The following is a 72,089-nucleotide window of genomic DNA, read 5'->3' as shown; positions in this document are numbered from 1 at the left end:
ATATATTCTTAATCAAAGGGACAGAGAGAAAAGATAAAAAAGTGTTTTCTCAATCTGAACACTCAATCTTAAAGACAGTAACACAAAGAGAAACATCCTCCTTCTCCTTAAATATGTCTAGACACCACAAGCAAATGTTGAATATTCCAATTTAAAAAAAAAAATTATTTACTAAAGTTTTAGTAATTTTTACCTAGGCAAAATTCATGTTCAAACACTATTCAATAATCAAATACTTCTTTAATTTTCAATAGCCCTACAAAGAAACATGCATGTAAACACTACATAGTATATTGCTCCCTTTGTGAATCAAGTTGCAAATGCATTCTGCAAAAACTATTCTTGGATTTTTCCCCTAGCAAAACAACAACTTTTTTCTTTCTTTTCCCTTATTTTAAAATGACTACATGCAAGTCATCTTTATCCACCAATATTTGTGTGTGCTTTCCAACAGAAGTTATCTTTTTTCTTTATCTAAGTAACATTGTCAAAAGGATCTCTCCACAATGCAATCCTTAAAGGAAGAGACTTTAATTTTAATATCATCTCATGTCATATAATCCAACTCCAGAAAAGAAAATTCACCATATAAATGAAAATAATGTTTTTTCACATGATTGCATATCAAAATTCAAAGATATTGTAGTGCTTCTAAAGGCTTAAAAGATAATAGTAATGAGTAGTGTATATATCAAAAGACATGATCTAATACCTAGTGGAAAAAATTAAAGTTGAAATTATCTCACTCTCTGCACCTTCTTGCACTTCTTCCCTTAATATGACCTAATAATACCTTATTAATGCAATTGTCTCAATGGGTCTATCGGAAATAACTTTTCTATCCCCAGAGTAGGGGTAAGTTCTGCGTACACACCACCCTACCCTAACCCCACTTGTGGGTTTATATTGGGTTGTTGTTGTTGTTGTGGGAGAATTCGTCATTTCTTTTGTAACTTGAAAAGGAAATTAGTAATTATGGAGTACTTGTGGTGTAGTAGCCTTATATCATACAAATTTAAGTTTTATGAGATGACGGTGCAAAAAATATTTACACAATCAGATCACTCAAAAGTCATGTAGTAAGTTATTCTGTAAAGTAATAGAGTATACATTGATTGATAACTTAAAATAAATGGTAGTAATCTACTATAACAGATTAAATTAAACTGGCGATTTAAAAGTTCATTATACTGAACTATACTACAACAATAAATTTGGTGTATTATCATAAATGAGATTAGTGTGTACGCAGTCCTTAGACAACACATTATACTGACAATATACTTGAATCCGATTGTAGATCTCTACTCTACTTCTTTTTGGTTTGGTTTCTTACTAACTTTCATTCTTCTCCCTCCCATATGTTTTTTTTTCCCTGTATTTTCAACAGATGCATATGTGGGGACATGGATCTCAATATAGAAAAGGACCAGAATCTCTAAGAGGAACACAACCAACAGCAATGCTTAGGCTTCCTTGTTTTTGTTGTGCACCAGGTTGTAGGAACAACATTGATCATCCAAGAGCTAAGCCACTAAAAGATTTTAGAACACTTCAAACACATTACAAAAGAAAGCATGGAATTAAACCATTTATGTGTAGGAAATGTGGTAAAGCATTTGCAGTGAGAGGTGATTGGAGAACTCATGAAAAGAATTGTGGGAAGCTTTGGTATTGCACTTGTGGATCAGATTTTAAACATAAAAGATCACTTAAAGATCATATTAAAGCATTTGGAAATGGACATGCAGCTTATGGTATTGATTGTTTAGAAGAAGAAGATGAACCTGCTTCAGAAATTGAACAAGATAATGATCATGATCCTTCAACCTGACAAAACGTTTACACGGGATGCTTTGTGCAACCTGTCAAGTTCAATCATCGAATGTGATTGAGGGGGTATGGAAAATTAGGGTTTGGGGGGGGGGGGGTTCATTTTGAGAACTATTTTCTTTCTCTTTGTTGCTATTGCACTTCTAGCCATGATTTTCGCTTAGTTTTGCAACTTTAATCTACCTTAAAGGGAAATATTGTTGCAATCAACAGTAGGCGTGCGCGCTCTCTCTCTATATATATGTCTGCATATGTTTCTAAAGTATTATTTATTTATGATGTTCCTACGTTTGACCATACAGGGTAGGTGAATGAGTGAATTTATTAATTGACCACATCTTCGTTTGACCTAAAGAGGGAATTCAACGTGCATTCCAATTATAGATAAGAGTTGTGCTTACTCTTTTCATCTGATAATAAAATAAAAATTGCAAGAGAAACCCTTTAACACTCGAACATGTTCTCTTCTTAATCTTAAAGAATCCAAGAAAAGTAGCTTTGCAATGATAAGTTTGTTAACCATAGTAAAATTAGTGTCATTTTATGGCTAGAAATGAGATCTTAGAATGAGAAAATGAAGTTTGGGAGCGTTTTAACCCTAAATATGCAATTTTTCGGCACAAAATCAATTTCATCTAAGGATAGGACATTTGTGAATGAGGGATATAAAGTTCCACCCTGTTAAAACCTTTTCAGCATCTGAGGATGTGATGGGAGCAGTACTTTTCTGCCTGCCTATTAAAACCATAAATATGAGTAGCATTTTTAAAAAATAAACGGGGCCAAAATTATCTCTATCGTTTGTTAAATGGTTTATAAATATCTTTCGTTCATCTATCCGTTCAAAAAAATACACTTCGTCCATCTATCCGTTCAAAAAAAACACACGAAGTTAATTCTATTAACAAAAATACCCCCGCGACTAACGGCAGAACTGGTGGGTCTTTCATTTAATGATGTGGCGATTTTTAATTGGGCCACGTGACATTATTGACCAAGAATCAAACATGGGTCTTATTTTCACCCATTTACCTGGTCCGACCCTATTTATTTGACCCGCCTAATTATTTTCTTTCTTTTTCTTTGCTTTTTTTTCCTCTCTTATTCCTTATCACCCAGTACACTCACTCTCATCTCACAAAGAATTTTTAGCGTTTCTTTGTTGAAACAAATCTTTCTTTGTGTTTGAAAATATGGCTTTGGCTTTCACTTCTTCTGCAATTCATGGCTCTTTGTCCTCCTCTTCTTCTTCTAATGAACATCCCAAAGGTAACCCTTTACTTCTTTTTTTACCTTTTATAGATTCAATCTTTATCCTAGAATGTGATAATTTCAAGCTTTTTAGCACCTTGGTTTCAATTTTCTTGTGTGCTTGTATCAGTTATATATAGTTATTTTTTCTCTGTTATTTCGTGGCTCTTTGTCTTCTTATGAACAATCCAAAGATTTCCATTACTTGTCTCTTTCAAAGTTTCAATATTTCTCTTAGATTTGATTGATATATTTGGACAATTTTAGCATTTGGGCTCAATTTTTCGTTTCAGATTTTTGGTTTGTTTTGATCCTTGTCTTCTTACTTAACAACCCAAATGTATCTGTTGATTTTCCATTTAAGAGTTTCAATACTTATCCTGAGTTTGATTGGAGAAATTTCAGAATCTGGTTTGAATTTTGGTTATTTGATTTTGGGTTTTATCTATTCTTTAATTAATTTGTTATTGTATGCATGCAGTGTCCCAATTGGAGAAGAAGAAAGGGGGAGATCAGATGAGTGGGAATGGGTGTGATAGATACTACCCATTTTTGTAAATGGGTCGGATAAGGTAAATGGGTGAAATAATATCCATTTTTTGTTCCAGTCAAAGATTGCCACGTGGCCCAATTAAAATCGCCACGTCATTAAATGAAAGACCCACCAGTTCTGCCGTTAGTCACGAGGGTATTTTTGTTAATAGAATTAACTTTGTGTATTTTTTGAACGGATAGATGGACACAGTGTATTTTTTTGAACGGATAGATGGACGGAGGGTATTTATAAACCATTTAGCAAACGATAGGGATAGTTTTGGCCCTTTTCCGGAAAATAAATATATCCAACAAAACACGATCACCTGCCACCGGAAGTTTTTTGCGTTCAGTCAATCTACACAAAGTGATTCGATCCCTAAGGAACCCCCGAAAGGGCTGTCTTTAAATTAAGTTTTGGTTCAGTTCACAAGCCAATTGTGAAAAGTGCTAGCTAGATGTATTAGGAATAAGGGAGCAGCATTTTACTGAATACTACTCTTAGGGTACGTGCTTTGCGCGTGTACCCATCTCAATAGTATGTTTAAAATAATTATATAAATATTATATTAAAATTATGTTTGAGTTATAAAATAAAAATTTACTTAATTTAAATAAGAAAAGAATTTATGTGATATATTTAATATTAAAAATTTATATATAGTTCAAATAAGTAAGGATTTAATAGACAAAATTTAATTAATTAAAAACTTTAAAGTATTAGAAAAAACTTAAATAATGATTTTGGGAAAATGATGATATCGAGTATACAATTACTGATTCGCGCTATTTGTAATTCCATTTATTGTTCTAATGAAGTTCAAAATTAAATGGAGACGATTTTGGAGTTCCATTTTTAGTGTCTTATGTTATTGGAGTTATATTATTGTTATTTATTTTGGAATTAATTAATAGAATATACTTGATTTACATAAATTAAATGATAATAATAATAATAATAATAATAAAATATACTTGATTTATATAAATTAAATAATAAGGATGTAATAATAATATCTTTGTCTCTCTAATGTTGGATACTATATCGTTTGAACTTGATGTGCAATAGTTAAGTGTGCTTTTATTAATGAATTATTTCTAGGATTTGATATTGAATTAAATAGTATAATAATAGCGGGTAACGAAAACATTTATTAGAATATATATATCTATTTTTTGTACATAAATGTTAGAGAATGAATGCTTCTTTTTAAGGTTAAAAGGTCGTTGAACTTTACATAAGGGTTTGATCAATCAATTTCGAGTGAATTTGAAAAGATTATTCTTTCAATATATCTTTTGAAAAATATTATCAGTTGTGTGGCCTAATATTAAATCCTAAAATTACGAATATTTGTTACTTCATATGCTTTTATCACAATTTGTCGAGATTTATCAACAAACACAAATAACTTAATGTAATAAAAATTACATTTAGTCATTTGGAATAAATGCAGAAAGAAAAAACTTTGCTAGGTGAATTTTGTATTTAGGTGAATTGCCACCCATTTGATAGGGCAGTTGGAAGCATACTTGGGTGTCGTACGCTTTAGGATTTTTTCCATTCATATAGACGTTGAACTTTTTTGGGGGGAATAAAAGTGGCAAATTTATTGATGATCTCAAACTCCTAAATATTAATAGTAGTTTATTTATAAAAGGAGATTTTGGTGCATTTGGTATCGTTTCAAATAAGGAATTATTTAATAACCAAAATTTTAGTTAATTTTAAAGTCTTAAAAATTAGAAAAATAACTAATTTATTGTTTTATCCAATATGAAATATACTTTTTAATGGTAAAAAAGGCGAACGACATTTCTAAGGGCCTTCATGCTTTTAATATAGTATGGATTAACAAATTAAGCCCAAATCAAAAGATGAAATGTAATTGTTGATTTAGGATTGATGGAACCATATTTTGGGAATTTTTACATAGTCATATACTATATTATAAACTTATAACAGTCCGATTCGTTAATCTTGCATTGCTTTTATAACTTTTCATTAAGCTCTAAGACTTGCTTCCTCATATATATAACACGCGCTCACGGTTTACCTAAGTATTGTTGATATTGCCCAATTGACCTCACAGCTTTGTCCGTTAGACTCCGTGTTGATTCCAAGCGACTACATGTGATGTACCCTTTATACACCTCCTGTATTCTTTTATCGATGTAGGATTTGCCTAGAATATTACAGATACACTCTATGTTCTCACTATGGTTTGTCTTGTATATCGTACGTCATTCAACGTTGCACATATATGCAGTTTATTTGATACTAACTCTAAAAGTCTGATTCACTAGTGATATTGTTCGATTGAACTAAATTCACGGACTTTAAAGTGTTTATTTACTAAGTTGCGCGACACTCGTGTCAGATCCTCTGAAAACATTATTTTTGGAGGACTCAACACGCAACCATCGACATTTTCGAAAGTCCGAACAACGTAACTTATTTATATACCTAGTGTTGGAAAAATTCAACATCAAAACATGCATTAGTGAGCTTGTGACCAAAGGAAACCACAACCTTGAGATTTAGGGAGGGGGTGGCAGTAGAGTTGTTGAAAGATGTGACTTTGAGTACTGTTTGATGTATAGCATATCTTTATCTTTATCCCTTTCCCCTTCTATTTATTCATTGTGAGGACAAAAGAGAGTGAGAGAGTACAGACCCCAGATGGGTCAAAGGGAGTTTTCATGAAACGTCATGTCCAAACAAGGGATTATCAGGAGACTTCAGAGGTATATGAACATTCAACTGTACTCTTGTTTGGAGTTATCAAATTACCAGAAGTATTACTTGTTTGTCCATTCCGTGTGTGTTCGATATTTGTATTGGGGTCCCACTAAATTTATTTTGTGTTGAAAAATTTCATATTCTGTGAGTATGACATTTTTTAACAAATTAAGACGATTCCATACTTAGGACTTGAACTGAAACTACTGTTTAAGGATAAATAAGTTCTTACTACTCTACTGTAATCTTTGTTGGTAAAAATGCGAGATTTCAGAACTATGTAAAATCTCCCTTCAACCCAACACACAACTGTTTTTAATTTTCCTTGTATTTTGCAGTTGTTACTGTTTGTTGCTATTACTTCCTTCTGCCTATTTTTTGGGTTGTTAGATTGCTGTTATTATCTTTCCGACCTTTGTGGTTGATATTGCTTGTTTCTATTATTGTTGTTCATCTTCTTGAGCCGAGAGTCCACCGAAAACAATATCTCTAACTACCTCCTAAGGATAGGGGTAAGGACACCGTATACATTACCCTCTCCATATCCACTTATAAGACTCCAATGGACTATTATTATTGTTGTTGTTAAACCATTTGTTATTAATCAAAGTCTAGTAGTCCAATTAATTTGAGTTCACGTCAAATAGATTCACTCCCAAATTCTAACAATAGGTTATAGAAAAATGTAATTAAGAATGTCATATTGGATTTAGAATTTGTAAATTAACATATTTTTTAACCATATTTATTGCTCATTAGAATCTTTAGTAATATTAAGGAGTTTCGAGTCGTGATAGCAGTCAGTAATGTTTGTACTAGGGTAAATTATCTATATCACTTCTTGGAATGTGGCATTTCCTGCGGAGGCGGAGCTAGCCTTCCGCTTACGGATCGGCCAAACTCAGTGTTTTTGTGCAGACTCTATATTTGTGTTGGAAAATTTATGAAATATGTACAATTATTATTTTAAACTTAATTCCGCCTCTATTTTCCTAGATTCTGCATGAACGCAGGATACTTTATGTATAGAACTGCCCTTGGCCAAGGTGTTTCAATAATTTATACATTCAATTGAACCTCTCACATGCAAGTTAGCTTTCTTCCTTTGTATGATTAAAAGTGAAAAATTTCCAACCATATCAAACAGTTTACCTTCATTCCACTCCTCTCATTTAACCTTTATAACAAGGTACGTGAAGTAATAAATATTTTATCGTACTTTTAGTTTTGATTTTCAAAAGGAACAGTGAAATCTGGTGAAGAGACTAGAGAAACTACAGAAAAGCAAGACAACAAAACTACAGTAACTGCATTAATGAATCATATGCATTGACCTGTCACAGCTCACAGCACCACATTTTTTGCAGTTCTTTTCTTGGCTGTTTCTCCCTTTTATTTTATGTTATTTAATTATTTTTTTGAAAATGATTACTTTTAGTTGCCATCAATTCTGTTCTGTTAGTAGTACAAAGAAAGTTTCTACTGACCCTCTGGTTTCTACAGCGTCTGGGTAATTCTAGGTTTAAGTATCACATGTAAAGTTATGGTATTCATCCACCATGTTATGTGATTAATATATTTTTTTATATTCGAAATTTCACTGATCCGAACAATTCAGATTTTTTCATGTGATAGCAGATGTTATAGCTGATTTCGTTTATTATAGATTAAGAAAGGGTATATCCTGCCTTAGGTGGCGAAGAGCCGACATCGAGGTGCTAAACCTTCCTATCGATGTGAGCTCTTAGGGAAGATTATCATGTTATCCCTAGATTAACTTTTTATCCGATAAGCGTTAGCCCGCATTCACGAAGGGTTAGGGTAAGGGACGCACCGCAAAAGATCTGATGTGGACAATATACTCTAATGCAATTATTACTGGCTCTTGAACTCGTGACCTACAACTAGATCACATGGAGACAATTTTATTGTTGTTCAAAAGTTCTTCGTGTAATAACAATCATTCATTATAAATTGTTACATATAACTATATTTTAGGATAACTTAATAATGTAAAAATATTTTATAAGTTGTACGTATAAAAGTTAAACTGCGTTCTTAAAACAAAATAGGTCTCAGGAATGTAAGAACTAGCTAGCTTTGAAATTCTCGTAAAGTGGACTTGTCACTTGATGTTCCATGCTAATTTGGAATTTTAACTTTTAACAGCAACAGTATATATCGTCCATTCCCCACATTGTCATCATTCTTTTCAAGAATTTATTTGTTTAAATTTTTGTATCTAAATTAAATACAGTCAAATCTCTTTAACAGTCCCGTTTATTTTGATATTTTTTTGCTAATATAACAAAGTGTTGTTATAAATAACATATATTATAACATAATATAAAAAATTGGTTCCAAGAAAAACTTGACCGTTATAACGAAGTGTTATTATAGAGAAGTTTGATGGTATAAAGAAATCCATTTTCAGTAAATACAACCTAGAGATCAAATATTTGTTACAAAAAAAAAAAAAAATCAGTGACACTTGGTATTTACTTGTTTAAAATTCTATATTTACCTATATGGCAAAGACCTAGTAACCCGAGAGAAACACAGAACTACAGGATGTAATTTAATGGGAAACCTAGTTAAGACTTTCACAACTGAAGTAATCCCTATATACCAAGATTACGTGGTCCCAAAAGTGGAGATAGTAAAATCAACTTTGAGAAAAGTATGCAAGAAATTATAGCTCATGATAACTACCATCCTAGGAAAGTAAGAAGAGGCAACAACCTTCAGTTTGATTATAAAATTTATGCATTATCGATGTACATAACTTAAATTCAAGTTACGGGGTATATTTATTAAAAAAAAATATACTATGAAAAATAAAAAAGAGCACTAAATTTTTAATTTGTGCAGGAAAGGAGCAAACTATTGTACATAATCTTATCTTACATCTTTATAAAATGATTTTTTTATGATACCGTTAAAAAAATTAGTAACACTAAAAATGAGTATAGTAAGTTGCAGAACTTTAATTAACATTCTGTAAGAAACTACTTCAAAACTTTACACTTTACTGTATTAATTGCTAGTACTTCTCACTTGTCATATTGTTTTTTTTTTCTCTACTTTTTTTTGGGTATAAAACTTACTTTACTAATTATGTATAGCAGTAGGTTAATAGGTAGTTGAGCGTTTTTTGTCATACTAGTAGTATTGTTATCGTATTTTCGTAGTCTTATATTTCTATCACTACCTATTATTTCTTTTCCTTCAGTTTTCTTATTATCTTGTTGTTGCTACTACTCCTTTTCCATGGCTTCTCTATTATTGTATTTTTTTCCATGTTTTTCTTGAGTCGAGGGTCTATCGGAAATAACATTTTTGTTTTTACAAAGTAGGTCTATAGAGATAAGATCTGCGTACATATTCCCTTTTCAAATTCCACTTGCAAAATTACACTGAGTTTGTTATTGCAGTTGTTGTTAAAACTTACTACTTCATGTTTAAATATAAAAAAGTTCATGCAATTAAATTCCCATTTGTTTTCACCTTGTGGTAGCTCAAGGTTATACAGAAACATTAAATTATATTTACTCATTTTGCTTTTTGAACATTGTCTCACTCAGCCGACAAATAGAATTATTAGACAATGCCATTGAAAGCCCACAGGTCATTGTGGTATCTTATAAAGGTGCATAGTACTAAAATAATACTCATAATGTTTGTAGGGTTCAATTTGTACTCTTTTTTTTACAGACAGGGAAATGAAATGAAATGAAATGATTATTCTGATAATACTTTCCTCTCAGTGTTGGGTCCTATATTTCTTTCCAAGAATGGAAAGATTGGGACTTGACATTTTTCATTTAGGGAAATGTGAGTTATTAACTTCTAAATTAGGATTACTATCCATACAAAAAGTTAAATATTAGAACTTACGCACACTCGGTGTTTAAATCAATTTAATAACCACAAGTATTGGGTTTGAGCTCTAGGTATGGAGCCGCTTTTGTTAGGGAGGTTTTACCTTCCAAAGACTTTCCAACGCGAATTCGGATTTAATTGGGCCCCAATACAGACACCGTACACCGGGTGAAAACCAAAAAAAAATGATAAACACATAACATGAGAATTTATATACATTGTTACCGATTAACTGTAATTAATTAGTGTTACATGTTTTCACCTTAATTTTATCACTTAACTATATTAAATTAATGTAATTTGGTGTAAATACGACTGAGTGTATTTATACACTCTTATGTGATGTTCTTGAGGTTATAATCATACAAAAGATTCACATTATTCCTGCAACTCTTAATCTTGACAGTTTGCCCCCTAAAATTTTATTGTACAACTTTTACATTTCAACAGGAATACTTTCTGAATCAATCCATTCAATAGAGAGAAAATATAAGAAAAAATTTGGTTCAAGTCTTCTCCCTGAATGTATTATATAGTTTCAGGAAATAAATTCCTTTTTAGATAGAAGCTAAGTTAATTTAATCTTCAACTATTGATCTAAAACAAATTAATCGACGTGATAATCCTCTAACCATCAAAGATTGTGTTGGGATGGATAGAAGGGTTTAAGCCATGGGAGAAATTCAAATCATGTAGGAAGCGTTTTCTTCTTTAATGGATCTTATGCAGTGCGAATCTGAATTAGTTTGGCCTCTAATACAAATATCAACATCGAACAGGAAATCAAGAAAAAGTGCTAATCCTCCCACAATCACGATCTGTGGTGGGAGAGATATGAGGGTTTGGGGCATGCGCATAGAGAAATCTTATATGAAGTGTTTCCCTCTTCAATGAATCTTATGCGGCGCGGGAATCTGAATTAGTTCGGGTTTCAATACAAATATCAAACATCGAACGGGAAATCAAGAAAAAGTGTTAATCCTTCCACCATCATGGCCTGTGGTGGGATGGTTAGTAGGGTTTGAGCGAACGGGCAAAAAGAAATTAAAATCTTATATGAAGCGCTTCCCTCTTTAATGGATCTTATACGATGAAAATCTGAATTAGTTAGGATTACAATACAAATACCAAATACTCCCTCCGTTCCAGTTTATGTGAACATATTTGATTTTTGATCTGTTCCAAAAAAAATGATATATTTCTAAATTTGGAAATAATTTAGTTTAAACTTACAATTCCATCTTTAATGAGAATCTTTTATAACCACTGTCACACCTCCTTTTTGCGCGCCCGCCCCGAAGGGTAAAATGCGCGAGGGAGTTTTTCCAATTTAAGTTACAATATTCGAAAATGGGATTATTTATTTATTTCAGAGTCGCCACTTGGGAAAGGTTTGGCTTTTGGTGTCCCAAGTCACCGGTTTCTCTTGAATCCCAAATCGAGGAAATTTTCGACTTTCCAAATGAAGTCTGCGAACCAGAAATTCTAAGTAAGGAATTTTGTTGACCCGAGGGAAGGTGTTAGGCACCCTCGAATCTCGTGGTTCTAGCACGGTCGCTTAAATTGTTATAATGGCTAAATATCTGATTTAATACATGTTATGACTTGTGTGCTTTTGTTACGTTTAAACCGCTTTTATTATTATTATTTTTTATAGAATTGCAACGTCGTGAAAATGCATCCCGAACCACGTCACAATCAATGCGCCCGTGGTTGTTAATACATTCCGACTTCATTGAGACTTGGATTTGGGTCACATAAATGCGCACCCGGATTTGAGAATGTAATTTAGTTAGATCGCGCCTAAAGAGTCTAACGCGTTATTATCTTTGAGGAAGGCAGTGAAATTCAATAAACAAACCATCCCAAATTCTAAGTATTTATTAAGATCAATTATTGAGGGCCCCGCAATTTGTATGTTTTATTTGGCAAGGCTCGTCTCATTATTTTTTAAAGGATAATCTTAGCATGACTACATTTCCTATTTTATTTTTTTTTGTTTTCTAAAAATAAATGAAAGAAAATACATGCTAATTAAATTACATGCTTAGCCAATTCTGGCCTCTTAATCATTATCGGACTAATTATTTACGAGGCGGGGAATTGTTTCAAGCCTTATTCCATGAGCGAACATGCTTTTAATTTGACATAAAAATTGTATACAAGATTAATAAAATGCTAAACTCACGCTAAACGTTTTTCAAGTTGAGTTGAGACTAACTTATTTGAACTAAGTTAATGGAATTAACTACTAGAGGATGCTACTAATGAGATTCGAATATTATCCTACAAACTGCCTAACGGGATTCGATAAAATTAAAACTCAGAAGACTAAAACTACATTGTATTTGACAAGGTTAAAGCATTCTACCCTATACATACAACATATAGCTGAAAGGAAATCTAGTTATCACTATGCCAACTACTCGTGCATTCCACAAATTGCATGATTATATCATTCGTACAACCAAACAACTGTAAATCACAATACTTAAACAGACTAAGCTTCAGTTAAGTAAAAAAATTACCTACTGTATTATACTATTGAGTTACAACCTAACAAGTTACACAAATCTAACAACATCTACAAAGTTGTAATTACTGCAGCAGATGATTAAAATCCTTAGCGTCTCTTATTTCATGTTTTCACTATTACATCAATGCGAAATTCTAGTGTGTACCTGGTGTAAGCACGTGATTTTTGCTCCACGAGCAATCACTCCAAAAGAAATCAAAAATAATAAATGGCATCGCGGTACAATTTTCAAGGGACATGTGCTGCTAGTCATTTATGGTTCGGCCCGTGTTGCAATTAATCTTACAAAAACACAAAAAATAAGAACGCCGTGTGTAATCAGGCCGTAGTCCGGTTTTAAGAGAAAATTCACAAAAAATATGCAGCTTTTACTCTAGGCTATGATTTAACCATTTTTAAAAATTCTAATATGTGTGTTTATTGTTGTAGGTGTTACCCAATATGTGTGTAGGTTCATTTTAATTATTTGCATTGTTTTTAGGAATTTTCGGTTAATTTGTTGAAATTAAAAAAAAGGAAAGGAATCGGTTTGGACCCCAAATGAGGCCCAAAGCCAATGCAAGACCAAGCCCAACCCAGGCTGCCCCAGCAGGACCACAAACGACATCGTATCAATACCCCTGTTAGAACCGTTGATCTGATTCAAACGGACGGTCTTGATCAGACTGCTCGTTTACCCAAACGACGCCGTTTCAGGCAGGATGATCTAAGCCGTCCAACCCCATTGATCCAACGGATCCAGGCCCTCCTCTAAACCCGTCAACATGACCCGATCCAATCCCCTACCCGGTCTTAACCCACTATCAGCCCCCGAACGACGTCGTCTCTCTTCAATGAGTAGATCCTGGCCCTGGATCTCACTTGATCCAATGGCCAGGATCTAAACCCTCAATACATATATAAACCTAACCCCTTACCCCCACGCCCCAAGCCACACCCCCTTCAGCCACTGTTCACCATCTTCCCCAGGACCCCTTTCCTCTCAAACCCTAGCAGCCTAGGTTTTCCCCCGTGAGCCCGGTAACCACAGTTCCGATGACCACCAAAATAACATCCCCGATGCACCCAACCACCCTGAACATGAATCCGTTAACCGTTCACCTCGAATCAACTCGTAGCTTCTCGAATCTTCAAACGAAGATTCGAGCAAAAACCAGATCTACACCGATTGACCCCAAACTCACACCACAGCCCCTCCTGACCTCCCTCACCCCCTGAATGGCTTTGGTTCCGTTCGAATCTGACTGGAATTGAACGGTTCCCAAATCGAACCTCAAGAGCCCTAGGATTCAGATCTATGGGTTTTTGTCCGAATCAGTGGCAGGATCAGGGCCTAGCAGACTTTTACCGAAGTGTTCTCAGTTGAGAACGCTTCGGTTAAAGTCCATTAGACCCCAAAATCACCTGGCCCGAGTTCGAGCATTGAGTCAGTCTTAGTTTCAGGTCCCGGAGGTATTTTCCCTTTTTTATTTTGTCATCTTAAACTCTATCTGTCGTACATGTTCTGGTTTGTTTTGGTTTCTGACTCGTCTATCCCTGTGTGTACATTTTGAGTTTAAAGTTGATTTGTTTGTTGATTTTGTTGGTTGTTTGCTGTATATTATAGTTCGCATAGTCGTTTAAATAAGCGTCGTCAACTAAATTCACTTGAAAGATTAGAAAATCAGGAGTTGCATTTCAGTATTGATTACTATGCCTGTTTCTTGTTGGTGTTACTTGTGTCGGCATGACCAACTTGTACCCTTTAATTGGCACCCCTGTTTGATTAAATTGGAATCATTGGCTTGAATTTAGGCTGAAAATTGATTGTTGACTGTGGAAAGCTAACAGATTCACCTGAAGGCAGCATTGAGTTTAAGTTAAGTAGTCAGTAGTTAGCTGAAATCAAAGAGGTTTATATACTAATTATTAAGAGTTATGGTAATACAGTAACATGCCAGGTTAAGGGTAGTTTTGGCATAAGACAAAGTCTGATTAGGGGTTTAACTTAAGAATATGTCAAGTGTTAATTAAAATACTATTAACAATGGGGAACAAAACATAAGAGCATGGGTTCAAATGAATACTTTATTGCACCCATAATCCTTGATTAGAGCAATAGGACAAAGCATGGGGGGCTGATTAAGTTTACCGAGAAAGATGCCTTTAGGCATGGGGAGTTAAGGGGTATGGGCAGATTGCAACTGGCAGGATCCAGGCAGCTTGACTGCACTGGGTTGTTGGCTTATAAATAAGCTGTTGCAGAACTAAAAAAGCGCTGGACTTTTAGTCTTCAGAAGAAAAAAAAACAGAAAGAGATTTCAGAATACTGTGAATGAGTATCATTTGAAAACTGTGTAAGAGTTCAAGTTGTTCAAGCTGTCTTTGCTGATTGTTGTTGGTTGTTTGCTGAGTTTTTGTGGTTATTGATTTTCTGCTGTTACGGCATTGAACATTCTGGTTTTTCTTGGCTGCATCTTATTACTCTTTTCTGGGATCACTTATTTGGTGCCCGACCATCTGTTGGTTTTCTTTGTTCTGGAAATTGTTGCTGGTTGTCTGTGGACTGTGGAGAACACTTGTGGTTGTTGGTTTGTTGCTGTGTGGTTGCTGTGTATCTGCTGTTGCTGTGTTTATTGCATACTGCCCAGCTGATCATTCCTTTCTTCTTTGTCCTCTATACCAGGTACACAACCAATGCACTGTCAAATGTAATTGGAAAATTGAGCATGAATACAAATGAAAAGACCTGAAGAATGTCTTTTATACATAGAGTGTTACATTAAGTATTCATGTAATGTAGAATAATTTTATTTTTGTTTGGATGCTGGAAGTAGCTTGCCTGTCTAATAGACGTCAATGTAGGACAATTGAATGTAAGTCTATATATGCATGCGGTTAGGTAAAACATTCCCAATACGATAGGTTGCATCCCAGATTCGGTTTAATCGCGCAACATGTCGTTTAATACATACTAAGCATAAAATTATCCATTCCTAGCTAAGCTTGTCTCCCTTGGATGAATTGTTTCGCTATAATTAGTAATCAGCCACACCTACAGGACAAAGACACAAGTTTACGGTCTCAACCTCACGGAGGTTGAGCCTAGGTAGAAACGGACCAGGCAGGTCCGCATCAGATGGACAATGGCCCAGGCCTGGCCCATCATGTATGAGCTAGATTTGGGCCCATAATGTTCGATTATCTGCCCACGTGCATGGCCATGTTTTCTTATTCTGCAAAGGCACTCGCAATTCCGTTATAAATAATCTGCAAGCATGTAATTAACTAGGACTATTTCTGTTTTCAATTAGTAGAGACAAAATGCGACAAGAAACGTAGTTGCTATAGGATATCCTTTAAAAATAAAGACGAGATGAGTCTCGACAAATAAAAACGCACAAGCTGCGGGGCCCTCGTTAAATGTATATTATCGAAGTATTCAGTTTCCAGGATGGGTCGTTTAGTAAATCTCACGGCCCTCCCAAAATAATAATGCGCTAGTTGCTTTAGGCGCGCCTTTAATAATGTTATCTCCCTAAACTCGGGTGCACATTTATGTGACCCAAATCCAAATCTCAACGTAGTCGAAATATGTCTCTAGTCACGGGCACATTGATTGTGGCGTGGCCCGAGATGCATTTCCATGACGTTGTAAGTTCCTTTTAATAAAAAATGAGACGAGCCTCGACAAACAAAAAATGTAGAAGTTGCGGGGCCCTCTAAATGCATATATATTAAAATACATAGAATCCGGGACAGGCCGCTTAGTAAATTTTACGGCCTTCCCCAAAATAACAATACGTTTAGTCGCTTTAGGCACGTATTTAATAATTGTATCTTCCTAAACACGGGTGCACATTTATGTGACCCAAATCTAAATCTCAACGGAGTCAAAGTGTGTTGACGACCACGGGTACATTGATTGTAACGCAGTCTGAGATACATTTTCACAACGTTGCAATTCTTGATAAAAATAACAGTAAATGATAAAAGCGGTTAAAAGATAAAAATTGCACATTGGTTCATAATTGTATAAAATCAGATAATCAAGCCGAATATAACAGTTGAGCGACCATGCTAGAACCACGGAGCTCGAGAATGCCTAACACCTTCTCCCGGGTTAACAGAATTCCTTATCCGGATTTCTGGTACGCAGACTGTAACATGGAGTCATTCTTTTCCTCGATTCGGGATTAAAATTGGTGACTTGGGACACCCTAAATCTCCCAAGTGGCGACTCCGAAATAAATAAGCGAATCCCGTTTCGATTGTCCTTTAATTGGAAAAAACACCCTCGTACCCTCACGGGTGCGGAAAAAGGAGGTGTGAAAGCTCTGGCGACTCCACTGGGGATTGGTGAACCAGAACCACTGGTTCAGGGTTAGAAATTCGAGCTTAGATAAATTGTTATATTTGGTTATATCTTATTTTTACATGTTTGAGCCTAATGTGCTAAATGTTGCTTTTACCGCTTTGATATTATTTGGACTGTATATAAACTGTGCCGAAACCTTTCTCTTCTTACCTCCGGGGAGAAGCTCGCTGGTCGAGGCTCCCTATTCTGTTAGTGTCAATACCCAAAATAAGAAAGAGGATGGATAAGTTACGAAGCCAGACGGCCTTTTGGTTCCCGGTAAGCTGCCCCTCCTCGACTCGAGTTGTCCGCTCGGGTACACAGTCTAGAACATATACCCAGGTTATAAACCTAGCATAACGAAACTCCATGCCGGATCCCTAGTAGGAACGCTTATTTGCATCACGTTGCATTTGACTTAGGGGACTCAACACAGGGGTTGGGTCCGTCTAGGACTAGCAACCTGATATGAAAGGACCATCCTAATGCATCCTATTTGTTTTCCGTGCATTTATTTGTCTCGCGCCCGCATGCTGACCGGTGTTAAGGAGTTAATTGTTTATTTTTGAAAAAAAAAAAACCAATGCCAAAATACTGTCAAAACCCTGCTGAAATTTTGAGAAAATGAAAAAAAAAACATCTTATTAGTTTGTTTTATTAAAAGCGAAGGAAAAATAGGAAAAAGAAAAAAAAGGGTCGTTTGTTCTGTTTTGTTTTTCAAAAAATATATAGTTTGTCTTGTCATAAAAATGAAGATGAGAAAGAGTCTTATTTTTTTTTTAAAAAAATTTTTAAAAAAAATGTGTTTTTATTATTTCTATGAAAATCCGAATAATAATAATAAAATATATATATGTATATGTATATATATATATATATATATATATATATATATATATATATATATATATATATATATATATATATGTCTTTATTTGTTGCGAAAATATTTGTCTTGCCAAAAAAGTCTTGAAAAGTTTTTAGACCCCTAATTTTCAAAAAAAAATCCAAAAATATTTTCCATTATTAACTTCTTTAGAAAGTCTTTTAATTTTTTTTTTCTCTAAATAAAGTTTTTTTATTCACTTGGCATAATCATCCTAATAAATGTGCAGGATGAGCACGATACAAAACGAACCTTTTTCAGTAATGACCAAGATCCCTTTTGAGTTACGGTTATGGTGGAACGACTTAGGCAAAGAAGGGCAAGACAAAGTAAGGAAATATCTGAAAGGTCTCCCGGACCTACTAAACGTTCAGCCTCGGGGTGATATCATCAGATCATTGGTCACTTGTTGGGATTCCGCACACAACGTTTCCATTTTTCGGACTTCGAGCTCACCCCGACGTTGGAAGAAATAGCAGGGTACATCGGAAGTGATGAGGCCCCTTTTAGGTTCAAATACTTGATTGCACCTAGAGCTGTCACGGTACACCGGTTTCTGGATTTCCTAAAAATACCTCGAACGTTCCACCATCCAGATCTTGCCAAAGGATTCTGCAGTCTCCACCTCATATATGCTAGATACGGCTACGTGGGCGGGTTCAATAAGCCGGATTTCAAACTATGCAGTAGAGGCAACCGACAAAAGTGGGACGAACACAGGCTAGTGGCTTTTATGACAGCCTTTCTGGGTCTTATAGTGTTCCCTAGGAAAGATGGAAACATTGATCTTAAGATAACCGGGGTCGTCAATACTTTGCTTACCCAAGATAAAAGTACTCTGGCGCCTATGATTATGGCTGACATTTTCCGGGCTCTCACTGCTTGTCGAGCCAGGGGCGACTTTTTCGAAGGATGTAACCTACTGTTGCAAATGTGGATGACCGATCATTTATGCCATCGCTCCTCGCTTTTGGGTTATGGTTCGCCAGAGAAAACTTGTATTGGAGAATTCTACACGAGAATCAAAGGGCTCAATTTACCTGAGGGAGTCACATCATGGACCTCATTTCTCCGAACTCTCACTGCCAGCCAAATCCAATGGACGCTCGGATGGTCACCTATTGAGGAAATCATATACATGCCGGCAACCCGGCCTCACTTTCTGTTGATGGGACTGAAAAGTATCCAACCCTATGCACCGTATCGGGTTTTGAGGCAACTTGGGAGGTACCAAGTGGTACCGAAAGATGAAGATTTGAGTACCCAAGTGATTGAAATCAGTCCGAAAGGTCATTTCCCTGAAGAAGAAGTTCGCCAAATCTGGAGTGAATGCCAACATCTGACAGCAAACACTTGTGTGATTGATACGGTAAAAGGGGAAGTCGCCCCAGGATATCACGTTTGGTTTAGAGGTAGCCTGTCCTACGAAAGACCGGATAAGAGACCGCATCTCAAAGATTTCGTAGAATCATCCCAAGGGCAATGGAACTGGTTAGCAAAAGAGAAGGGTTATCGGGCAGAGATTGGTGATTTGAAGCTACAAATGGAAAGTCTGAAATTCGATAACAGCGTACAAATCGCGGCGGATCGAAGCGAAAAGAATAGATTGATCCAAGAGAATGAAGAACTTAAGGCCCAAATCCAAAAATTGAGATTGTCTCTTGATGAGCAGCCCAGAAGTCGATCAGACCAGCGGTTGATAAAGGGTTTGAAAAGAGAGATCACGGAATGGCGAGACGGGTTAGAAGAATCCGAAAAGGTCATGGCAGAGTTCAAGGCACAGTGGGGAACAAGAGTAGATAAGCATCGCCGATGCTTGAACCAATTGAAACGTGACCACGAGAAGACTGTTGCCAAAATAAAGAGAGAGATGGCTACACTTGAGTTTAAAGCAGTTAAGCAGGCCAGGGATTTCCAATTGGAGAGTAGATACTGTTACGACTTGTTGGCCCAAATGAAGACAGAAGTGCGGCAGCTGAGGAATCAGCATATACAGGACTCACAGGTATTCAAGACGTGCAGTGATCAGATAAGACACCTACTCATAGAGAAGAAACAAACCAGAGATAAGATCAGGGCCATTGCCCATGCCATCATCAGACGGTGTCGGCGGTGTGAGAACATGACCTGCGTTACCGTTCTCTCAGCAGTGATGGGTTATGTCAAACAGACCATGCACGAGTTGGAGCAGCTCGAAAGGGATCTCGCACCTAGACCCGCGAAAAGGCCGAATGATGCCTCGCGGGTCCCTAAGTTGGAAAATTAACCTTTGCTCGAGTCTTGTTTATTTAGGCTTTGATGTTTTCCCATATGTTGTTTTCTATTTTTTCCTTCAATCAAATAGGGTCAAAGAACCGTGGAGTCTGTATTGTTGCTATTCCTTGTTTGAAGTAATTTGTAATAGCAAAATTTTGAGAATGAATTTAATGATTTCACAAGAATTTTGTATTTCTTTACTTTAAGGCAGAACTACGCCTGGTCTAATTCACGCGGGGACGTGATACGTAGGCAATCCCCATAAGATTCGACCACTTTTAATAAAGAGAGAAAAGAAAATACATAATAAAATAAAACACAGGGTTTCCCAAAATACTTTAAAAGAGGGACGAATGAGCAAACCGGGATGACGCATGTTGTTTGAAGCAAAGCATGTAGAAACGGTTAACTGCCTAGGTGCATTGCATCCTCTACGTGTTATGATCAAATCTGTTAAACTCTAACGCTAACAAAGTTTGTTGTTGTCTGATCCAGACAAGTTAGTTGTTAAAGAACTCTGGCAACACACTCATACCAAACCAGATCCAAAGGACCGGTAGCAACAAGCATGACTACTTCAGAGAATAGTAATGAGGAAGAAAGGCCAATGAGCCAGTTGCTAAAAGAAGCGATGGAAAAGATTGAAAGGATGGGACTAGAGATGAATGCAATGCAGCTAGCCATAGCCAAAACACAAAAGAGCCCTGAAACACTGGGACACATGCCAGAATACCCTCACTCCGGCCCTTCCACAAGCCGCCCAAATCCCCTTTATCATCAAGAAAGAAGCCCTCATGATTCCCAGGATCCACCACCCCATCAACCTCTCCCAACACCCAATATTCCCATTTTTGTGGGACCAACATCGGCCCCTTTGCAAAGAACGACCAGTGAGCCATTGTTTCAGGCTCACGATACACAATATTATCCCCTCGAGCCTACGTTTCATGCCCCCGAACCACAGGTTTACAATCCACATTTGGAAGTGCCGGCAGAGATTGAGAAGCCGGCTAAGGCCCCTGAACAGGATGAAGTATTGAAAAAGTTCAAAAGCCTGGAGCAGTCCTTCAGGAACTTGCACGGGCTGGGAAATCAAGTCAGCGTAGCATACAAAGATCTGTACCCTTTCCCAGACGTCCAACTCCCGGCTGGGTTCAAGATGCCTAAGTTTGATTTATATGAAGGGCACGGTGATCCCATGGCACATTTGCGGGGATTCTGTAGCAAAATGAGAGGGGCAGGCGGCAAGGATGAGCTGCTGATAGCTTATTTCGGCCAAAGTCTGAGCGGATATGCACTAGAATGGTATACCAGGCAGGATTCCAGCAGGTGGTACACGTGGGATGATCTGGCGCAGGCTTTTGCAGGTCATTTCCAGTACAATCTCGAGATAGTTCCTGACCGTCTCACATTATTGAGAACTGGGAAGAAACCCGGGGAAAGTTTTCGCGAGTTCGGGTTCCGCTGGAGAGAACAAGCAGCTAGAGTCGATCCTCCCATGAGAGAGGGAGAGATGGTGGACTATTTTTTGCAGACATTGGATCCAACCTACTTTGGTCACTTGGTGACAACGGTTGGAAAATCTTTCAATGAGGTGGTCAAAATAGGGGTCATGATAGAAGAAGGTTTGAGGTCGGACAAGATCTTGAACTATTCGGCACTCAAGGCCACAACCCAGGCTATTCAAAGCGGCACGAGAGGTGCGTTGAGAAGAAAGAAAGAAGAAGTTGCCACGATCGAGGCAGGCAGTTGGTCTAGGGCTGGCAGGCCGCACTACAACCAACCCAGACCTCACAGGTCAGAATACCCATACAACCCACCACAAAATTTCTATCCACCTCGAGAACCACATTGTTCCGTACACCAAGCCCAAGCATACACTCAGCCTCCGGTTCGCCCACAATGGCGCGCACCGGCTCCCCAGAACATATATGCACCACCACAAAACACCTACCCTCCACCAAGGGCGTATAGAAACCCTTCAGGGGCAGGCTTTCGGGGAAATCCAGATGCTAGGAATGACAGGTTGCGGAAGCAGAGAACTTTCACGGAGCTGGGAGAAACCAACACCGCTTTGTTCCACAAACTGAGGCAATTGGGTTTGGTTAGTCCTGTCCAGACTCGAGAACCAAATCCCCCACCTCAGAATTTGGATCGATCAATCAGTTGTGAATACTGTTCAGGGATGCTCGGGCATGATACCGAGAAGTGCTGGAAATTAAGGCATGCCATACAGGATCTTATTGACACCAATAAGATCGAGGTCCAGACACCAGAAGCTCCTAACATCAACCAAAACCCACTGCCAGCGCACCACGAAACTCACATGATTGAGTTGGTGTGCGAGGGAGGAGAATTGAGAAAACCCTCACAAACAGTGATGATGATCCAAGCCGCCCCGAAAGAAGTCTCGACCAGTGGAGGAACGAGTGTACAGTCGCAGGGAGAAGGCGTCAAGCCGGTAGTGATATTGGGAAAGATCCCGTCCGCCATAACAAGCAAACCCGAGCCAAGCAAGTTGGTAATATCAGGGATCCCGCCCACACCGGCAGTCGTGTTAAAAGGGGTATGTAGAGAACTGGTGACCATAAAGCCTGTGGTCCAGCTGCCGATGATTGACAGCAGGGCTGTACCTTGGAAATATGAAAAGGCGGTGGTAATGTACAAAGGAAAACAGGTGGAAGAAGTCAGTTGTGAAGCGCAAGGGCTGACTCGATCAGGTCGATGTTTTGCTCCGGTGGAGCTAAGAAGAACCAACCCAGTTGCAACCAAGAAACCTGTGTCCGAAGAAGAGGCTGAAGAGTTCCTGAGGAAGATGAAAGTACAAGACTATTCTGTGGTCGAACAGCTGAGAAAAACACCGGCCCAGATCTCACTGTTGTCGTTACTGATCCATTCTGAGGGGCATCGTCGGGCCCTGTTGAAGATATTGAACGAAGCTCATGTACCCAGTGAGATTTCTGTAAACCACCTGGAAACCATTGCCAGCAAGATTTTCGAGGTGAACAGGGTAACATTCTCAGATGATGACCTGCCGGTGGAAGGTACAGAGCATAATAAAGCTCTATACCTAGCTATCAAATGTGAAGACTCGGTGGTAACTCGAGTATTGGTAGATAACGGCTCAAGCGCCAATATTTGCCCATTATCTACCCTGAACCAGTTAAAGATCGACCACGGAAGGATCCACAAGAACAGTATCTGTGTCCGAGGGTTTGACGGAAACGGAACGGCCACTGTGGGGGATGTTGTACTTGAATTGACCATCGGTCCAGTCCTGTTTACCATGGAATTCCAGGTATTAGACGCCACAGTATCTTACAACCTGCTGTTAGGTCGACCATGGATTCATGCAGCCAAGGCGGTGCCCTCCACCCTACATCAGATGGTGAAGTTCGAGTGGGAAAGACAAGAGGTCGTGTTACACGGCGAGGATACAACGTGCACCATGGGCGGAACCATTGTACCTTTCATAGAGACCGCTGATGACAGAGGTCCTTGGGTCTACCAGATTTTCGATACGGGGTCGGCCAGCAAAATTTCTGAAGGAGAAATCATCCCGCACCCTAAGGTAGCTGCCACAACAGTCATGATGATCTCAGAAATGCTGGGTAATGGATTTGTGCCGGGAAAAGGCCTGGGAGTCGAGCTTCAAGGGATTATCCAACCTGTCTCCCTTCCTAAAAATCTGGAAACTTTCGGATTAGGGTTCAAACCAACCGCAGCAGATAGGAAGCAAGCGCGAAAAATGAAGAAGAGGGTCTGGTTTCTGCCTAAACCAGTGCCACGTCTCTCACGGTCTTTTGTTAAAGCAAGTGCCAAGGGGTCACCGGTCCCAAAGATTCTAGGACCTTTGATCGGTATAAATGAAGACCTGAATCAGAGTTTTGAGAGGCTATTCGCGGATGTCAGTATGGTGGAAGCTGGAGAAGGTTCCAGCAGAGCAGAGATACAGTTTGTGGGGCCTGAGGCCAAGACCAACAATTGGACAGTTACTCCTCTTCCTGTCCGAGGGGAGTCTTGGTAGTAGGCTTTGATTTATGTTTTGTGTGTTTTGTTTTGTCCGGATTATTCAAGGGTGTAATCAAAATTTTACTTTCGTTTTTGTAAAAGTGTGAACCCTTTTATCCAGCAAGTTTAATAAAGTTCTTTTCTTTTGTCCCATTTTAATTTCTGTTTTGTTCTTTTTCTTTCTGAACAGTTCTCTTTTTACTGGTTCTAATGACATGGCATGCACAGCGGATCTTCGACCTAGTCTAATAAATCAATCTGAATCCGACTCAATGATGCAAGAGGTCGTTTGTGATGATGAATCTGAATGTGACGAAGGTGAAGCCTTCGAAGAGATAAACCGAGAACTGTGCCAATTTGAAGAGAAACCCAAGCCTAACCTAAATGACACTGAGGCTGTGAATCTAGGAGACGCTGATAACGTCCAAGAGACCAAAATTAGCATCCACATTGAGCCGAATGTCAGAGAAGAATTGATCAAAACCCTCATGGAATTCAAAGATGTTTTTGCATGGTCATATGACGATATGCCTGGATTAAGCACCAATTTAGTGGTTCACAAATTGCCCACTGACCCGGCATACCCTCCGGTCAAGCAAAAACTAAGGAAATTTAAAACAGAAATGAGTGTAAAGATCAAAGAAGAAGTGATTAAGCAGTTGCAAGCGAAGGTCATTCGGGTCACTCGACATCCCGAGTGGTTGGCCAATGTGGTACCAGTCCCAAAGAAGGATGGAAAAATCAGGGTGTGCGTCGACTACCGCAACCTCAACAAAGCAAGTCCCAAGGACAATTTTCCATTGCCCAACATCCATATCTTGATCGATAATTGCACAGGGCGCGAGATCGGATCCTTTGTAGATTGCTATGCGGGTTATCATCAGATCCTAATGGACGAGGAAGATGCAGAAAAAACAGCGTTTATTATGCCATGGGGAACTTACTGCTATCGGGTAATGCCGTTCGGACTGAAGAACGCCGGGGCAATATACATGCGAGCAATGACTGCTGTGTTTCATGACATGATACACAAAGAAATCGAGGTGTACGTCGATGATGTGATCATCAAATCTTGGCGTCAGGAAGACCATGTAGCAGACCTAAGGAGATTTTTCCAAAGACTCCGAAGGTATGATATCAAGCTCAACCCGGCCAAATGCGCATTCGGGGTTCCATCAGGAAAGCTGCTAGGATTCATCGTCAGTCGACGAGGGATTGAGTTAGACCCATCCAAAATTGAATCCATCCGAGATTTGCCACCGCCAAGGAACAAAACAGAGGTAATGAGTTTGCTGGGTAGACTCAATTACATCAGCAGGTTCATCGCCCAACTCACAGCAACTTGTGAGCCCCTATTTCGGTTGCTGAGAAAGGATGCTGCGGTAGGTTGGACGGCAGAGTGTCAGGAGGCCTTCGACCAAATCAAAGGGTATCTGTCTAATCCACCAGTATTGGTCCCGCCGAAGCCTGGGAAGCCCTTAATTCTTTACCTAACGGTCTTGGAAAATTCATTTGGTTGTGTATTGGGGCAACATGATGACACAGGAAGGAAGGAGCAGGCCATCTACTATCTTAGCAAGAAATTCACAGTACATGAGGTCAAGTACACTCAACTCGAGAAAACATGTTGTGCCCTAACTTGGGTAGCTCAGAAGTTGAAGCACTACCTGTCTTCGTATACTACTTATCTCATATCCCGTTTGGACCCATTAAAGTATATCTTTCAGAAACCTATGCCCACGGGAAGGTTGGCAAAGTGGCAAATTCTGCTCACAGAGTTTGATATCGTCTATGTAACGAGGACAGCCGTGAAAGCCCAGGCGCTGGCCGATCATTTGGCGGAGAATCCCGTTGATGAAAAATACGAGCCCTTAAGAACGTATTTTCCTGACGAGGAGGTAATGCATACAAATGAGTGGGAATTACCTGAGGAGCCGGGTTGGAAGCTTTTCTTCGATGGAGCTGCAAACGCGAAAGGGGTTGGAATAGGGGCAGTACTCATTTCTGAAACAGGACGGCATTATCCTGTTACGGCTCAACTACGCTTCTATTGCACCAACAATATGGCCGAGTATGAGGCTTGCATTCTGGGTCTGCGCTTGGCTGCCGACATGGATGTCCAAGACGTCTTGGTCTTGGGAGACTCGGACCTCTTGGTACACCAGATTCAGGATGAATGGGAAACGCGAGATCTAAAACTCATACCATACCGACAATGCTTGCATGATCTGAGCAAGCAATTTCGATCGGTGAAGTTCAAATACATCCCGAGAGTTCACAATGAGGTTGCGGATGCCTTAGCCACCTTAGCATCAATGCTGCACCACCCTGACAAAATGTATGTTGATCCTCTGCACATCCAGGTCCGTGATCAGCACGCCTACTGCAATGCCATAGAAGAAGAAGCAGATGGCGAACCCTGGTTTCATGATATCAAGGAATACCTCAGAATGGGGATATATCCAGAACATGCCTCTGGAGACCAAAAAAGAGCCCTTCGGCGTTTGTCGAATGGTTTCTTCCTCAGCGGAGGAGTATTGTACAAAAGAACCCCGGATTTGGGATTGTTGAGATGCATATATGCCAGTCAAGCAGCGACGGTTATGGCGGAGGTACATGCTGGAGTTTGTGGGCCACACATGAGCGGATATGTATTGGCAAGAAAGATCCTTCGAACAGGGTGTTATTGGCTCACCATGGAACACGACTGTATCACTTTCGTGAGGAAATGCCATCAGTGCCAGATACATGGAGATTTGATTCATTCTCCGCCAATAGAGTTACATACGATGTCAGCACCCTGGCCGTTTGTGGCATGGGGCATGGATGTCATTGGGCCTATCGAGCCGGCAGCATCCAACGGCCACAGGTTCATTCTTGTGACCATTGATTACTTCACCAAATGGGTTGAGGCTAAAACCTTCAAGTCGGTAACCAAAAAGGCAGTGGTGGACTTTGTTCACTCCCATATCATCTGCAGATTTGGAATCCCAAAAGTGATCATCATGGATAACGGTGCGAATCTTAATAGCAGCTTGATGAGAGAAGTATGCCAACAATTCAAGATTACACACCGCAATTCCACCCCATATTGCCCCAAGGCGAATGGAGCAGTCGAAGCAGCCAATAAGAATATCAAGAAGATACTGCGAAAGATGGTGGAAGGATCCAGACAATGGCACGAGAAATTACCCTTTACTTTGTTGGGTTACCGCACTACCGTCCGAACTTCCATAGGCACAACTCCTTATTTGTTGGTATACGGAACTGAGGCCGTAATACCAGCGGAAGTCGAAATTCCGTCCCTCCGAATTGTCGCTGAGGCCGGGATTAATGATGATGAATGGGTCAAAGCTCGATTGGAACAGTTGAGCCTAATAGATGAGAAAAGATTGGCAGCAGTGTGCCATGGTCAGCTGTACTAGAAGAGAATGGCAAGAACATATAATAAGAAGGTGCGCCCCAGAAAGTTTGAAGTAGGGCAGCAGGTATTGAAGAAGATCCTCCCACATCAGGTCGAGGCAAAAGGCAAATTCGCCCCAAATTGGCAAGGGCCTTATATCGTGACCAGAGTATTGTCCAACGGTGCCTTGTGTTTGACAGATGTCGAAGGTAGATGTGTCGACATGGCTATCAATTCAGATGCAGTCAAGAGATATTATGCGTAATTTCTTTAATTATGGAAATTTTTGGTTTATTTGTTTGTATTTGGCATTTATTGGATAATGAGATGACGGAGGCAATTCTTTCTTCTATCCAAACACTTTTAACCCTTGCTTCCCCCTTTGAGCCTTAAGTTATTCTTTCATACCCCTCTTTTGGAATCACTAATGGAAAAGACATGAAAAAAGAGAAAAAGAAAAGAAAAAGAAAATGAAAAGAAGGAAAAGAAAAAGGAAGATAAAATCATAAGAAATACAAAACCGTGGGAACTACGTTTGACCTGATTCATCAAAGAGGATACGTAGGCGCCTCACGGCTCGGTCATAGTATGCATCATAGTGAATATAGGATGCATAATGTACATAGTGTGCATAATAGGCACAGTGTGCGTAACGCACATAGCGCAACATAAGTGTAAAAAAAAAATCCCCAAGCAAGAAAACTGGGGCAGAGGTTATGTTTTAAGTTCCACCAAAGGTTTGATTCCAAAGTTGTAGAACCTCACCCATCAAATTATTTTCATTTTTATAGCCTTTCGTTAGCCCCACACCAAAACCAACATCGACGTCCAAAAGACCTCCCGATCAATATCCAAGAGATGCCAAGTCAGGCAAATAAAGCCGAGAATAATACACCAATCCCCAGCAAAGAAGAGATCATAAGACTGGGATTGAATTGATGGTCAAAGGGATCTCCAGAAGAGAGGGTCGTATCGATAACACCCCGATTCTTCAATGAAGAAATAAAATGAGAGAGTCATATCGGTGAAAACCTTCACAGGCACCGAAAGGCAACGTAAGATGAGAGATATGAAACGAGAGAGTCTTATCGGTGAAAACCTTCACAGGCACCGAAAGGCGACGTAAGACGAGAGATATGAAACGAGAGAGTCTTATCGGTGAAAACCTTCACAGGCACCGAAAGGCGACGTAAGATGAGAGATATGAAATGAGAGAGTCTCATTGGTGAAAACCTTCACAGGCACCATAAGGCGCCGGGAGATGAGAGAAAAGAGAGAGTCTCATTGGTGAAAACCCCTCGAAGGGCACTATGAGGCGACAAGACAGATCAACAAAAAGCGACCACATTCGCAACGAAATGGACAGTCATTTATCATCCCCAGCAAGTCAGACCATCGGGCAAATCGATTGATACAAATAGACTGGGTCGGGAATCTATGGTGCACGTCATGATCACGGGAACCAGTCATGTCCTCCAGATAAGTTCTTCTAAGTTTCATCTCCCCACCAAATATTGGTTCAGAAAGATTTTCTCCTTTTCTAGCTTTTATTTCTCTTCCTAAAATTTGTCTTGAAAAGGATTTTTCAAAGCTTACTACCAAAGACCGAAGGGGAATTCATCCAATGCAGGATAACACAAACAGTCTTAAAGGCCGACCCCAGGCAATGTAATAATCGTGCCTCGCAGTTTTGGAGGAAGTAAGCTCCCAAAGGGAATGGTTTCGGGAGTAAAAGCAGATTCCCACAGCATGTGCTTAAAGAGAAAGCAGAAAAGGGAACAAATTGAAAACCAGCCCCAGCAGGCTAGAGACCCCCAGCAGGCAATTTCGTCCACTAACCAATTATGGGGACATAGAGCAAGAAAAAGGGAAGAGAGGAAAAATCATCCGCCGGAAAGTCACCCTCTACCACCACGATTAAAACTAATTAGATCCTTTTGTCTGCTGCAGGAAAACAAAGGATTGATGATGGCAGCGAGATGCAACGCCAGGGAAGTCACCAAAAACCGGGGCAGAAAAATTTCTGCCGATTATCAAAAATTTTCTCGGAAGAACGGGGAAACAATTTCGGAATACATTTAAGTTCTAGGTCGCCCACCAGTATAATGCGGGAATACATTTAAGTTCTAGGTCGCCCACCAGTATAATGCGGGAATACATTTAAGTTCTAGATCGCCCACCAGTATAATGCGGGAATACATTTAAGTTCTAGGTCGCCCACCAGTATAATGCGGGAATACATTTAAGTTCTAGGTCGCCCACCAGTATAATGCGGGAATACATTTAAGTTCTAGGTCGCCCACCAGTATAATGCGGGAATACATTTAAGTTCTAGGTCGCCCACCAGTATAATGCGGGAATACATTTAAGTTCTAGGTCGCCCACCAGTATAATGCGGGAATACTTTTAAGTTCTAGGTCGCCCACCAGTATAATGCGGGAATACTTTTAAGTTCTAGGTCGCCCACCAGTATAATGCGGGAATACTTTTAAGTTCTAGGTCGCCCACCAGTATAATGCGGGAATACATTTAAGTTCTAGGTCGCCCACCAGTATAATGCGGGAATACTTTTAAGTTCTAGGTCGCCCACCAGTATAATGCGGGAATACTTTTAAGTTCTAGGTCGCCCACTAGTATAATGCGGGAATACATTTAAGTTCTAGGTCGCCCACCGGTATAATGCGGGAATACATTTAAGTTCTAGGTCGCCCACCAGTATAATGCGGGAATACATTTAAGTTCTAGGTCGCCCACCAGTATAATGCGGGAATACATTTAAGTTCTAGGTCGCCCACCAGTATAATGCGGGAATACATTTAAGTTCTAGGTCGCCCACCAGTATAATGCGGGAATACATTTAAGTTCTAGGTCGCCCACCAGTATAATGCGGGAATACATTTAAGTTCTAGGTCGCCCACCAGTATAATGCGGGAATACATTTAAGTTCTAGGTCGCCCAACAGTATAATGCGGGAATACATTTAAGTTCTAGGTCGCCCACCAGTATAATGCGGGAATACATTTAAGTTCTAGGTCGCCCACCAGTATAATGCGGGAATACATTTAAGTTCTAGGTCGCCCACCAGTATAATGCGGGAATACATTTAAGTTCTAAGTCGCCCACCAGTATAATGCGGGAATACATTTAAGTTCTAGGTCGCCCACCAGTATAATGCGGGAATACTTTTAAGTTCTAGGTCGCCCACCAATATAATGCGGGAATACTTTTAAGTTCTAGGTCGCCCACCAGTATAATGCGGGAATACTTTTAAGTTCTAGGTCGCCCACCAGTATAATGCGGGAATACTTTTAAGTTCTAGGTCGCCCACCAGTATAATGCGGGAATACTTTTAAGTTCTAGGTCGCCCACCAGTATAATGCGGGAATACATTTAAGTTCTAGGTCGCCCACCAGTATAATGCGGGAATACATTTAAGTTCTAGGTCGCCCACTAGTATAATGCGGGAATACTTTTAAGTTCTAGGTCGCCCACCAGTATAATGCGGGAATACTTTTAAGTTCTAGGTCGCCCACCAGTATAATGCGGGAATACTTTTAAGTTCTAGGTCGCCCACCAGTATAATGCGGGAATACTTTTAAGTTCTAGGTCGCCCACCAGTATAATGCGGGAATACATTTAAGTTCTAGGTCGCCCACCAGTATAATGCGGGAATACTTTTAAGTTCTAGGTCGCCCACCAGTATAATGCGGGAATACATTTAAGTTCTAGGTCGCCCACCAGTATAATGCGGGAATACATTTAAGTTCTAGGTCGCCCACCAGTATAATGCGGGAATACATTTAAGTTCTAGGTCGCCCACCAGTATAATGCGGGAATACATTTAAGTTCTAGGTCGCCCACCAGTATAATGCGGGAATACATTTAAGTTCTAGGTCGCCCACCAGTATAATGCGAGAATACATTTAAGTTCTAGGTCGCCCACCAGTATAATGCGGGAATACATTTAAGTTCTAGGTCGCCCACCAGTATAATGCGGGAATACTTTTAAGTTCTAGGTCGCCCACCAGTATAATGCGGGAATACTTTTAAGTTCTAGGTCGCCCACCAGTATAATGCGGGAATACTTTTAAGTTCTAGGTCGCCCACCAGTATAATGCGGGAATACATTTAAGTTCTAGGTCGCCCACCAGTATAATGCAGGAATACTTTTAAGTTCTAGGTCGCCCACCAGTATAATGCGGGAATACATTTAAGTTTTAGGTCGCCCACCAGTATAATGCGGGAATACTTTTAAGTTCTAGGTCTCCCACCAGTATAATGCGGGAATACATTTAAGTTCTAGGTCGCCCACCGGTATAATGCGGGAATACATTTAAGTTCTAGGTCGCCCACCAGTATAATGCGGGAATACATTTAAGTTCTAGGTCGCCCACCAGTAAAATGCGGGAATACTTTTTAGCTCTAGATTTTGGAATCAATAACCCCACCTGAAGGCAGAAGGGTACAACAGAGATCCCCCAAGCAGGAAACAATAAAATTCCCAGCGCCAAGAAGCAGAAAGCTGCAAAAGCAAGCGCGCGATTCAAAAGGAAGAAGGAACGCGTCTCAGAAGAAGCAGTTTGGGAACGTTGTAGCATGCCCAATATAACAATTTTGATGAAGGAAGCCAGACCACTGAAGAAACCATTGAAAGATTTAAAGAAGAAAGCCATGTTCCCAGCAAATCAAGCAAAGTGATGAAAATTGGCATCCAGAAAAGGCGAAGGACCAGCATCATCCCCCAAGTTCACAAAATAAGGGCATCAGAGGAAAGCGTTAGCCGACAAGAAAGCAAGGCAACAAGAACAAGTTGAAGATGGATGAGATCTCATGTTCCATAGTCTAGCTTAGCTTCTTGTTTTTCCTTTTAGAACAATGTAACAAGGAGATCGGTGAGCGGTAGCATCCTACAGCAGCATGCAACAACGCACAACAGCAGCAAGCACTACAATCGCACGGTAGTCCCAGCTACCAAAATTCCCCGAACTACATTGACCTGATTCCTGTTCAGCCCAGGATATGTAGGAAACCTCTGAAGCAAAGGTTCGGTCAAATCTTTTCCAAAAATGCTTTACACGGAGTACTCAGACGAGCAAAATCACCCGCTTTGTCTTTGCGCGAAAACCCTTCGTGTCTTCGGGCAAAGAGAGGCAGCTGTAAGCATGTGATTTTTGCTCCACGAGCAATCACTCCAAAAGAAATCAAAAATAATAAATGGCATCGCGGTACAATTTTCACGGGACATGTGCTGCTAGTCATTTATGGTTCGGCCTGTGTTGCAATTAATCTTACAAAAACACAAAAAATAAGAACGCCGTGTGTAATCAGGTCGTAGTCTGGTTTTAAGAGAAAATTCACAAAAAATATGCAGCTTTTACTCTAGGCTGTGATTTAACCATTTTTAAAAATTTTAATATGTGTGTTTATTGTTGTAGGTGTTACCCAATATGTGTGTAGGTTCATTTTAATTATTTGCATTGTTTTTAGGAATTTTCAGTTAATTTGTTGAAATTAAAAAAAAGGAAAGGAATCGGTTTTGACCCCAAATGAGGCCCAAAGCCAATGCAAGACCAAGCCCAACCCAGGCTGCCCCAGCAGGACCCCAAATGACATCGTATCAATACCCCTGTTAGAACCGTTGATCTGATTCAAACGGACGGTCTTGATCAGACTGCTCGTTTACCCAAACGATGCCGTTTCAGGCAGGATTATCTAAGCCGTCCAACCCCATTGATCCAACGGATCCAGGCCCTCCTCTAAACCCGTCAACATGACCCGATCCAATCCCCTACCCGGTCTTAACCCACTATCAGCCCCCGAACGACGTCGTCTCTCTTCAATGAGTAGATCCTGGCCCTGGATCTCACTTGATCCAATGGCCAGGATCTAAACCCTCAATACATATATAAACCTAACCCCTTACCCCCACTCCCCAAGCCACACCCCCCCTTCAGCCACTGTTCACCATCTTCCCCAGGACCCTTTTCCTCTCAAACCCTAGCAGCCTAGGTTTTCCCCCCGTGAGCCCGGTAACCACAGTTCCGATGACCACCAAAATAACATCCCCGATGCACCCAACCACCCTGAACATGAATCCGTTAACCGTTCACCTCGAATCAACCCGTAGCTTCTCGAATCTTCAAACGAAGATTCGAGCAAAAACCAGATCTACACCGATTGACCCCAAACTCACACCACAGCCCCTCCTGACCTCCCTCACCCCCTGAGTGGCTTTGGTTCCGTTCGAATCTGACTGGAATTGAACGGTTCCCAAATCGAACCTTCAAGAGCCCTAGGATTCAGATCTATGGGTTTTTGTCCGAATCAGTGGCAGGATCAGGGCCTAGCAGACTTTTACCGAAGTGTTCTCAGTTGAGAACGCTTCGGTTAAAGTCCATTAGACCCCAAAATCACCTGGCCCGAGTTCGAGCATTGAGTCAGTCTTAGTTTCAGGTCCCGGAGGTATTTTCCCTTTTTTATTTTGTCATCTTAAACTCTATCTGTCGTACATGTTCTGGTTTGTTTTGGTTTCTGACTCGTCTATCCCTGTGTGTACATTTTGAGTTTAAAGTTGATTTGTTTGTTGATTTTGTTGGTTGTTTGCCGTATATTATAGATTGCGTAGTCGTTTAAATAAGCGTCGCCAACTAAATTCACTTGAAAGATTAGAAAATCAGGAGTTGCATTTCAGTATTGATTACTATGTCTGTTTCTTGTTGGTGTTACTTGTGTCGGCATGACCAACTTGTACCCTTTAATTGGCACCCCTGTTTGATTAAATTGGAATCATTGGCTTGAATTTAGGCTGAAAATTGATTGTTGACTGTGGAAAGCTAACAGATTCACCTGAAGGCAGCATTGAGTTTAAGTTAAGTAGTCAGTAGTTAGCTGAAATCAAAGAGGTTTATATACTAATTATTAAGAGTTATGGTAATACAGTAACATGCCAGGTTAAGGGTAGTTTTGGCATAAGACAAAGTCTGATTAGGGGTTTAACTTAAGAATATGTCAAGTGTTAATTAAAATACTATTAACAATGGGGAACAAAACATAAGAGCATGGGTTCAAATGAATACTTTATTGCACCCATAATCCTTGATTAGAGCAATAGGACAAAGCATGGGGGGCTGATTAAGTTTACCGAGAAAGATGCCTTTAGGCATGGGGAGTTAAGGGGTATGGGCAGATTGCAACTGGCAGGATCCAGGCAGCTTGACTGCACTGGGTTGTTGGCTTATAAATAAGCTGTTGCAGAACTAAAAAGGGGGATTTTTAGTCTTCAGAAAAAAACAGAAAGAGATTTCAGAATACTGTGAATGAGTATCATTTGAAAACTGTGTAAGAGTTCAAGTTGTTCAAGCTGTCTTTGCTGATTGTTGTTGGCTGTTTGCTGAGTTTTTGTGGTTATTGATTTTCTGCTGTTACGGCATTGAACATTCTGGTTTTTCTTGGCTGCATCTTATTACTCTTTTCTGGGATCACTTGTTTGGTGCCCGACCATCTGTTGGTTTTCTTTGTTCTGAAAATTGTTGCTGGTTGTCTGTGGACTGTGGAGAACACTTGTGGTTGTTGGTTTGTTGTTGTGTGGTTGCTGTGTATCTGCTGTTGCTGTGTTTATTGCATACTGCCCAGCTGATCATTCCTTTCTTCTTTGTCCTCTATACCAGGTACACAACCAATGCACTGTCAAATGTAATTGGAAAATTGAGCATGAATACAAATGAAAAGACCTGAAGAATGTCTTTTATACATAGAGTGTTACATTAAGTATTCATGTAATGTAGAATAATTTTATTTTTGTTTGGATGCTGGAAGTAGCTTGCCTGTCTAATAGACGTCAATGTAGGACAATTGAATGTAAGTCTATATATGCATGCGGTTAGGTAAAACATTCCCAATACGGTAGGTTTCATCCCAGATTCGGTTTAATCGCGCAACATGTCGTTTAATACATACTAAGCATAAAATTATCCATTCCTAGCTAAGCTCGTCTCCCTTGGATGAATTGTTTCGCTATAATTAGTAATCAGCCACACCTACAGGACAAAGACACAAGTTTACGGTCTCAACCTCACGGAGGTTGAGCCTAGGTAGAAATGGACCAGGCAGGTCCGCATCAGATGGACAGTGGCCCAGGTCTGGCCCATCATGTATGAGCTGGATTTGGGCCCATAATGTTCGATTATCTGCCCACGTGCATGGCCATGTTTTCTTATTCTGCAAAGGCACTCGGAATTCCGTTATAAATAATCTGCAAGCATGTAATTAACTAGGACTATTTCTGTTTTCAATTAGTAGAGACAAAATGCGACAAGAAACGTAGTTGCTATAGGATATCCTTTAAAAATAAAGACGAGATGAGCCTCGACAAATAAAAACGCACAAGCTGCGGGGCCCTCATTAAATGTATATTATCGAAGCATTCAGTTTCCAGGATGGGTCGTTTAGTAAATCTCACGGCCCTCCCAAAATAATAATGCGCTAGTTGCTTTAGGCGCGCCTTTAATAATGTTATCTCCCTAAACTCGGGTGCACATTTATGTGACCCAAATCCAAATCTCAACGGAGTCGAAATATGTCTCTAGTCACGGGCACATTGATTGTGGCGTGGCCTGAGATGCATTTCCATGACGTTGTAAGTTCCTTTTAATAAAAAATGAGACGAGCCTCGACAAACAAAAAATGTAGAAGTTGCGGGGCCCTCTAAATGCATATATATTAAAATACATAGAATCCGGGACAGGCCGCTTAGTAAATTTTACGGCCTTCCCCAAAATAACAATACGTTTAGTCGCTTTAGGCACGTATTTAATAATTGTATCTTCCTAAACACGGGTGCACATTTATGTGACCCAAATCTAAATCTCAACGGAGTCAAAGTGTGTTGACGACCACGGGTACATTGATTGTAACGCGGTCTGAGATACATTTTCACAACGTTGCAATTCTTGATAAAAATAACAGTAAATGATAAAAGCGGTTAAAAGATAAAAATTGCACATTGGTTCATAATTGTATAAAATCAGATAATCAAGCCGAATATAACAGTTGAGCGACCATGCTAGAACCACGGAGCTCGAGAATGCCTAACACCTTCTCCCGGGTTAACAGAATTCCTTATCCGGATTTCTGGTACGCAGACAGTAACATGGAGTCATTCTTTTCCTCGATTCGGGATTAAAATTGGTGACTTGGGACACCCTAAATCTCCCAAGTGGCGACTCCGAAATAAATAAGCGAATCCCGTTTCGATTGTCCTTTAATTGGAAAAAACTCCCTCGTACCCTCACGGGTGTGGAAAAAGGAGGTGTGACACCTGGATGTTGAAATGCGAAAAGAAGAAGCAGAAGGTAGAGAAGTCAGCAGCAGCAGCAGCAAAGAGAAATGGCAGCAGCAAAAAAATGACAGCAGCAAAAGTAGAGCAGAATCAAACCCCAGATGGACAAAACAGAAATAGCCCAATGAAACAAGTACCCAGTACCCAAACAATCACACTCAGCAGACTCAGTTGGGACTCGGAAATACCAATGTTAATCAACAGGCCGAAATAGGTGAAACCGAAACAACAATGGAAAACAGTTTCTGATTCTCAAACACTCAAAGGAGGGACCCTAAGTTTTGACAGAACAAATAGCAGGTTAATGCTAATTTTCAACAGAAAAAGGTGAGGAAAAACAGAGTTTTCAACTTAAATCAAGCAGCAAAGATTTTCTTTCTCTATCTCCCTTAATTCTTTTCTCTCTCGACTCCTCCTTCTTTAGTTCTGAAAACCCTTCCCTTTTTATAGCCAAAAATGACTTCATTCCCCCCAGCCTGTTAAAGCAAACTAGTCCAATAAAATATTGATCCCCTTCCATGTGAACCTTCTGTTTTTCCACTCAAAAACTCAAAAGAAAAGTATTCCCCATGAGATTCCCCCTGACAGCCCTCTTTTCCTTATTATAAAGGTTTATCCTTTGTTAATTTAAGTATGGGCAGCATGAGTATGTCCTGACAGCACATGCTGTCCATTTTACTCTAATTCATTAACAGCTGACAAAACACATGCTGCCCAAGGCCTAAAGTGAGTAAACATGCTATCAATTTAAACCAAAGTCTGAAATCTATCCTAGACCGCAGCTATAAATCAATCCTTAAATGTTTTCTGACTTAACTTAACAGACTAACACACATTGACAGTCAATTCTCAGCTGATTCAACAATGCCTCAGTAAATCAAATTAAATAGCATGAGTCAAATTAACTATCATTCCAGACTGAAACTAATTGACGACTTATAGCGAATCGACTACGCGAATCACAACATATACAATCAAAGCCAATGATCAGAATCCAATAGTATTAACATGTGATTCGAATTGTACTGACCAAAACAAAAAAAGTTTCCCTGAAAACTAATTAATCGGCCAAATTCAATTTCAGTCAATTGTATAGTTTACAACCATACACCCAATGAGTAAATGAAGAAAAACTCTACCAAATGAAAGGTCCGGGCAAAGTGGACAGAAAAGTCGACACAAAATGAAAACAAATCGAAATGACATTTAAACACATGAACAAACATTAAGCAAAACAAACAACATGAACTGGCAAGGAAAAGAAGAAGAAAATACCTTAAAGAATTGAAAATCAGATGACCATGTCTCGGATTTTGACTCGAACCTCTTTTGGGGTTGAACGGACTTTAATCGAAGTGTTCTCAACTGAAAATACTTCGATTAAAATCTATTAGACCTCAAACTTCTTGTTTAAACGGACAAAAATTCGGATTCTGGACTTTTAGGGTTCCTAGGGCAGATTTGGGATTCAAGTTTTTCTGGTTAGATTCAGACCAAACCAAGCCTGGTTTGGTCACGAGAGAGGTCAGGGGAGTGCCTGGAATAGATTTGGGGGGGTTTGGCATGGGTTGGGGTCCGGCTCGAATCTTCAAATGAAGATTCGAGACGGTGGGGGAAGATTCGAGACCTACGGTTAGTAGATCTGTGTTCAGGGGGTCGAGGTGGCCTAGGGGTGTTAGTCTGGGGGTCATCGGCATTGTTGCCGCCGGGTTTACGGTGAAGGGAAAGGGGGCGGTGCTAGGGTTTCGTGGGGTTTGGGTCTGGTGAGGGAGACGACCTAAAGGAAGGGGGGGTCTGGCTTAGGGGGCGTGGGGGTAAGGGATGAGGGATTATATATGGGGTGGGTTGTTTGATGAATCAAGTGGGATAAATGGCCAGGATCCTTTCGTCAATGGGAAATGGTGTCGTGTGGTTTAAAACGTGGGACTGGGTCGGTCTGAAATGGGAATGGGTCGGGCCATGACGGGCGTTTAAAACCGTGGGATCAAGGGAGATGAACGGTTCTGATTGCATATCCTACACGGCGTCGTTTGGTTTAATGAGGGGTTGCATTGGACCGTTAGATTTGTTTAAATCAAAGGTCCAGATTTGACTGGCACTAAACGACGTCGTTTGGTGAGGCTGTAGGGATCAGGGACCGGACTGGGTCAGGCTATTATTGGGCCTGATTTCTATGTCTCAAATTTGAGCCCAATTCCAGATTTTCTTCAATTTTGAACTCTCTTCTTTTTTCTTCTTTTAATTTTTCTAAACAAAACAATTTTTATTTAAATTGTAAAAATCAAAAATAAAACTTATACAAATATTAATTACTACTTAACAACAATTATCACACCCATTTAAAAATGAAATCACTCAATGACAACAAAAAATAGAATAAAAGATGCAATTTTTGTGATTTTTCCTTAAAACCAAATTATGGTTTGATTAATTCCTAATAGTAGAACGATATCCTAAACTTACACGCGACACATATTTTTATATTTTTATTTGACAAAACTAAAACAATCACAGACAAACTACAAATAACTGCCAAAAGTACCACGTAAACTCCGAAATTTGTACAACAAAACCATTTGTTTTATTTTTGATTTCTTTTGGAGTAATTGTTGTGTAAACAAAAATCACGTGCTCACAGCTGCCCCTCTTTGTCCGAAAATACGAAGAGTTTTCGTGCAAAGATAAAATGAGCGGATATGAGCAATTTTTGCCCATTGGAATACTCCGTGTGAAGCACATTTTTTGAAAGATTTGACCGAATCTTTGCTTCAAGGATTTCCTACATATCCTGGGCTAAACAGTAATCATGTCAATGTAGTTCGGGAAACCTTGGTAGCTGGGACTACCATGGGATTGCAATGCTTGCTGGTACTGCTATTGCTGTTGCCGCTACTGCTTTACCGACCTCCTTATTACAACCAAAGGAAATTGAAAGTGAACTAACTATTTATGCCTGTCAACCGCTAGTTACAAGATTTCTATCTATAATTCTTTTGCAACTTGATCTTGGGTCTTAGCTGATTCTGCTTGTAGACTTTGATCCGAATCTTGATGCTTGCAAGTTGTAGGCGCCTGTTTATTTCTGCGGTATTGAGTGAGACGGGATTGGCGGAGCTCGGGACGTTGATCAAATTTTGGAGCGACCCGCCGTTTGTTTGTTCCAGTATTTGGGAACATCTTCTCTTTTTGTTCTTTTCTTCTTTTCTTTATTCAAGATTGAGACTCATCCCGTAGGTCATCTCGATCCATGCGCCTCGAAGTCAGACCTGCTGAGACAAACAAAACAAACGAACGAAATTTTTCTGCCACAGTTTCACTAGGAAAATTTCGTGAGTTAATTGCCATAATAATCTACAGCACTGATGCGGGGATTGGAAAAAACTCTAGTCTACAAAATGCAACTCAGGGATTGGAGCCCTAATGTCGCCAAAGGTAAAAATGCACAACTCAGGGATTGGAGCCCTAATGTCGGCTGAAGGAAGGTTGCTTAACTCAGGGATTGGAGCTCTAATGCTGGCTAAAGGAAAAACGCTCAGTTCAGCGATTGGAGCCCTAATGCTGGCTAAATGAAAAATGCTCAGTTCAGGGGTTGGAGCCCTAATGCTGGCTAACAGAAAAAATGCTCAATTCAGGGATTGGAGCCTTAATGCTGGCTAAATGGAAAAGTGCTCAACTCAGGGATTGGAGCCCTAATGTCGGCTAACAAAAAAACGCTCAGTTCAGGGGTTGGAGCCCTAATGCTGGCTAATAGAAAAACGCTCAGTTCAAGGGTTGGAGCCCTAATGCTGGCTAACAGAAAAATGCTCAGTTCAGGGGTTGGAGCTCTAATGCTGGCTAACAGAAAAACGCTCAGTTCAGGGATTGGAGCCCTAATGCTAGCTAACAGAAAAATGCTCAGTTCAGGGGTTGGAGCCCTAACGCTGGCTAACAGAAAAACGCTCAGTTCAGGGATTGGAGCCCTAATGCTGGCTAACAGAAAAACGCTCAGTTCAGGGGTTGGAGCCCTAATGCTGGCTAACAGAAAACGCTCAGTTCAGGGGTTGGAGCCCTAATGCTGGCTAACAGAAAAAATGCTCAGTTCAGGGGTTGGAGCCCTAATGCTGGCTAACAGAAAAACGCTCAGTTCAGGGATTGAAGCCCTAATGCTGGCTAAATGGAAAATGTCGGGGATTCTAACTGACCCTCTTTTTTTGAGTTTTCTTCTTACTTCTTTTTTATTATTATTATTTTTGTTTAGTAAAATGTAAGAGAGAATTTTGGGGAAACTTCCCTTTTGGTTAGATTCCTTATTGCCAAGTTGTTTCTTGCACTCATGTATTTCTTTTCTTTTTTGGGCGACACCTGCTTCTTGCACGGTTGCTTTGGATCACGCATGTTTCAATATTCCAAACAAAGAACAATTGTCAGTTTGGAAATGGTGGTTGGTTCGAGGGCCTTGATTGTACCAATTGCTTTGTCCCGTCCTTATTCCTGTTGAGAAACTCTGTCATTGGTTGGATTCAACAGGCGAAACCCTTTTTAAAACTGCTCAAACTCGCATTCCCGGATTTTGTGATGATTTGCCCGTGTAAGGCTTTGGTTCTTCCATCCCATTCTGCTTGGGGATTTTTACCGAGGCAGACTCAGTGGGAATTTTTATTTTGGAGACTCTGTGGGGATTTGGTACAAGGCAGACTCGTTGGGGATTAACTGGGGCAGACTCTTTGGGGGATTTTTACGAAAGGAGACTCTGTGGGGATTTTTACAAAGGGAGACCCTGTTGGGATTTGTTCAAAGGGAGACCCTGTGGGGATTTGTCGGGTTTTTTCTTCTTCTTTTTTCTGTGTGTGTGTGGGTGGGTATGTGTGGCTTTACTTCGAAGGCAACCAACATCGTGATCAATCGGGACTGGAGAAACGTACCACTAAAGCGGGGTATTTACTTCTTACTAAACGGAGCTCCGTGAAACCGGTCCTGCCACCTATTCTTTCCAGTATATTCGAAACTTGGTGTTAAAAATGGAAGGATTTCAAAGAAAAGTAAAACAAATAACGGAGAGAACAAATTTAAAATAGAAGTGTCCCTTTCGGGACAAGAAAAACTTATCTAAGGGAAACAACGCTGACATTAAATTGATATGACAATGCTTTTGGACTGGATGCCCGACCTTCACGAACTTGCATTTCCTCATGAATCAGGAACGGATCTATGTTTCCAACCGGTGGAACCTTGCCAAGATTTTCTGAGGTGGAATCATCTTTTCGGCCGACAATGCCCTTTGCAGGTTTTCGCTAGTCGACCTCTCTCATTTCTCTTCTTGCTGTCGCTTGATAGCACTCTTTGCGAGTTTTTACTAAACAAGCTCTCTCATTTTTGATTTCTCTGCTCCCGTCGCCTCACGATACCCGAAGGTTTTCACCAATAAGACTCTCTCATTTTATTTCTCTCAATTTGAATGTGCCGGCCTTTAATCATGATGTCTCTCGGCTTCGCTTGCCTTTGGCGATTGATCCGAAGGACTTGTACTTGGTAAAAGAATGGTAGAAACTACAACTTCTAAGCTGTTTGGTGTACCCCGGTTTCAATTTCAGGGTAAATTGAATTTTATTTTTGGTATGACTGAACCCCAGAGAGAGGCTGCCTATGTATCCTTTCGGAATCAAGTCAGACGTAGTTCAGGCTCAATCAATTTTTTTTAAGGTAGCCAAAGAAGCGTAATTGGCTCAAAGGGCTTGTGGAGAGAGTTGATAGTGTTTGGGCAGTGGGGATGAATCCTTCATCATCTCAAATGTGCCACAATATCGTTGAAGTAAACTCAAACATAGTACCTTTTGACTGTGTCCACATTCACTATTGTTTCAGGATTATTTCCTTCAATATCGCCCAGATACAATGCTCCTCTCGGCAATATCTTCCTGATGATGTATGGGCCTTTCCAATTAGGAGAAAATTTTCCTTTCGCTTCCTGGTGATGTGGCAGAATGCGCCTCAATACCAGTTGACCCACTTCAAAATTCCTGGGTCGGACTTTCTTGTTGTAAGCACGGGCCATTCTTCGTTGGTACAACTGCCCGTGACAAACCGCAGCCATTCGTTTCTCATCAATCAAAGTCAACTGTTCTAATCGAGTCTTAACCCACTCGCTATCTTCAATTTCTGCTTTGACAATGGTTCGGAGCGAAGGAATTTCCATCTCTGCTGGTATCACAGCCTCGGTCCCATAAACCAACAAGTAAGGGGTTTCCCCTATTGATGTGCGTACTCTAGCGCGGTATCCCAACAATGCAAAGGGTAACTGTTCATGCCATTGTCGGGAACTTTGGATCGTCTTCCTCAAAATCTTCTTAATGTTCTTGTTTGTTGCTTCAACAGTGCCACTGGCCTTGGGCCGATAAGGAGTGGAGTTCCTATGCGTTATTTTGAACTGTTCGCATACATCTCCCATCAAGTGACTATTCAGGTTTGCTGCATTATCTGTGATGATAGTTGCAGGAATACCGAAACGACAGATAAGATTTGAATGTACAAAATCCACCACAACCGTCTTAGTGACTGACTTGAGAGTGACAGCTTCTACCCATTTCGTGAAGTAGTCGATAGCAACCAATATGAATATGTGTCCATTTGAGGCTTTCGGCTCGATCGGACCAATGATGTCCATGCCCCAAGCAACAAATGGACAAGGTGCACACATGGGATGCAGTTCTGTGGGAGGTGCATGAATCAAATCACCGTGTACCTGACACTGATGACACTTTCGAACGACGCTAAAACAGTCCTTTTCCATGGTCATCCAGTAATAACTTACTCGAAGGATTTTCTTTGCCAAAACATACCCGTTCATGTGGGTCCCGTACACTCCTGCGTGTACTTCATGCATGATCCTTCCCGCTTCCTCGGCGTCAACACATCTTAATAAATTGAGGTCCGGGGTCCTTTTATACAGTACCTCACCGCTCAAAAAGAAACCTTCTGCATGCCGCCTGATAGTCCTCTTTTGATCTCTAGTAGCATGTTCGGGGTATTCTTGTGTCTTCAAGAACCTCTTGATATCATGGTACCATGGCTGTGTACGTGATCCTGCCTCGATTACATTATAGTAACCGTGTCTTTCCCTGATTTGGATTTCCAAGGGATCGACGTGGGCGTTGTCTGGGTAGGGTAACATTGAAGCTAAGGTAGCAAGTGCATCTGCTAGTTCATTGTGACACTGTGGGATATACCTGAACTCTATTGATTTGAAATGCTTGCCGAGGTCCTCCACATGCTGTCAGTAAGAAATAAGCTTGACATCCCAAGTTTCCCATTCACCTTGGGCTTGCCGGATAATCAGGTCAGAATCCCCCATAATCAATAAATCTTCAACATCCTGATCGATCGCCATATGCATGCCCATGATGCAGGCTTCATATTCAGCTGTATTGTTCGTGCAAAAGAAACGCAGTCTAGCTGTAGCAGGATAGTGCTGACCAGAGGGTGAGATCAAGATTGCCCCAATTCCTACACATTTGGCGTTTACGTCCCCATCAAAGAACATCCTCCAAACATGAGCATTTTCCGAGACTACTTCTACGGTGTTTATTTCTTCATCCAGAAAATAGGTACTCAGCGGTTGGTATTCCTCATCAACCGGGATTTCGGCCAAATGATCTGCTAACGCCTGGGCTTTCATTGCCGTGCGGGTGACATAGACTATGTCAAATTCAGTAAGCAAGATTTACCACTTAGCCAGTCTTCCAGTAGACATTGGTTTCTGAAATATGTACTTTAAAGGATCCAACCTGCTTATGAGGTAAGTAGTGTGAGCTTGGAGATAATGTCTCAATTTTTGAGCAACCCATGTCAAATCACAACACGTTTTTTCCAGCAAAGTATACTTGGCCTCGTAGCCGGTGAATTTCTTGCTCAAGTAGTAGATCGCCTGCTCCTTCTTTCTGGTTATGTCATGTTGCCCGAGGACGCAACTGAAGGAATTTTCCAAGACTGACAGATACAAGAACAGGGGTCTCTCTGGCTCTGGTGGGACCAAAACTGGGGGATTTGAAAGATATTCTTTGATCTTGTCAAAGGCTTCTTGACACTCAGCCGTCCATTTGATCACTGCATCCTTCCTTAATAGCTTAAATATGGGCTCACACGTGCTAGTCAGCTGGGCAATGAATCGACTGATATAGTTTAACCTGCCCAGCAGACTCATCACGTCTTTCTTCGTTCTTGGGGGAGGTAGATCTCTGATAGATTTTATCTTTGTTGGATCTAACTCTATACCTCTCCTGCTTACTATGAAACCCAAAAGCTTGCCTGATGGGACTCCGAAGGCGCATTTGGTCGGGTTCAGCTTCAAGTCGTACTTTCTCAGTCTCTCGAAGAATTTCCTCAAGTCTTGGATATGATTGTCCCGAGTCCTGGACTTGACTATCACGTCGTCCACATACACCTCTATCTCTTGATGCATCATGTCATGAAAAATGGCAGTCATTGCTCTCATGTAAGTTGCCCAGCATTCTTCAGACCGAATGGCATAACCCGATAACAGTAAGTTCCCCAAGGTGTAGTGAAGGCAGTCTTCTCGGCGTCTTCTTCATCCATCAACACCTGATGATACCCAGCGTAACAATCTACGAAAGACTGTATCTCATGTTTCGCGCAATTATCAACAAGGATGTGGATGTTGGGCAATGAGAAATTGTCTTTGGGACTCGCTCTGTTCAAATTTCGATAATCCACACATACCCGAGTCTTCCCATCTTTTTTCGGCACTGGAACTATATTCGCCAACCACGTGGTGTATTGGACTACCCGAATTACTCCCATTTTCAACTGCTTGGTGATTTCTTCTTTAATCTTATCACTAACATCAGTTTTGAACTTTCTCTGCTTTTGTTGAATTGGAGGACAATCAGGGTGAATTGGCAATTTATGCACCACTAGATCAACACCTAATCCTGGCATGTCATCGTATGACCAAGCAAACACATCTTTAAATTCAAAAAGGAGTTGAATTATCGCGTCTCGCATTTTCTCGTCCGTGTGAATGCTTATTTTGGTCTCTCAGATTTCTTCAGGAGTTCCCAAATTAACCGGTTCAGTGTCATTCAGATTCGGCTTAGGTTTATTCTCAAAGTGTTCCAATTCTCGATTTATTTCCCTAAAAGCCTCTTCTTCGTCATATTCTGACTCTTGGTTCATTATTTCACAATTAAATAGCTCGTTGTGATCTGGGCGTGAAGTCCGCAAGCATGTCATATTATTTAAAGCCGCATTATTATAACTGAAAGAAAGGATAAAGAAAAAATAAGAGAAATCAGAATAAAGGAAAAAAAATGAGAAAATACTGATTTTTATTCCTTGGAATTTGGAAGATAACAAGGTTTATATTTCAGGAATTCAAAACAAGAAACTGAAGGAAAAACATCCGAGTTACATCCTGGGGATAACTCGTGATGCAGGAAAGGTGGCAGGACAGGTCTACCCGGACTCCTGTCTAGTTGGGAATGGTGTGGCCTCCCAGTTTCGAAGCTTGGCATTTGGCCCCACATATAGCATCTCAGCGGTGCTTGTGACTTCTCCCAGTTGAACCATGTGAGCTTCGTAGAGCATTCCTCTCATTGCCCCACATATCTCCTCGATCTCTTCGGCCGTGAAAACCTCATCGTCTTCTTTTTCGATATATTTCGGTCCAACAAAAGTCTCGTATAAATCTGGCAATGGTCGAGGCAGTTTCCAACCCTCATTTTTCCTCTTCCTTGCCCACTCTTCATCTTTTGGAGTGGGTTGAAAACCTATCCCAAAAAGTTTCTTGGTGGAAGGCAGGGTGATGGGTTTCGTTATTCCTTGCAACGTTCGTCCGAGCCCTTTCCCTGGCCTGAATCCATGTCGGATCATTTCTTTAGCCACCATGATTGAGGCGTTGGACAAGAAAGGTTGGGGGCAAGGTCTTCCTTCTTCATACTGCTCTGCTAGCACAACTTCGAAAGCCTGATAAACCGTGTGCTCGCTCCCTTCCCTTGATTCAAGATATGGGATGGATGGGTCCCGATAAATAGACTGTTCGTCTTCTCCGTGGACCACAATTTCCCGATCTTCGTATTCAAACTTCACCATTTGGTGAAGAGTGGAAGGTACAGCCCCTGCCGCATGAATCCAAGGTTTTCCGAGGAGAAAATTGTAAGACGTATCCATGTCAAGCACCTGGAAAGTTATTTCAAACTCCACCGGTCGTATAGTTAACACCAAGTCTATTTCCCCGAGAGTGTCCCTCTTGATGCCATCAAAATCCCTTACGCAAACATTATTGGGGGGGGATTCTTCCGGTCCCAATTTCCATTCTCTGCAGTATGGAGAGCAGACAAATGTCAACACCTGAACCTCCATCCAACATTACCCGCTTGACGTAGTAGTCTTCGCATTTAACTGTCAGATGTAAGGCTTTGTTGTGAGCTGCTCCCTCTGGAGGTAAGTCGCTCTTGCTGAAAGAAACCTGGTAAACGGCGAAGAACCTCTCCGTCATTCGTTCCAGTTGTTCGACTGAGGTTTCAACTGGTATGTACGCTTCGTTCAGGGTCTTGAGCAAAATCTTTTGGTGTTCAGCCGACCTCATCAGCAGAGATAGCATGGACACTTGCTCGGGGCACTTGCGTAGTTGATCCACCACTTCGTAGTCTGGCATTTTCATTTTTTGGAAGAAAGCTTCCGCTTCCTCAACGCTTACAGGTTCCTTGGGTGGGAAGTGTTTCCGTGTGGCGTTGTTTAACCCTTGAGTGTTCGAATATCTTCCAACGAAAGTACTCTCTGGAAGTTCTCCTGTGACTTCTCTGCCTTTGTACGTAACCAACGTTCTTTGATAGTTCCACGGTACTGTGGACGGGTCTGTCATTGGCTTCTGTGGTACGCGTCCGATAACCACTGCCTCATTCAGCTGAGATGGTTGAATCGTCCCCCGGACCACATAGCCCCCCTTTTGGTACGTACATTGGTTTTGCCTTGTTGACTTCTAATCTTTGCGGCTTCTCCGCTCGACCTCATGGAACGTAAAGAACTTTATTCCTCACAGGCACCATCGTCACTGTCTTTTCCTCAACCTTCTCTTCGGGCTCAACCTTGACAGTACTGACCTTCTTTTCCCCTTTCTCTAGCTTAGGGGTGGTTTTAGGCTTTTTCCCTGCATCGACGATGGCAATTATAGCTTTTAAAGCAGGATCAAATTCTTTGTCCTCGTAAATCATTCCAATCAACGGCCCGTTATTGTGGGCGGGCAAAGGATTGTTGGTCACATTTGGGACCTCCTCGTCCCTTAGTACTATCTTCCCCTGCTCTATTAAGCTCTCAACTACCCTTCTCAAAGCCCAACAATCATTTGTATCGCGCCCTTCTGCTCCTGAATGATAAGCGCACCTAACACCGGCTTTGTAAGTAGGTGATGCCGGATTGTGCCTTGTCTGAGGGACTGGCTGCAGGAAACCCATCTGGACTAGCTTTGGGAACAAGGTAGAATATGGTTCACCGATGGGTGTGAAAGTCCGTCTTCTAGGTGGTTCCTGAGGGCGGAAGTTATTTTGAGGGGGCTGTGGATTATAGTGGTTCCGGTAGGGAGGCTGATATCTAGGAGGTGGAGCTTGGCCTCGATTGGCTTGCTACGGTGGATGGGCATAGGGCTGGGTATTCATGACCATGTAGGGTTGAGGAGCATAAGTCGCATTTTGGTGGGGGTAGTAATGATGTGGGGTTCTTTCTAGAAAGCGGGGCCTAGGATTACGATATTCCCTTGCTTCTGATGCCGCCATGGATGTTTCTTCCTTTTTCTTTCCTCTTGACATCCCTTCGGACCCGCTTTGGACGGCTTGGGAGGTTACCCTTATGGCTGCTTGACTTAAGATTCTACCCGTTTTCAAACCATTCTCTACCATCTCCTCGATTTTGATTGCTTCCGTGAAAGGCTTTCCCATGGCTGACATCATATTCTGGAAATAGTCTGATTCTTGAGCCTGGAGAAAAGTAGTGACCATTTCTATCTCGTCCATGGGAGGTTTTACCCTCGATGCCTGCTCGCGCCATTTAATAGAATATTCTCTGAAGCTTTCTGAAGGTTTCTTCTTCAAGTTTGACAGAGAATTTCTGTCTGGTGCAATGTCGATGTTATACTGGAATTGTCTCACAAAATCTTTGGCGAGATAATCCCATATATTCCATCGAGATAAGTCTTGGTCCATATACCACTCTGAAGCCATTCCTATCAGACTTTCTCCGAAGTATGCCATCAACAACTCTTCTTTGCCGCCGGCTCCTCGCAACTGGTTGCAATACTTCTTGAGATGAGCAATGGGGTCGCCGTGCCCGTCATACTTCTCAAACTTTGGGGTTTTGAAACCCACGGGTAGGTGCACGTGAGGGAACATGCATAGATCGGTATAGGAGACACTCTTCTGTCCGCTTAAACCTTGCATGTTTTTCAAACTCTGCTCGAGGCTCCTCATCTTTTTCGCCATCTTATCTTGTTCAGCAGCTTTGGGGTTTTGATCCTGCCCAGGTGCAAACTCGTATTGAGGTTGTTGAGGATGAAATCTGGTGGTGAACCGAGTTGGTTCCAGTGAGAAGGATGGTGTTTGGAATGTGAATGAGGATGAGTCAAAATTTGGCTTGTGTGTACCAGGTTGTGCCACGATTGGACAGGGAGGTGCAGTGAATATGTTCGTAACTAGGTCCGTTGTTGACATCCGGGGATAAGAATCAGAGGGCGATCCAGCAGAGAGGGCTGAAATGGCTGGGTACCCGAATGGGGTAGCTGGATAGCTTATGGAGACGTTGGAAGTCCCACTTGTCCTGGAGAACAACTCATGGAACCCAGGGATTACACTCGGTGGTTCTTTTCCGTTATTCCAGTCATCCAACATTTCCAACATGCGGAGCCGCATGATTCTGTTTTCCTCAGCAGTTGCTGACTCGGGCGTCAGGACGGCCGAGATTGAACTCTCCTCGGAAACAGGAACTGTAGGCAAAGGAATTTCTGAAGACATCTCTATGCTTCCCTTTGATCTTGTGAAGTACGTGTGAATACTCCCTCTCGACTTAATGACGGGTAACTGAACACTTCCTTTCGACCTTGTGAAGTATGAATGTGAGGCTAGACCTCCACCGAACCAAACCACCTTTTCTAAAAACCTGGATAACTCAGTAGCAAGCAAACGGTTAGTTTGAAACAAATAACAGATATGTAATCGCACGTTGGGGCGTGATGCACCTATACAGTTAAGTGAATTTCTACATGTTTGCAACGAAAACATACGTCATTCCGGCTTCTCTTTAGGCTTTCCTTTATTTATTATTATTTTTATTATTATTTTATTATTTCCTATTATTATCGTTTTTGTTATTTGCAGTTAAAAATGTGACCGGATCCGATGAGGATTGCCTCCGTATCACGAAGCCGCGTGAATCAGATCATTACGTAGTTCAAAATAGATGAGTGTAAAAGAAGCACATATTTTATTACTGAAACAATTTATTACAAACTAACATTTTTGAAAAAAGGAAAATAACAAGCCTTGAAATAAGTACAGACTCAACAGACTAATACACCTTGATGCAAAAGACGGAGCGACTCGACCTACGAATACATTAAGGTTCCGAGAATTGGTGCCCGTGGGGCATCGTTCGGCCTTGCCGCGGTCTTAGGTGTGAGGTCCCTTTCAAGTTGTTCCAGCTCATGCATGGTCTGCTTGACATAAATCATCACTGCCGAGAGAACGGTAATGCTGGTCATGTTTTCACATCGTAGACACCTTCTGATAATGGCATGGGCAATGGTCTTAATCTTATCCCTGGTTTGCCTTCTTTCTTTGAGTAGGTGCTCTATTTGATCCTTACGGACTGTCATAACCCGAGAATCCTGGAGGCATTGATTTTGCCACTGCTGAATTTCTACTTCCATCTGGGCCAAAAGCTTGCGGCAATGTCTATTTTCAACTCCAAGGGTTTGGGTTTGCTCAAACGCTCTGTCCACCTTTCCCTTCAGACTGGCAATGGTTCGCTCGTGATCCCTTTCCAACTGTCGCAGGTGCCGGTTACGCTTTTCTGTCTTTCTTGCCTAGTGTTCTTTGAGCCCTGCTATGGTAGTTTCTGACTCACTCCGGCACTCCCAAATTTCCATCCGTAAAGCTTTTATCAATCGTTCATCCGACCAGCTCCATTGCTGGTTATCAGCATCTATCCTCATCTGTTTGATCTGGGCCCTGATCATCTCGTTTTCCTGAGTCAACCTGTTCTTTTCTCCCAGATTGGTAGCAACTTGCACGTTGTGCTCATATTTCAGACCTTCAACTTGTTGCTTCAATTTGCTGATTTTGGCTCGATAGCCTCTTTCTTTTGCTAACCAATCTCACTGCATTTGCGACGACTCGGCGAAATTCAGGATGCGAGGTCTTTTAGCCGGCCTTTCGTGTTCAAGTTATCTTCTGTACCATGCAAGGTAACCTGGCGCCATTTCACTTTTGGCCCGATCCTGCACACAAGTATCTGCTTTCAAATATTGACATTCGTTCCAGATCTGGCGGATTTTTGCTTCAGGAAATTGTCCGTCAGGGCTTATCTCAACTGTTTGAGCACTAAGATCTTCCTCGTATGGTACTATATGGCATCTTCCGAGTTGTCTCAAGACTCGGCAGGGCGCGTAAGGTTGAATGCTCTTAAGTCCCATCAGTAGAAAGCGAGTTCTGGATGTTGGCATATACATGACCTCATCAACAGGCAACCATCCTAGTGTCCATTGTATTTGGCTGGCAGTGAGAGTCTGAAATAATGAAGTCCATGCCATAACTCCTTTGGGCAGACTGATCTTTTTGGTTCTTGTGTAAAACTCTTCTATGCAAGTTTTCTTCGAGGAACCATGGCTCAAAAGCTCGGAACGATGGCAGAGATGTTCAGTCATCCATATTTGTAACAGCAAGTTACACCCTTCGAAGAAATTCCCCCGGCTTTGCAGGCTGTGAGAGCTCGAAAGATATCAGATACCACCATAGGCGCGAGAGTACTATCATTCTGTGTGAGCAAAGTACTGACGACCCCGGATATTTTCAGATCAATATTTCCGTCTTTCCTCGGAAATACCAGAAGACCCAAAAATGTTATCATGAAAGCCACCCGTCTGTGCTCATCCCACTTCTGACGACTACCTTTGTTGCATAGCTTGTTAATCGGATTGTTGAATCCTCCTACATGACCATACCTGTCGTATATGAAGCATGGATTACAAAAACCGGCGGCCAAATCTGGGTTATGGACTGTCCTGGGTATTTTTAGTGAGTCTAGAAATCGATGCACCGTGACAGCTCTTGGGGCAACCAGGTATTTTTGCCTTAATGGAAGTTCAGCATTTCCGATGTACCCAACCATTTCCTCCAGAGTCGGGGTGAGTTTAAAGTCGGAGAAGTGGAAAACATTGTGTGTTGGGTCCCAGTAGGTGACCAAGGCTCTTATGATATCTCCCCGAGGCTGAATTTCCAATAAACCCGTGAGACCTTTCAGATATTTCTTGACCTCATCTTGCCCTTCAATACCTAGATCATTCCACCATAGCCGTAACTTGACAGGGATTTTAGTCATTATTGAAAAGTATTCATTTTGCATTGTGCTCATCCTGCACATTTATTAAGGTGACTTTAAGCAAAAATGATTTGACTCAAAAATATTTTGACTATATTTTTTTTAAAAGAAGATCCGATTTTCGAACACGACCTTTCAGCACTTCGGGGATGCAGCAGGATGGTCTTTTCATTTCAGGTTACCTGTCCTAGACGGACCCAACCCCTGTGTTGAGTCCCCTATGTCAAATGCAACATGATGCAAATAAGCGTTCCTACTAGGGATCCGGCATGAGGTTTTGTTATACTAGGTTTATAACCTGGGTATATGTTCTAGACTGTGTACCCGAGCGGACAACTCGAGTCGAGGAGGGGGCTACGTACCGGGGACCCGCGAGATCGTCCGGCTTTGTAACTTGTCCGGCCTCTTTCTTATTTCAGGTATTGACACTAACAGAATAGGGAGTCTCGACCAGCGAGCTTCTCCCCGGAGGTAAGAAGAGAAGGGTTTCGGCACAGTTTATATACAGTTCAGATAATATCAAAGCGGTAAAAACAACATTTAGCACGTTATGCCAAAACATGTAATAAATATCAGATAATAAAGCCAAATATAACAATTATTCTAAGCTCGAACTCTTGAACCCTGAACCAGTGGTTCTGGGTTAATCCCCAGCGGAGTCGCCAGAGCTGTCACACCTCCTTTTTGCGCGCCCGCCCCGAAGGGTAAAATGCGCGAGGGAGTTTTTCCAATTTAAGTGACAATATTCAAAAATGGGATTATTTATTTATTTCAGAGTCGCCACTTGGGAAAGGTTTGGCTTTTGGTGTCCCAATTCACCGGTTTATCTTGAATCCCAAATCGAGGAAATTTTCGACTTTCCAAATGAAGTCTGCAAACCAGAAATTCTAAGTAAGGAATTCTGTTGACCCGAGGGAAGGTGTTAGGCACCCTCGAATCCCGTGGTTCTAGCACGGTCACTTAAATTATTATAATGGCTAAATATCTGATTTAATACATGTTATGACTTGTGTGCTTTTGTTACGTTTAAACCGCTTTTATTATTATTTTTTTTATAGAATTGCAACGTCGTGAAAATGCATCCCGAACCACGTCACAATCAATGCGCCCGTGGTTGTTAATACATTCCGACTTCGTTGAGACTTGGTTTGGGTCACATAAATGCGCACCCGGATTTGAGAATGTAATTTAGTTAGATCGCGCCTAAAGAGTCTAACGCGTTATTATCTTTGAGGAAGGCAGTGAAATTCAATAAACAAACCATCCCAAATTCTAAGTATTTATTAAGATCAATTATTGAGGGCCCCGCAATTTGTATTTTTTATTTGGCGAGGCTCGTCTCATTATTTTTTAAAGGATAATCTTAGCATGACTACATTTTCTATTTTTTTTTTCTAAAAATAAATGAAAGAAAATACATGCTAATTAAATTACATGCTTAGCCAATTCTGGCCTCTTATTAATTATCGGACTAATTATTTACGAGGCGGGGAATTGTTTCAAGCCTTATTCCATGAGCGAACATGCTTTTAATTTGACATAAAAATTGTATACAAGATTAATAAAATGCTAAACTCACGCTAAACGTTTTTCAAGTTGAGTTGAGACTAACTTATTTGAACTAAGTTAATGGAATTAACTACTAGAGGATGCTACTAATGAGATTCGAATATTATCCTACAAACTGCCTAACGGGATTCGATAAAATTAAAACTCAGAAGACTAAAACTACATTGTATTTGACAAGGTTAAAGCATTCTACCCTATACATATAACATATAGTTGAAAGGAAATCTACTTATCATTATGCCAACTACTCGTGCATTCCACAAATTGCATGATTATATCATTCGTACAACCAAACAAGTGTAAATCACAATACTTAAACAGACTAAGCTTCAGTTAAGTACAAAAATTACCTACTGTATTATACTATTGAGTTACAACCTAACAAGTTACACAAATCTAACAACATCTACAAAGTTGTAATTACTGCAGCAGATGATTAAAATCCTTAGCGTCTCTTATTTCATGCTTTCACTGTTACATCAATGCGAAATTCTAGTGTGTACCTGGATGTTGAAATGCGAAAAGAAGAAGCAGAAGGTAGAGAAGTCAGCAGCAGTAGCAAAGAGAAATAGCAGCAGGAAAAAAAAAAGTGATAGCAGCAAAAGTAGAGCAGAATCAAACTCCAGATGGACAAAATAGAAATAGCCCAATGAAACAAGTACCCAGTACCCAAACAATCACACTCAGCAGACTCAGTTGGGACTCGGAAATACCAATGTTAATCAACAGGCCGAAATAGGTGAAACCGAAACAACAATGGAAAACAGTTTCTGATTCTCAAACACTCAAAGGAGGGACCCTAAGTTTTGACAGAACAAATAGCAGGTTAATGCTAATTTTCAACAGAAAAAGGTGAGGAAAAACAGAGTTTTCAACTTAAATCAAGCAGCAGAGATTTTCTTTCTCTATCTCCCTTAATTCTTTTCTCTCTCGACTCCTCCTTCTTTAGTTCTGAAAACCCTTCCCTTTTTATAGCCAAAAATGACTTCATTCCCCCCAGCCTGTTGAAGCAAACTAGTCCAATAAAATACTGATCCCCTTCCATGTGAACCTTCTATTTTTCCACTCAAAAACTCAAAAGAAAAGTATTCCCCATGAGATTCCCCCTGACAGCCCTCTTTTCCTTATTATAAAGGTTTATCCTTTGTTAATTTAAGTATGGGCAGCATGAGTATGTCCTGACAGCACATGCTGTCCATTTTACTCTAATTCATTAACAGCTGACAAAACACATGCTGCCCAAGGCCTAAAGTGAGTAAACATGCTATCAATTTAAACCAAAGTCTGAAATCTATCCTAGACTGCAGCTATAAATCAATCCTTAAATGTTTTCTGACTTAACTTAACAGACTAACACACATTGACAATCAATTCTCAGCTGATTCAACAATGCCTAAGTAAATCAAATTAAATAGCATGAGTCAAATTAACTATCATTCCAGACTGAAACTAATTTACGACATATAGCGAATCGACTACGCGAATCACAACACATACAATCAAAACCAATGATCAGAATCCAATAGTATTAACATGTGATTCGAATTGTACTGACCAAAACAAAAAGGTTGCCCTGAAAACTAATTAATCGACCAAATTCAATTTCAGTCAATTGTATAGTTTACAACCATACACCCAATCAGTAAATGAAGAAAAACTCGACCAAATGAAAGGTCCGGGCAAAGTGGACAGAAAAGTCGACACAAAATGAAAACAAATCGAAATGACATTTAAACACATGAACAAACATTAAGCAAAACAAACAACATGAACTGGCAAGGAAAAGAAGAAGAAAATACCTTAAAGAATTGAAAATCAGATGACCATGTCTCGGATTTTTTGACTCGAACCTCTTTTGGGGTTGAACGGACTTTAATCGAAGTGTTCTCAACTGAGAATACTTCGATTAAAATCTATTAGACCTCAAACTTCTTGTTTAAACGGACAAAAACTCGGATTCTGGACTTCTAGGGTTCCTAGGGCAGATTTGGGATTCAAGTTTTTCTGGTTAGATTCGGACCAAACCAAGCCTGGTTTGGTCACGAGGGAGGTCAGGGGAGTGCCTGGCATGGATTTGGGGGGGTTTGGCATGGGTTGGGGTCCGGCTCGAATCTTCAAATGAAGATTCGAGATGGTGGGGGAAGATTCGAGACCTACGGTTAGTAGATTTGTGTTCAGGGGGTCGAAGTGGCCTAGGGGTGTTAGTTTGGGGGTCACCGCGTTGTTGTCGCCGGGTTTACGGTGAAGGGAAAGGGGGCGGCGCTAGGGTTTCGTGGGGTTTGGGTCTGGTGAGGGAGACGACCTAAAGGAAGGGGGTTCTGGCTTAAGGGGCGTGGGGGTAAGGGATGAGGGATTATATACGGGGTGGATTGTTTGATCCTGGCCGTTGAATCAAGTGGGATAAATGGCCAGGATCCTTTCGTCAATGGGAAACGGTGTCGTGTGGTTTAAAACGTAGGACTGGGTCGGTCTGAAATGGGAATGGGTCGGGCCATGAGGGGCGTTTAAAACCGTAGGATCAAGGGAGATGAACGGTTCTGATTGCATATCCTACACGGCGTTGTTTGGTTTAATGAGGGGTTGCATTGGACCGTTAGATTTGTTTAAATCAAAGGTCCAGATTTGACTGGCACTAAACGATGCCGTTTGGTGAGGCTGTAGGGATCAGGGACCGGACTGGGTCAGGCCATTATTGGGCCTGATTTCTTGGTCTCAAATTTGAGCCCAATTCCAGATTTTCTTCAATTTTGAACTCTCTTCTTTTTTCTTCTTTTAATTTTTCTAAACAAAACAATTTTTATTTAAATTGTAAAAATCAAAAATAAAACTTATACAAATATTAATTACTACTTAACAACAATTATCACACCCATTTAAAAATGAAATCACTCAATGACAACAAAAAATAGAATAAAAGATGCAATTTTTGTGATATTTCCTTAAAACTAAATTATGGTTTGATTAATTCTTAATAGTAGAACGATATCCTAAACTTACACGTGACACATATTTTTATATTTTTATTTGACAAAACTAAAACAATCACAGACAAACTACAAATAACTGTCAAAAGTGCCACGTAAACTCCGAAATTTGTACAACAAAACCATTTGTTTTATTTTTGATTTCTTTGGAGTAATTGTTGTGTAAACAAAAATCACGTGCTCACAACCACAGATACTCTGGGCTCTTTTTTGACTTGTTTAGAACCACAAATTCCAAAAATCTTTTTTTTTTAAACTTTATATTCAGTCAAACAGATTCACATAAATTCGAAGACGAGGGAGTACCAAACACTGATAAATGAGCATGTAGTGTCACACCAAGTCAGTATATCTATTGGGCAGAACTCACCTCAAGTCCCAAAGCAATCGGGTAATATAGTATATTGCTACCTATATAGGTCATTGGAACTCAAAATTTTGCAGACTAATACGTTCAGTGCACACACTGATCAAAACTTACTTCCACTTTTAATTTCACTTTTAGCACTTTTTAAATAGACTAGAGTTTGATCAGTTGGAGAGGAGAGTATGCTAAAACCCTAGCACCCGCTATGGATGCAGGGGTAATAATTTCTGAGTTCTATTTTTTTAAATTGCGGAGCAACGGTAAAATTATTTATGTGTGACATATAAGTTACGGGTTCGAGTCGTGAAAGCAATCATTAATGCTTGTATTAGAGTGTCCTGAAAATAGCTATCATACACCATTGAAAAGTCGTCGGCGCATTGTACAATCCAAAAGGCATCTGTTTGAAAGTAGAAGTACCATATGGACATGTAAACTGGTTTTCTCTTGGTCTTCCAGTGCAATAAGAATGTGCTTTCACGACTCGAACAAAAAGAAAGGTAGTACTATTTTTTTAAACTAACAGTACAACGGTAAAGTTGTTTCCGTGTGACATATAGGTCACGGATTCAAATCATGAAAACAGCTACTAATGCTTGCACTAGGGTGGCCTTTCTACATCACATCCCAAGGGCGGCCCTTCCTCGAACCCTATGTGAATGCGGAATACTTTATGCACTGAAATAGCTTTTTTATATAAAACTATTTTACACTGCCAGAGTAAAAAAAAATAATTAGTGATCAAAAAAGATAACTATACATAACTAATTACTCATAAGAAGTCTAGTTACCTAAAAAAAAAAAAAAAAAAACATGGCAGACAACTTGCTTAACTGTCGATGTGTAAAAATTAGAAAGAATTACAAGAAAATACACGTGACTTCACACCATAACAAATAATGGCCCATGTTTTTAAGTTTTACCTGACCTAACCCATATTGTATATATTTTGAAAACACTAGTTCTTGCAAATTCAAAATATGTGTTCTTACAACCATTGCTTCTAAAAGCTATGGAGTTAAATCTATGTTCTCACGACCATTGCTTTCACTCTCTCTTCTTCTCACATCTTTTACATATTCTTCAAGAGGTCATCCTCCATTACTACTTCTCCCCCTATATCACCTGGTTGCAATGTAAAAGAATCAAAGAGTTGAAATTCACCATTGAAGGTCATTCAAAGCTTTGCTTTAGAAAATAGAAGTTTTTGAGTTTGTTAGTTGTTTGGATTGGGTGTTGTTCCAACTGATTGAAAATATCAAAAGGAGTTCAAAATTTAAATTTGAAGTGATTTAGAGTAGATTTGAGCAAGATTTGAGTTAAATTTCAGAAAAGACGCAAGGAAGAAGACGAAGTTAGTTTTTTGTATAATTATGTATAATCTTGTATAATAATGTATATGAGTGTATAAACACATCTTATACAGTTTTATACACATTTATACAAACGTCTGTAGACGAACTTCTTCCACGATTTTCAGTTGCAATTCTTGTTCAAAACCAGTCCAAATCTTCATCAAATGACTTCAAATTTTATATACAACCTCCTTATACTATTTCTAACAAGTCTAGATAACACCCACTCCAAATTTCTCACAAAATCAAACTCGGAATTTAAACACATATTTAAGCTTGTTAAAAATTTAATTTTCACCACCCAAATAGATTTGGTTTGTTGAACTAATATTTGAGTCACAGTTACTGATTCGAAAATTAACTTAAAAGCTTGGGCAATCTTTTTTTAAAAATTAAATAGTAATTTTGAGAACCTATTGGAGTTGGATGTTGAATCTTAGCCTATTATTTTTGGGCTAATTGGTTTTAAATTAAAATATGGGCTATAAAATTGAAAAGTAGGGAGCCCAATTGTTCTTATATGAAATTTTCCCTAAAAATTAAAGCTTCTTCTATATATTTTTATTTTCAGCAAGGATTATGGAAGCTATAGTACGATGATCCAACTATATTATTTAAGATGTGAATTTAGACATTAATTCTCAAAAAAAATTTAAATAAAATAAAATTTACATATTAAAAAGTTTAAATAAAGATACTACAAATCACAACTTATTAAAAAACCTATTTGATTACTACCAAAAAAGTAAATGATATCGTACAAAATGGAACGTTTTTTAATTCAATTGAACCATGTCGAACGAGTAGCCATTCTTATTAGCCATGGACATGTAAAGTTTGTAACTAAATAACTTTTAATTACGCCATTTCTTGTTACGATATGCTACGAAAAAAGTTATTCCCTCCGTCTCATATTATCAGTCGTGGTTACTAAAAGTAGTTGTCTCAAATTATTTGTCACTTTAGAAGTTCAAGACAAAATTGATTATCTTTTTTCTTTTTTACCCCTAGTAATAATTATCCTTTGGATCAAATGGATCCATAGCTACTATATTAAGGATCAAGTCTTTGCCATCATAGAAGCACCAAACCAAGCATCGTGGATGGTTAGGAAAATATTTGGAGCAAGGGGTAATTTGGATGTCATCGGTAATAGCCAAGCTTACCAGAGGAATGTAATCAAACGGGTTTACTTGCAACTGTTAGGAGAGCTGGCTAAAGTTTCATGGAAAGGTTTAATGTATCAGAATCAAGCACGACCAAAAGCAATCTTCACAATGTGGCTACAAATCCATGGAAGATTGCTCACTGCTGACAGATTGAAGAACTGGGGAATACAAGTGGAAGATACAAGCTGCTTTTGCAATCAAACACCAGAAACAAGGGATCATATCTTTGCAGAATGTGCATATGGTAGATGTCTATGGTCCAGACTCATGCAATGGTTACACGTACAACAACCATTTACAACATCGTGGTCTGATTAGCAGCACTGGATTGTAAAGAAAACAAAAGGGTGATCTCAGCTGGCCAGGATACTCAAACTAGTATATGCAGAATATACACACACAGGGTGGATTGAGAAAAATGCAAGGATATTTGAGAAGAAAGCAACAACATAGGATGTCCTTACAAGGAGAGTTGTCTGCATGTACAATATTAGAGCCAGGGTTATACTCGTGTCTTTCTAACAAAATGTAAATACTAAGTAGTTAGCTTGTGAGAGAAATTGTATAAATGAGATTAGGAAGCAAGAAGGTATAGAGTGAGTTGTTTTTCCCAGTAGGGAAGTAGGTCGTGGTGATCTACTACTTTGTAAATATTTACATTGGTAGTTAATACAAAAATTTAATTACCAAAAAAAAAATTATCCTTGAAGACTACATACACCTAACTTTGTTCAAATACCAATGAAGAAAGATTAAATATTAAGACATGAATAAAGGTAAAGTAGTCAAAATCTCATCCTAATTAATCTTTCGCGTATAAGAGAATCATGACAGATAATATGAGACAAAGGGAGTATATATGCATAATGACATAGTGACTGCTATGATGGATTAAAGGGCAACCCGGTGGAAAAAGCATTCCGTATTCACATAGGGTCCGAGAAAGGGGAAAAAGCATCACGTATTCACACAGGGTCCGAGAAAGGGCCGCACCGCAAGAAATATGATATAGACAGTCTACCCTAATACAAATATCAATAACTACTTCCACAATTTCTACGATGATAGAGTACGTTGAAAGAAAAGTTACATTAACCAATAAGAATAAGGTTGCTTTTCCTTCCTTTTGTTAGCAACAGTAGCAATGAATTTCACTGATTCAGTAACAGCGAGAACCCCATAATATTATGGTTTGAAATAACCTTACACACACCACCATTTCACATTGTTTCTTGTGAATAGTTTCACATTCTACAAAGTCAACCTATAGCCTGCTTTTGGTTAGACAACTTTGGTATAAAAATCTTTTCTTGAGATTTCTTTCCTTCAACTTTATTTTTCTATATTCAAGAATCTACAGATTGTACTACGTGATGAATCATGAAAAATGATTTTAAGTGAATTCACTTGTCATTATAATTGTTGTTCTCTAATGTTCTCCAATTAGTTTAGGTAATCCTTCTTTGACTATAAATAAAAATTTAAAAGGTGCAGAATGAAGTGTATTACATCTGCAATTACATAATTAGGCGTCTGTTAACAAAGAAAAAAAAGGGCAGCCCATTACACACGACATCCCGCGTTTACGCAGGGCCTAGGGAAGGGCTGGTATAATATAGATAAGTTGTCATAACGCAAGCATTAATGGTTGCTTCCACGGCTCGAAGCCGTGACGTATAGGTCACGCTTTGTTAGCATTGAAACCACACCATGAATTTAGAACCAAAAAGCCAACTTTTGCAATGTGGTTGTTTTTTTCATTGATGTATAAGGTGATTTCACGGCTCCAACTCGTCATCTATAGGCCACACCCCAACGGGGTGTGACTCTTTCCCGGACCCTGCGTAAACACGAGATGCTTCGTGCACCGAGCTGCCCTTTTGCTTTTACTTTTATAGAATACGTAAATCATTTATCAAATTAACTCACACATAGCAATAGCTATGATCCCTATGGAAAACATCATGCCTCTTATTTCCAGAAATTTTAGATGCAAAATAAAAGATACTAAAGATATGGCAATTTTATATAATGGAGATTAAATATGCAGCTAATGGCTGTCCACCAATTTACATCACTATTCAACATTTTTTTTTCTCTTTTTTGATGAAGTCAACTCTTCAACAGTTCAATTGCCTGCCTCTTTTTTCTTTCTTTGCCAATTTGTTTTTAACCCATGTACCTCTTGTTCATATATGGGAGTCTGGGTGAGGATTTCAGATGTGGACATCTCCTATTTTTTTATAAAACAATCTCAGAAGCTGTTATACCTTCTCATGCATTCAGCTCGCCAAACCAAACGCCACGCCTCATAAATTTTGTTGAGAGTGCATGTGGTGGTTTTGAAGCTTGGCACCACGAAAAGATCCTGTTAAAGTTCAGCAACAAGATTCATGAAACACCGAATGACTGGGAGTTACAAGCTCATGTCCTCTGGCAAGCACCTCGCAAGGAAATACAGGCTGCAATACGAGAGGAGGTTAAACTACAGCAGAAGTAAAAGAAAAAGAAAAACCGCATATAACAAAACCGATATTCAGAATACGGTCTTTGTTCTTTACATGGATTCTCCTTTGTCGTATTTCCTTATCTTAACTGCGGGGATTATGAATTTCTTTAGCCGAGGGTCTATCAGAAACAACCTCTTGTGATAGGGGTAAAGTCTGCATACACACTAGCCTCCCCAAACCCCAGTTGTAGGATTTTACTTGTTATGTTGTTGTTGTAATCATCCCAACTGAAATCTTAAGTTGTTAGATAGGGTACACTTCTATTTACTTAATTATATCTTCAACATGCCCCCTCACGTATAGGGCTGACTCTTTTTCATAGGGCTGACTCTTGAGATCAGATGACTACACAATTCAAGATGGTATCAAGACTTAAAACTGAAGCATCCTTTGCAACGAATATGTAGAAATAGTGGATTCTTCCTTAGTAATTCTTAATATGGGTAAACGATACAAGTATCAGCTTAGTAGTATACTAGTATTTTTGACTTTATCAACGACTAGCATTAACTAAAAACGAAGTTCTCCATAAGATTTTACTTAAACCATTAGAATCTAAAAGTTCATATATTTTTCTATAGTACAGATATACATTCAAAAAATGGATCTAGCTAAAAAGCTTCCACCAGATGAAAAGCATGATATCAAAAAAAAAAAAAAAATGTAACTATCAGAATTGATGTTGAAGTTTGAGAGAAATAATCTCACCTCGCAGACATGAAAGCCATACCAAAGAACACAGCTTTGACAGCTCGCTTCTGACCGGCATAGTCAAATGCCAATGGAAGCATCTCATGTAAGGTTAGAAATGCCATCACCCCACCCACTGGGAAGCACACACGATCCATTAGAGAATACAGTAATTCAAAGTTATATATATTTCTCCTTTCACATGAAACTAAAGGAAATAAAAATTATATCAACCTGCTCCGAGGAGGCCCTCCAGAATTTCAGGATTCAAGCTGCTTGGGAATAAATATCCTGCAGTCCACACATGTTAAAAGAAACTATTGAATTCTGAACCTATTCACTGATTATATTTACTGCACGTTTTCCTTAAGATAGAAGACACGAATATAAGGTACTCACCCACAATAATGACACCTAGGGGCTCTGCAAGACCTGAAAGTGTTGCCAATTTGAACGCCTGCCATTTGCTGAGACATAAAGATTCACCATATAAATTTCAACTGTGTAAGAAGAAAAAGATGGAATAGTACATATAATAATATGAGCTTTGCAATTTAATTTCTTCTATTCTAAAGCTTCCAGCAACTTTAGTTATGAGCACCTACGTCTTACGCTTATATAGCTTAATCTAAGTCTTATGATTTAAATAGCCTTAATGTAAGTCTTATGATTCAAATAGTCTTAAGGCCTAAAGCATAAGTATGTACAGATAGCACGATACCGTGGTGAAACTACATGCATATGACTTCACAAAACTGAAGTTAATATGTGTACATGCTTGGAATCAATAATTAAATCATTAGAAAGCTAACCTAATAAAAGAAACCAAGATTGACAAAATAGCAAAAGATGTTACCATTACTTATTAATAGTCATAACATAGTCTACTAGGAAACATTACCTCTGTGTCGCAAAATAAACTGGAAGTGCAACAGCAACACCCTGCAACCAAATAAATCAGGCCCCGCAATGGAAAAAAGAAAAGCACATACATTAGCCCCTTCTCGTTTATCAAAATCAACAGTTGATGCCTTCCCTGGCATTGTCAATCAATCGACCATTCAATCAACTAACCCAACTCAGTTGGCGATTTGGTATAATATGGAAAATGTGAGAAAGAATCAAAAGTGCTTGATATGCACAGGTCTTATCCTGAAATATAGGTCATACATGGCTCTTGGATGAACAGATAAGCACATTGATTTTGTTATGATTAACATACTCTTAACGGTTACACGCTTAATCAACAACAATCTGCTCAGCAGAGAAAGTTTGAATAAGATGTTCATAGAGCTAAAAGGGAATGAAACCAAGATTAATAAAGCAATCAAGTACCTGCATATACATATACTATGATAGGACAAGATATCAAACATTATAACTGTAGTAAGGAGTTCATTAGTGGATTCTTGCACTCAAGAAACAAACAGAAACCAGGAAATAAGAGACTGGTAAATGTGAATGAAGTATACCTCTGGTATGTTGTGTAAAGCAATAGCAAGAGCCAAGTTTAGGCCAACCCGAAGTCCCTAAAGAAAAGCATGATGAAAACAGAACAAACTTTAAACAATTACTATATTTTATAACTGAGACCTTTTGCTAAAAGGACTTCAAAATGTATTCTCATCAAACAAAACAAAGTTGCTAACATACTCTTTCTGCAACTAACAGGTAATGTCTAGTCTTTGAGAATACCTAATTTTCCTTGGAAGACAAACTATTTAGTATGGAATGTCATAGGCCTAAATAGAGCAAAACGGATAGAGATTATTCATATAACCGATGCCAACTAGTTTGGGATTTGAGGTGTTATTCATTAATTGAAATTTTGTCACTCTTACAATTATTAACATAGAATTATAAAAAAAAAATGGAAGGTTGAGCGACAATGACTAAAGTGATTGATAGAGAAGATTATAAACATCAGATAATCAAGAAAGGAGGACTACCTTCATTGATCCAAGGAACACGGCCATCCCTTCAGGAAAGTTATGCAAGCTTATACCTGGATAGAAAAACCAATAAATCATGTTATACATCTTGTATTGAATAGGCAATATGGATCAAATGCATATACCATTCTCTTCTATTTCCATATTGCTACTCCCTTCATCTAATTCTATGAAGTGTAGTTTAACAGGAAATGGAGATTGAGAAGTTAATTTGACTTGTATAGCATTTGGGTACAAGTAGCTCAAAATGTTTAACTTGACAAATGACTTTGATTGCAAGAAGTACGCGCAAGTAGTATAGAATTCTTATTAGCAAGAAAAGTCACGAAAATTTAGGAACATCTCATACTAGAAAATATGGTCCCTTGAATTGGACGTAAGACAACTTGATAGGTAAATGAGCATCAATTCTGTAACAGAACGTGGGGCTGTTCCTTAACAACAACACAGCAACAACTATGCCTCGGTCCTAAAGAAGTTGAAGTCAGCTATAAAAATCCTCATTGACCACGTTACTCCATTTAAAATCACCTCATGCCAATAGGGACTGTTCCTTATATCCAAAAAAATAAAATAAAAGCCATGTGTTTATTTTTTTTTATTTTTTTATTTTTTTTTTTGGGGGGGGGGGGGGGAGGATCTGTAGTACTAATCTATTACTACTTCTGAGTCAAATAGCTTTTCCTTTTACTACTATTTTCTCCCAAGTCTTTTTAAATATTTCAAATTATTAACTATGCTGACTTATAGTACTTTTCATGTACTTTTACAAAACATATTTTATTTCAGAAAAGTTGAAGAATTTATGCCCATATGCACACTGAATATTAGGGATTTTGACCCTCAAACTTTGAACTCTTTCGCATAAAATGGCACGGAGGGAGTATGGTTTCCAGCTAACTATTGAGGAAAACCTACTTTTACTATGGAAAGAACCTTAACATATTACTCTGAGCATAATAAGCCCTACCAAGATAGTCCAATTAGAGGCCTTCGTTACAGTCAATAAGGAATGAAGGGAAGAGAATCATTTAACTACAAGGCTTTGTACATCTAGCACCTTACTAAAAAGACTTAGCTTAACTGAAGGGTAACCTTAATTCAAATGACAAACTAGATAAGAAAAAGAACTTGAGTAAGCTTGTAATATTCTTCTCATAACAGAAATGGGTAGTACAAAAAACATGTAATTTTAACGAATTTGCTCAAGACTATGCTTTACTTGTGGGTGCAATCTACTTATTATCAATCTAACTTCCTAATAAAACTTCTCATGAAGATGGAGTGCTACGCAGGGACATTAATGTGAAGAGCAAGCAAGTTCTTTTTTTTGAAGGTAAAGAGTAAGCAATATTTATTTTAAACATAAATGTACTCTTGGCAAAGGCGGAGCTAGGATTTTGAGTTTATGGGTTCTCGATTTCAAAAAAGGCTGTTTAATAGGTTCTTGATAGATTATTTATACATATTAGATGATTTTTTTAACCAAAAACACAGGGTCTGAGCCAAAACTACTGGGTTCTGCCGAACCTGTACACAAGTTTGTGGCTCCGCCCCTAATGTCTCTTGCATAAAGATGTCCGTAATAAGACTGAAACAACGAGAAGCATCAAAAATAGGCTTCCACTCAAAGCATTTAATCCGACCTAGTGCACAAACAGTTCGGCGTTCTCAAAATAAGAACTCAAAGGGAGGTTTACAGTATAACAGAAACAAAGAAGGCTGGTGAAACTTGAGAGAATTATCAGCAAACCAATACAGCAGACTGACCTACTGCTGTGATGATTCCACTAAATAAAACTTGGCGGCGATGCTTCTTCATCATATCCTTACTCCTTTCATCTCCGTCTTTCTGTTCTCAAGCAGAAAACCATTTTTATTCTAAAACTATGTTTTGCATGAACAAGACTTTCTCCTGTAGAAAACAAATCAAAATAATACCTTTTTGCCTTTGGCACTTGAAATGGGTGCAAGTGTAGGTTCTGGGATGAAATGTGAAACAAGAGCAAAGAAGATAACACCTGCAAAAAACTGACCGACCGAAAGATTTGATTAAGAGCCAAGAACTGTATGTTTCTTCTTTTGGTGGAAAGTTGATAAAGTTCAGATTAAAATTAGGAGAAAGCTCACCCAGAGGTTTCCCTTCAAAAAGCCAATGGAGTTTATCGCATTATGAGCCAAGTCAAAGAATGATATGCTGAGCATAAGACCAGCAGCAAACCCCTGCAAAATGGGAGAAAATATTCAGGCCTCTACTCTGCTATATACCTCTCGGATTTACGCCATTGAACATAACAATTTCTTTAAAGCTAAGAAAGCTCAAACAATCAGTAAATAAACAATCAAATGATCCTTTTCTTATGTTCAAATTTTAACATACTCAATCCCGGTGCACTATGCTCTAGAGAAGGGCTGGACCACATAGGGTCTATTTGTACGCAACCTTACCTTGCATTTCTGCAAGAGGTTTCCGACTTGAACCTATGACCTCCTGGTCACACGGCGACAACTCTTAAAGCTGCACCAAGGCTCCCCTTAAAAATACTCAAACTCAAAATGAATATAAAATAACCAACAGTAAATATCTAGCAAGACAGGATGCCTAAATAAGGAAGTGACAACAAAACCATGAATCACTGAAATTAACCATTTCACTTCTAACATTCTTACAAATACAAGTAACCCATCACCTGTAAAAGTCCTAGCATCTTCAAGTTAGGAGTCTGGCTAAGAACCACAAAAAGTGCACCTGCTCCAAAAAAGACAACAAATAATTAGATTCAAATCATTAAACCTTCTTAAGGTAGAATTATCATAGTTTCAAACACTCAAGAAAACTGAAAAAACACAATAGTATATGTAAATAACAACCTTAATGTGTTTTATACAGTTTTTATGAGCTAATTTGAAACTGTGTATAAAAAAATAATTTTTAGCAATATGGTTTTCATTAGAAAAGACACCAAGAATTACCAATGGATTGAGCACAAAAATTAAAAAGACCACAATTTGACTTCAATAACTCAAAATTAAACACTAATTAGAGCACATGTCAGGTTCTGATAATCAATAAACTTTTGCAAAGTAGAAAAATAAACTACTCCTAACCAAAAAATAAATAAAAACTTGTTTACTCACCTACAGAGGTACTTAAGCCACCCAACATAGAAAGACCAAGAGCAACAAGAATTTGAGAATCCATAGAATAACCTTTGCTCTAAAACCCTTATATTTTCCAAGAAAATTCAATTTATCCCCAGAAAAAAAAACTGGGGTTTTGCTCCTATTTTTTTCTGCTATTCTTTAGATGAAGCAAATGGGTGTTGGAAATTGATATCAAGAATGAAAAATAGAAGTTTTAGGAAAGAAGAGGTCTCTTAAAAATCAAATCGATTACACAAATATATAAGTCGTAGCTCAGCTCAGTTCCCTTCAGGAGTGGGGCAAAGAAGAGAATATGTACGGTTAAAGGAAAGAGCTTGTGGAAATGGAGAGGTTCAAGATATTAGAAACTTTGACTTGTTGCTTTAGCATATGGTGAGTTATTAAATTAGGTTCCTTTTTTAACTTTGCAAACCCTTAGGTCGTTTGCTAGGAGGTATTAGAAAAAATATTGCAAGTATTAGTTCTATGCATTATTAATATCTTGTTTGGTATATTTTTCTAATTTGTATATAACTAATATTTGGCATTATCCTATGCATAAGTAATGCATAGAAAATCATGGCATTAGTAATACCAAGGCTTTAATGCATGCATTAGCATGGTCAAAGATAAAATTGTCCTTAAAGTCCCTTAAAGCTAGAGAATATGGAGGGCATTTTTGTAAGCAACTATTTTTTTAAAAAATTATGCAATGCATTATAATTTTAATACACCACACCAAACAATAGATAATAAATAATATTTGCATAACTAATGCTTGCATTACTAACCCATACATTACTAATACACTTTATTCCGCACTATTCTTATACACCTTACCAAACGACCCTTTAGAGTAAAACCAATCTATAATAGTCTCGTTCTCGTTTGTTCTGAATATTTTTGGATGTTATAGCGAAGTATTACTATAAAAAATATATATTATAACATAATATAAAAATTGGTTTCGAAAAAACTTGACTTTTATAATAAAGTATTGTTATATAGGAATGTTGTAGTCTAACTGTAATTGATTTCTTTAAGATAATTGTTTAGTTTAGGGCATCTCCAACCTTTATCCCTTTTTGGTCCCCAAAATGGAGATTTTTGGTCCACAACTTACTCCCATCATTCCCTCATCCCCCCCCCCCCAAACTTTTTTATATTCTTCTTTCTCTTCTATATTATATTATTATCTTTCATTTCAATTTTATTTTTGGGGGGGAGAAATGGAGAAATGTTATTATATTTGTTATTATAATTCCAGAGTAACACATTTTAAAATTTTAAATAATATAATTTGTAAACAATTATTATAGATTAACTAATAATATTTTATATTCACACCTTTCAATTTTAACAACATCTAATATTTTATATTTGCACAATTCATTTTTTGAGATGATTATATATTTTTGTACAATTATAACTTATAATAAAATTAACCTACAATTTTACATAAAAATAATAAATGCACGAAAATTAATTTATCAAAATTATACGCTAAAGTTAAGATGTAAAATTAATATTATAAATATACTACATAAACATAATTAGGTATATATAAAGAGATAAATTAAAAAATTAAATAATAAAATAATAATAAAATATACATGAATAGTAATGTGGGAGATGAATAGTGTACCCCATATTTGAGGGAACACTATTCATCCCCCATTTTGGGGCCAAAAATGGGGAGGGTTGGAGCTTCATTACCCCAAAAATTACACTCATTATGGGAAAATGGGGCAAGGTTGGAGATGGCCTTAGGAACCATTATTTGTTTTTCAATTGCAATTGTACCATCTCGAGTTTTAAAATTAAGTCAAATTATTTCCCTTTGGGTAAATTATAATTAAGATTAAATCAAATTATAGGTCATCGACAAAATTTCCGAATATTCTTGAAAAATACGTAAATAATTGACTATGTCACGAACTAGAAGAAAAAAAATCTAGTGGCCATATTTTAAAAGTCTCCAATATGTTTTATTTTTTCACAGTATTATATGGACCAGCTTACGCGTACGTCAATTATCTCGTCGTGCTTTAACTTTCACTAGTACAATTATGGGATAATTATAACTACCAAAGGTTAATTCTATATATGTACGTAGGAGAGTTGTTTGATTTTTCTTTGCAAAAGGTGAGCTAATATGTTGATAGTACGTGGAGTTGTTATATTTTAAAGTCTTACCGTTCCAAAAATGGAAGGTGGCATCCAATAACTAGTAGAACACTACAAGTAGGAAGCTTTACAACTTCATTTGCTCTTTAGATAACTTCAATTTCGACACATTTAAGGTAAGGTTTTTTAAAGCGATTTTGCAATCAAAATTGTCGAATTAGACCTCGAAATTCTAAAATTTTGAAGATACAAACAGAAGTTCGAATGATATGATATGTACGTTGTTACTAATGGATATAACTAAAGGGGAAAGGAAATCATTGAGATCTCTTTGGGAATGTAAGTTATGCGACAAAAGATGAAGGAAATCCATGCTTTCTTTTGCTGTTGTTCAAATAATCACTGAGAGAAATACAAAATTCCAAGTGTTGTAGAAATTTTTATTTGTAGAAGATAATTCAGGAAAAATTAACCGTCATTAAAATCACAAAATTATTTTGAAACATAAAAATAAATATACCAACACATAATAATAAAGGTGTCTAGCAAGGGAAAAGAAGAATATATAAACACTTTTTTCCTCGTTGAAGATAGTCAGCTGATAATTGAACAACGAAAAATTGATCTCATAAAAAGACTTATTTGTTAATGACATTATTGGTCAAACTAGGCACTGTAATGCAGCCGGCTGAAAAACATCCCAGAATTAGAAAAATGACTGTTTAATTTGGAATTTCCTTTTTAAGCAAGTCCAAAATCTCAAAACTTTCAGATACTATCAGTGAAGTTCAAATTTCAGACGCCACAAAAACGAGGTGCGATTTATCTTCTTCTCCCTTTTTTTTCTGATAAAGGTTGTCTCCAAGCTTTCTTGTGTGCACCTTAACTATTGCATCAAGTACCTACTACCTCCAATCAACACATATAATATATCTTTTTCGCAATGCTAATAAGTGCTCTTCAAATTGGGAAAAACCTGAGTGTTCAAGAGCATAGCTTTAGAGAGGAAAGGACAAGAACCCAAGTTAAGGCTGGCGGGGAAGCACAATCTCTGACTTCAAAGACTATGATTCAGTTCCTAACTGATCAAACCTGCAGTTGCTTCAGAAACTAGCTCATACTATTTACTCTCTAAGCAGATAACGCAATAGAACAATAATAATCTCTTTCAAATTCCAGAACCATAGAGCTCCATGGCATTTTCAGCTCAAAATTAACAGCTGCATTGACTGAAAAATTAGGAAACTAAATTTGGTATACAAGTATAGAATAAGACCACCAAGGAATGGCACAATGGATAAAATTCCATCACCCCTTAGGTAGGTTGGAGCACTGAGAATAGAGAAATTACTACTAAGCGCCTAACGAAGGTTAACGAAAAAGAAGTATAGAATAAGGGCTTTGCATGTGCACAAAGTGCATCTCAAGTAGTGCGGGGGAGGAAGAAGAGTGGGCATATTCCTTTCTCTTTATGTTTTCACAAAGAGCTGTTTCCATGCCTTAAGCCACAATTAGGCTCCCACAGTTCAAAACAATACAATACATAAAACATTGGGGTCTTCGCAACTAGTAACAATAATAAGATCCATCGGAAAGGGGCCTGTGGAAAAAATTATAGCCTATAGAAGATAAAGCATA

At 39.2% G+C, this 72,089-nt stretch overlaps 2 protein-coding genes across 2 annotated transcripts in view; one reads left to right on the top strand and one right to left on the bottom strand.

Annotated features, from left to right (window-relative positions):
- The window catches only part of LOC107822553 (zinc finger protein WIP2-like), a 3,419-nt gene extending 1,376 nt beyond the window's left edge, over positions 1-2,043 (top strand). Inside the window, exon 2 of the mRNA XM_016649109.2 lies at positions 1,391-2,043. Coding sequence (XP_016504595.1) covers positions 1,391-1,834 — 444 coding nt within the window. The 3' untranslated portion in view covers positions 1,835-2,043. The remainder of the gene's footprint in view (positions 1-1,390) is intronic.
- A 59,988-nt stretch (positions 2,044-62,031) lies between these two features.
- Positions 62,032-68,784, bottom strand: LOC107804168 (zinc transporter ZTP29). Its single transcript, XM_016628013.2, has 12 exons — positions 68,319-68,784; positions 67,871-67,929; positions 67,311-67,403; positions 67,122-67,211; positions 66,951-67,032; positions 65,178-65,233; positions 64,701-64,757; positions 64,130-64,170; positions 63,628-63,695; positions 63,463-63,519; positions 63,247-63,364; positions 62,032-62,490 (listed from the first exon to the last, which is right to left on the bottom strand). The coding sequence occupies exons 1-12, from the start codon at positions 68,380-68,382 to the stop codon at positions 62,445-62,447; spliced, it is 831 nt and encodes a 276-aa protein (XP_016483499.1). The 5' UTR covers positions 68,383-68,784; the 3' UTR covers positions 62,032-62,444.
- Between the last annotated feature and the right edge of the window lie 3,305 nt (positions 68,785-72,089).

This window comes from Nicotiana tabacum, chromosome 18 (genome assembly GCF_000715075.1).
Source record: "Nicotiana tabacum cultivar K326 chromosome 18, ASM71507v2, whole genome shotgun sequence".
Taxonomy (NCBI): Eukaryota; Viridiplantae; Streptophyta; class Magnoliopsida; order Solanales; family Solanaceae; genus Nicotiana; species Nicotiana tabacum.
The sequence above is the reverse complement of the archived record's forward strand: the minus strand, read 5'-3'. Positions and strand labels throughout refer to the sequence as shown.

What these genes read in the sequence shown, in the direction of transcription:
- LOC107804168 (XM_016628013.2), bottom strand. Translation starts at nt 68,382, where the DNA reads ATGGATTCTCAAATTCTTGTTGCTCTTGGTCTTTCTATGTTGGGTGGC. An exon ending in TGGAATCATCACAGCAGTAG is followed by an intron (nt 65,234 to 66,950) that starts GTCAGTCTGCTG and finishes TTTTCTATCCAG; the next exon opens with GTATAAGCTTGCATAACTTT. An exon ending in CCTAGGTGTCATTATTGTGG is followed by an intron (nt 63,520 to 63,627) that starts GTGAGTACCTTA and finishes TGTGGACTGCAG; the next exon opens with GATATTTATTCCCAAGCAGC.